The following is a 72,089-nucleotide window of genomic DNA, read 5'->3' on the forward strand; positions in this document are numbered from 1 at the left end:
ATCCATTTTAAGCCCATAGAGGGTGTCTTTAGAAATGTTCCTTATTGATGTTAGTCTATAAGTTGAAGAGGCCATATCTATAAATTTTTTGGATAGAGGGAGTCTTTAGAAATATTCCTTATTGATGTTAGTCTATAAGTTGAAGAGGTTATATCTATAATTTTTTTGGATCCTGAAGATATTAATAAATTGAATTTTGGATTATGGATTAAATAGACAGTATGATCCAGCGCTAGCATGATTTCGTTTGGCTTTCCAAATTACTCAAATTTTCGATGGCGTTGATCCTTGGATATGCAGAAAATCGCAACAAAGCACATCCCGCGGCCCTGCACCCTCCTCATACATCCTCCTTTCATTCGCTCTCTCTCCTCTCTCCTCTCTCCTCTCTCTCTTCCCTCGAACCCTAACCCCCTGACCCTCTAGCTCTCTTTCACTCCACCCTCGAAACCCTGGCATAAGGAAACTCTTGCTCTCTCTTCACCTCCGAAACCCTAGCCCCATTCTACACTTTCTCTCTTCCTGTCTCTCCTCCCTCTCTCTTCCACATTCTCTCCTCCTTCTCTTCCCAAAAAGAACTCTTCCTTTCTATATCTTCACTGACTCGTCTGCGCTTCCACTTCTCTTTCTCTATCAAGATTGTTACATTTTGGGGTTTCGTGCTCAGATATCTTCTCTGCCACCTAGGGATTTCTTGGAGCTCCTTCTCGCTTTGATTTTAAGGTCCAGGATCTCTCCATTGAAGGTGTGTCTCCGCTCTCCCTTGATTAGGTTCTCTTTTTGCTAAGGATTTAGGATTTAGAGTTCTTTATTTTGCTAAGGATTTTTTAGTAGAGAATATGTTACGGTAATCGTTACTACAATATTTACAGTTATATTTATTTTAGTAATTCTTTGATTTGTTGGTTTGCGGTACTCAACTTTAGATCCATTTCTAGGGTTTATAAATTCGATGAGAACCCAATTGAGGATATTGCATATTTATTCACCGCATACAGTAATATTTACTGTAACTTTACAGCCTTGTTATTGTGATATTACGATAATACTTACAGTAAATTATTTATTTTATTTATCTCTGGTAGCATTTTTAATGCGACAGTACTGTTGCAACAATATTATTTGCTGTAGTGTTTTTTGTAATGTTGATTTACACCAATGTTAAGAAAGTTGAGTCAGGCTTGGGACTCGCCCCTGCCAAAGCCAGCGAGGCAGTGGACTTGCCCAAGTAGTGTACAAGCCCAAGGAAGGGCTTATATTTGCAAAAGAAATAAAAAAAAATTTCATGCTTCAAAAATTTACTAGTTTAGTCTCCATATTTCGGTATCTCTAGTCTCCATTCTCAGTGTTTCAATTTCGGCATCTTTAGTCTCCATTCTCAGTGTTTCAATTTCGGTATCTGTAGTTTCTATTCTCAGTGTTTCAATTTCGGTATCTCTAGTCTCCATTCTCAATGTTTCAATTTCGGTATCTCTAGTCTCCATTCTCAGTGTTTGTAAAAGCGCTAGGCGGCTGTGGGGGTCCAAGCCACCCAGCGCCTAGGCCGGCACCCAGAACCAGCTCAAGAAAAAAAAAGAAAAGATGGATGTCAAGAAGAGAATTTTGATAATCCATAAGGCCATAATCCATATTTTCATACAATGCTAAAACAGTAAAACCATACAAGCATACATTGATAGTCTGATACAATGTAGACTGTACACACAAATGTTAAAGAGTAGAAACTAGAAAGTAGAAACTAAAACTAAGAAAAAGAAAATATACAGAAATTCAGAAAATATATTGTCTAGGTCACAATAGTCAACACTCAACAACCAAAGTCAAGCACTCAAGTGTCTTCAACTCTTCATTCTTTAGTCATCATCATCATCGGAAGGAATAGGGTAAGCCTCATCATAAGCATTAGAGTCGAGGCCATCATCATCAGAGTCATATCCCTCTTCAATATAACGCTCGTCCTCCTCTGTTTCTTCTTAATCTGTATCTTTTGCCTCCTCTTTTTCTACCTCCCTCTTACTAGTATGTGCAGTTGAGGCCTTAGGAGTCTTGGCTGCTCTACCCTTTTCTATCTTTTTGTACTTCCCTTAACTCAAATATTATATAATCTCCTCCCCGGTAGCCTCAGGAACATTTTTACACGGGGTAACATTCCCTTTAATACCGGCAAGGTGTTTTTTAAACCGGTAAAGGCTCCCATTAGTATACTTTCCACAATAATTACATTTAATACGATTTTTGTCATTCAAATTCGGGTTATAATCATACTTCCAACCCGGATCACCACTTCTAGAAGAACCTGGAGAAGATATTTCTATAGAACAAGGCTCATTTTCATCCTTTTCTGATTCTTTAAAATTCAAAAATTGTCTAGTCTCATCCCGAATAGCTTGAGGAACCTTTTTACAAGAAGCAACATTCTCTTTAATACCGGCAAGGTGTTTCTTGAATAGGTTAATACCCCCATTGGTATCTTTTTCACAAAAATTACACCTTATACAATTTTTATCATTTGGTTTTAGGTTACTATATTTTCAATTCGGATCACTTCTTCTAGAAGAACCAGAAATAGATCTATTCAAATGACAAGGATTTTGTTCCTGTTTTTGTTTTACATACCTCATATTTTGCTTAATCTCCTCTTTGATAGCTTCAGTATATTTTTACAAAAGGCAACATCCTCCTTAATACCGGCAAGATGTTTTTTAAAACAGTTTATGTCCCCCTTTTGTATTTTTTTCACAATAATTGCATCTAATGCAATTTTTGTCATTTGGATTCAGGTTATATCCATATTTTCAACCCGGATCTCCACTTCGACTAGATCCTGAAGAAGACATACTTTGATTACTCGAACTCCAAATTCCCACATCTAAGATGTTTTCTGGTGCTAAAATAATAAAAAACACCCTCTAATAGGATAAAAAAACTCCAAAACTAAATCTAATCTACCTGAGTGATACTTGGATCTATTTTTCGTACTTTGAGAAACACTTCAATCCAATGAAAACCACAAAATTTAATTTTTTTGATGTTTCTTTCTCTCTAAAATGGGTTCTTGTGGGTTTAGGTTTCAAATGAACCTAAAACCCATCCTTCAAAGCCTTTATGTTTCAAAAAAACTCAATAAATAGAAAAAACTCATTCCGCCCCTAGGAGGGGCGCAGGCCTTGAGCGGGTTCCGTACCACCTAGGCAGCCGCCCAGGGACTACCGTCTAGTTTAGCCACCTATCGCCCAGGCTTTTTGGACCGCCTTGGCGGCCGCCTAGGCGGCCGCCTAGGCGTTGGGAGGTCCACTTTTTTGAACAATGATCATTTTATTTGAGGAACCGTTGAACCAATCACTTGTTGTTGTTACTCCGGTTTTCTGTTGAGTTCTATACTGTAGAGGTATCAATTTCCTAGGTTTTACTTTCGGTACAAAGGGTTCACTATCAACCTTGGCTGTTAGATGTGACGTTGGGCATCTGGGGTTCTGCTCAAAGTTGAAAATAAAATTTCTTGGATTTTGTGACATACCCACGTTGTTGCATTTGCATTTGATGAATGAATGTGATTGTGACCTCCTTATGCCAAAGGTAAATGGTCTTATAGTATGCAATCTCTAAAATGAGACCATTTTATATCGGTCCTTTATGCATTGACATGTGTAGGCCCAGTTTTCCGCTCTTCAGTTTTCCGCTCTTCCAGTTACTTTTATATATAGAGAGAGTACGGTTTTGGCACCCTGTAACAAAGGACTTATGTTTTGCTTTGTGAGTTGAACCGTATTGGTCTTTTCCTTACAATGTAAATTCAATGTTAATTCTGAAAATATTCATAATCTAATACCCAACAAATTCTTCCCATAACAGTGGGCACGGTGGAAACTATCCATCTTTCAATCAAGCAAACTAGGCCACAAATTGAGTTCACCCTGCAGCAAACCCAATGACCACTAATTTTAAAAAGTTTAAAAACTACAAGGAGATCATTGCAAAGCATAACCCAACCTTTACATGTGGATAAAAATGAAGCTTAGAGTCAACTTTCTTTCAAAGAAGAAAAAAGAAAATTCTTAGCTTATTCACATGTGACTCATTTTTAGGCATGTGTGTGGTGGAACCAAGACGAGTAGCTCCTCTCCATTGACGGTTAAGTCCAAGCTGAGCCAATTGCAAGCTGCTAAGGCAGTAATATAAGAAGGATTTTCACTATTTTGCCCCTTTCCACGGTCGCATCCTCCAACAAAGCCCATCGGTCCCTGTCCTGCAAATACTTGGCTCACAAAGGCATAAAATCCTAATTTCTCAGGCATTAACCGAGCTCAAGACTCCCAGTGCATAGGCTTAGTCATTGTTATTTTTGGTTAGCCGTTCATGGCTTCTCTGGTTCTTGAAACCTTAGGTGTTTTACTTTCATTTTTGCCCTGATTTTCTTTTCTATCTTCTCTGGTTATTCATCTCGATCTGCAGAGAAAATGACTGACATGTCCTGACTATGAACTCCCATTTGTTGACTCTCTATGAACATGTAAATTAAGGTTAATAATGGGTTTTCTGATAATAAACCCTGGTGATGCTGAAGATTTTTGTAGCAATACTATTCAAGATTTTGATTCATGAGGTTATTCATTTTTTTATAATGAGAAAGTAAGGCTTTTGAAATAAGGAAATAATTATAGATTGGACAATAATATAGTGCTAAAATCGTATTTGGTGTTGACACAGAGAAATGGGATAGAAAAAAAACTTAAGAGCCATTGTTTTGGCATATTGGGAATGCTAAAGATAAATTAAGATATGTTTCAATATGGTACATTGATAAATTAGGATTATGCTTAGATAAATTAGGATTATGGCAAATAAAAGAAGTTGAACCACAACTGAGTTGTCGAGGCAACCAACATCCTTGGCGCTCAAATCAAAAAAATTCAAAAACTGAAACTGGCTGCCCACTAACTGGGAGTTCAAGTACAAAAATGGTAAGGAGCCCTGTCCCACTTGATTTACACCCAGACTACAAGGCATATACTTATTGGCAGAAAAGCATAGGAATAGAGTGAAGAGAGAAGACGGAGCAGGTGAGGGAGGAAATGGTGTAAGGGAGCAAGGAGAAAAGAAGAGGGGTGAGGGAAGGAGAAATTGTGCAGCTCCTCGATTGAGCAAAGGAGGGGAGAATAAAGAAGGAAGAGGAAAAGGTGGAGGGAGTGAGAGATAGGAAGAGAGGGGTAGAGGAAAGAGAGGGAGAAAGATTTTTAACCATCCTGCTACAGTTTGAGAGACACTATGAGGGGAAAGAGAGAGGGAGTGATCAAAATAAAAGAGGATTTTTTTTTTTGTCCTTTTGGGGGGTGGGGGGAAACGATTGAGAGATGGGAAGAGAGGTTAGAAAAACAAAGAGGAGGTACGAAAAGATGGAGGCAGGAAATTCTGTCAGTGTAAAAGGGGATGACTGTCAGTAACCCACTCACAGTACCATCTTGGACACATTAGCGACTGTATTACCTTCCCTTGAAGCATGGCGAAGACAACATGAATGTGGTCGCATGGCGAAGACAACATGAATGTGGTCAAATAAATGAGCTAGCCTCCAAGGGGTTGTGATTTTTTAGCAGCGCACAAGATAACATTCTTGGAACCACCTCCCACAAGAATGCAATCCCTGCTAGGATCAACGGGGCGGGAGCATTTGAGACCCACCAAGATAGCGATAGACTCAGCCTAGAAACCCACAAAAAGACAGTCACTTCTTTGTGACTGGTTAATCTACCCTGTAGCCCAAGGGTCTAGATTTCTGGGAGAGTACCCATCAAAGTTAAGCTTAAGGAAGCCCTGGGGCAGAGGACACTAGAGAGACCTTACAGCCACAGTTCTAGGGATGAGATGCATAATGTTGTGCCAGTTCCTTTTAAAATATCCTGCCTTTCTGTTTCTTTTAAAACAAGAAGTTATGCAAGAAAAATTGCAAAATTTAGCCAATTGTTTTACACCCCATACTGGTGGTTTTGATAGCTCACTAATAGGGGTCTTTTTGTCATTTTCCACCCAAAGTGGGTGGAGTATTTGGATGGATAGATGGAGCACATGAACACTAGAACTTCACATGGAGCTTTTTGTCCTCCAGGTTTCTTTCATTCCCAGATATTATCAGAACATAGAAACAGAGATCTTAAGGCCTTTTTTCCCTTCTATTGCTAACCTATGAGGAATAAGGTCTAGGAATAATATATGTTGGAATAGTGTTGCATGAATCAGTGGCCTCAAGAGCCTGCTAACTCACAAACGTCCATCATAAAGATGGACATTGGATAAAGTGTACTCTCCATAGATTCCATATAGACGTGCACCAAAAAATACCAAAAAAGTATATTTTTAATTTTAAAATTTTATTTTTCTTTTCATGTTCATGATCACCTTGTCTATATGATGAATCCATAAAAAAATTTAGTTAAAAATATGATATCTAAAATAGATTTTAGAGGGGGGCCGCATGTGTACATATGAGTCGGCCGACTCATAGAAACCCCAACTATATATGTATACTTAAAAATTATTGTTTGATGATAGAATCTTTCACTGTGAAGCACAAGATGAAGATACAGTGCTTCAGCTTGAATCGTTTAGTTAAAATCCCTCAGATATAAGGTATTTATTGGCAAATCTTGTGCCCTTTAATGGGGAATATGTCTTGGGGGGCTCTATATCCTCTTTCCAAGGCATTTGAGACAAATACCTTATATGATAAAACAGCAAAACAGTTTCAATATTTATTCTGTCAACTGTAAATATTGTTTACTGCTGAAGAATTTGTCTGTTGTTCAGGTTTAAATGCTATAATAATAAAAATACTAACAATGTTATCCGTCAAAACAAAAAAAGAAATGGTTCAAATGTTGTGCTCTTGGAAGTAGGTTGGGGCTCATCTGATATATGGATCGAGGGTTTATAAGATATGCCTTGGGCACGTAGGTACCAATAAACTTAGTCGAGACGGGCATAGGCAATTCTATAAGGACTAAAAATCTGTTTTGTCTTTCCATGGGTCCTGCCTTGAATCAAAGTAATTATCATATGATAACAAAATGGTAGTTACTCCCTAGAGAATTGAACATCCATGGTTGGAGTCACATCTAGAAAACTTGTTTCATCATTTCAACGCACAAAAGGATTTTCCCGTATAAATCAAAGACACAATGAATATGCAACCGAGTGAAAGGCACAGCCAGCTACTTCTCTCATGGCGGTCGAGCTGGTTCTGGGCAATAAAATAGCGCTTTTTCCAGGTTATGGTTATGAACATGGATGGTGCTTTATGGATGGATTTGAATTTCGATTCATATATTAGAAGAATTATTAAATTGTAGTGTTTTTAGGTGTGGTAAATTGTATGTTAATCTTAGTATCACAATTATGTTCCATTACACAAGGAGACAAATCCATGTTGGTAACCATGGACTCTTTCTGGAACTCGCCATGAGCCTAAAGTCAGTCAGCTCGCTCATGAGGTTTTCCCAAGCTGGGTGAGTTCCTAAAAACATCGGGAAAACTCATTAAAATCAGAAAATTAAAAAAATCATATAACAATTATACCAAACAGAAAATGATAAAAAATTGAATCATGCTCATGAATAAAGTACTATCTTATATACATGTAAAGAGTCTCTATGTATACGTGAAAATGAAAAAATAATAATCTTGTTGATTTTTTTAAGAAAATGCAACAAAAATACAATAATAACTAAAATAAGTGTGATATCAGTCCCAAAAAAAATTCATTCGTATGAATTTGAATTGAGCAACGAAACTTACTCAAAATTTCAAAGCCAATTCTTTGATCTTTGCCCTCTGTGCTAATCGATTCTCCAATCTTTGTCAAAGATTCCTCACGTACCCCAAATGAAAAACCCCAAACTAGATTTGAGATTCATGTTTGGATCTAGTTTACCTGTGGTCTTAAAATTTTCAGGCAAATAACGTCCAATTTCCAAAATCTTGCGAATCTGAGGTTTTGGATGGTTTTTTGTGAGAAATAAACCTATGAATCGTCAATAAAGAACTCAAGAAATAGGCTTACGTAACAAATATCGACAAAGATTGAGCTATGGTTATGAAGAAATCGCAATTTTTAAAATTCGACCAAACTGAAGTAAAAAATACCAATCTCTCAAATCTGAGGAATTTGATATTTTTTCTCAAATGTGATCTATTCAATGGATAGAGATTGCAAAAATGACCCTAGACACAAAATTTCAGCTCGATCCAAAGTTTAGTTAAACAGTAATTAACAAATAAGAGGTTTGGTTTTCAGCCGCCCTTTATTTTTGAGAAAGCCCTTGGACTCGACAAGTCCCGACTCCTGATAGGCTCGGTGAATTTGTCATATAGGTGCAAAGTCTTTGACAGCTTGCCTGAGTTACTACATTTACTAGGTTGAATCGTGCTACTGTGAGCTCCCCCCCCCCCAAAGAAAAGGAAAAAAAGGAAGGAAAAAAAACCACTCTAGAAGGGTTTTTTTGGGCTTGACTGGGTGCTAGGCCTAAGTGATTGAATTCGTGTTGGATCTCATCAGTTTTTCAACACTGAAACTCAGTAGTTAACATGTGTGGGTGTTGATTGAAGGCTTACTATACCCATTTTTAATCTGCCATAAGCTTAGAATTCGTTCTTGTGTGTCTTGTTTCTTGCATTCCTAATGAAGCTCATTGCCTATAAAAGAAACTGTCTTGTTGTCAAACGTAAGTTTCGGAATTTTATTTGCGCCTTGGAGATTTGTTCTTTTGATTCCGCATATCACCTTTGAATGTCCATATGCTTGCACATCTCCATTAGAAGTATCAATTCTTGCTGCCTCATTGTTTCTCTTAGAAATTTGAACACTGAGATAGGTAGGTTGATCATCGCATACCAATGAAACTGAAGGGGAAGTTTTAAGACAACTGTAAGACCAGCTATGCTTTATGAGACGAAATATTGGGAGGTCAAGAAACAACATATCCATAGAATGAGGGTAGCTAAGATGAGGATGTTGAGATGGATGAGTGGCAAGACAAGGAAGGATAGAATTTGGAATGAATACAATTGAGGGAACTTAGGGGTACCTCCAATGGCCGATAAGATGAGGTAAAGTAGACTTAGGTGGTCTGGTCATGTGCAGTGTCGACTAGGGTTGCACTTGTTAGGACGGGTGATTTGGTTCAAGTGGAAGGCTCTAAAAGGACAAGAGGAATGTCCCTTTGGACATGGATGGAAGTAGTATGGATGGAGGTAATGAGAAAAGATATGGTGACTTATGGCGTGAGGGTATATGCCTTTGGTAGAGTGGAATAATGGAACATGTTTCGTGTAGCCAAATCCAATAGTTGCAATAAGGATCGGATGATGATGATGATGAGAGATATATAGGTTGACATAGATAGAAAGATAATGTAGGAATAGGTTGATGGATGATTACGTAAGACTTGGCTGTGTCTTTTTCAAGTTTTTCTCTTCTTTACTGTTGGAATTCGTTTTGCACTTTTCGTTATATTGTGTTTTTCTTGGAAAATGATTTGCCTTTTGATTTTGGGTTTTGAAAGGCTTGGCCAATTTGAGTTGGATGAGTCCCAATCAGACGTAGCGGTTTATTTTTTCTGTTCAACAATATTGTGCTTTTGCTTCCCTAAAAAAATGTTTGTATGAGATTTATGATTATTTCTTTGTTTTGGTTCCTTCATTCTTCTGGAGCATCTTGCTGTTGTTGTTGTGGAGAATTTGTCTAGTTTCTGTGTTCTTATTTATTTGTATTTGTGCAGACCTTGTTTAATAAGTCAAAACAGATGCTTCCTCACAATGGAGACCATGATGTTAAAATAGAAGTACCTTGAAGGCCATAATGGACTCTCACAAGGGAGCGTTATTTGACTGTTAGTGGGAGACGTGGAGGGTCTTTCCTTCATGACATTTTACTTTTTGTGTGAATTCAAGGTAAATTTGTACATCCGAACTGAGTTCCTTCTGGATTTCTTTAGAAACATTGGTCTTGTGTACCCCCTAGGGATATACAGGGAATGTTTTAAGCACTCAAAAAAAGCCAAGCTAAATTGTCTCACTTGATTCATGGCACTGACGACACACAATTCTTTAAGTATTGGACAAGAGTTTGCTGATGTTGAAAGTTGTAGAAAGGCATTGAAAGAGACTGCACTTGCTCTGCACTTTGATCTCCGTATAGTCAAATCTGATCGTTGCCGTTTCACCGCCAAGTGTGCCAAAAAAGGGTGTCCATGGCGTGTACATATAGCGAAGCTTCCAGGTGTCTCGACCTTTACAGTAAGAACACTTCATGGAGAACACACATGTGGAGGAGTTGGTAACCTTCGCCATCAACAAGCGTCAGTTGGGTGGGTTGCAAATTCAGTGGAACAAAAGCTTCGAGATAATCCCCAATACAAGCCCAAAGATATTTTGCAAGACATTCGCCAAGAACATGGGATCACTGTCTCATATTTGCAAGCCTGGCGTGGAAAGGAACGTAGTATGGCAGCTGTTCATGGGTCTTTTGAAGAAGGATATCGTCTCCTCCCTTTGTATTGTGAGCAAATTAGAAGAACAAATCCAGGCAGTTTTGCTTTGGTCATTACTGGTCAGGAAAACCGATTTCAACGTCTGTATATCTCTTATCGTGCATCGATTTATGGTTTTGTGAATGCTTGCAGGCCCCTCCTCGAACTCGATAGGATACATGTGAAGAGCAAATACTTGGGGACTTTATTGTGTGCGGCAGCTGTCGATGCAGATGGGTCACCTTTCCCTTTGGCTTTTGGCATTGTCGACACTGAAAACCATGAGAACTGGTTGTGGTTTCTATCCGAGCTTCGTAAAATGCTTGGAATGAATACTGAAAACATGCCAAGGCTAACTATACTTTCCAACCGAGAAATGGGCATAGTTGATGCAGTTGAAGTGAATTTCCCCACTTCCTTCCATGGCTTTTGTTTGCGTTACTTAAGTGACAACTTCCGCAAAGAGTTTAGAAACACAAAGTTGGTCAACATCTTTTGGAATGCAGCTTATGCCCTCACTACCATGGAGTTCGATGCCAAGATTGTTGAGATGGCCGAGATTTCACAGGACACGGTCCAATGGATGCAAAACTACCCACCCCGCTTGTGGTCCGTCGCATATTTTGAGGGAGCACGGTATGGCCACTTATCACTTAGTATCACCGAGCAACTCAACAATTGGATCACAGAAGCTCGAGAGCTTCCCATAATCCAAATGATGGAGTGCATTCGTAGCCATCTAACCACTTGGTTCAATGAGCGGCGTGAGAAAGGCCTCCAATGGACGTCGATACTCGTGCCATCAGCTGAGAAGCGTATGGCTGAGGCCATTGCAGATTCACGATGCTACCAAGTGCTCCGAGCAAATGAGGTCGAATTTGAGATTGTATCAACTGAGAGAACAAACATAGTCGACATTCGAAGTCGATCTTGTTCGTGTAGGCGCTGGCAGTTATTTGGGTTACCTTGTGCTCATGCCACTGCTGCTCTTCTTTCTTGTGGGCAAGATGCCCATCGATTTGCTGAAGGTTGTTTCACGGTTGTGAGTTATCTTGAGGCTTATTCTCAACCGATAAATCCAATTCCTGATAGAAACCTTTGGAAGGAGTTGATGGAGGGAGGTGAGGGTGGTGGCAGTTTGCATATTGATATGAATGTGCGACCACCCAAGACTCGCCGCCCTCGAGGGCGCCCAAGAAAGAGTCTCATCCGTACTGAGGAAACTCGCATAAAGCGTATTATGCATTGTGGTCGGTGTAATCAAATAGGACATTCCAAGAAAACTTGCAAGACACCAATGTTACCTCTTATAGACAATTGAATTTCTTTGAAAAATTGAGTTCATTTTGGGGGAGGGGGAAATATCTTTGCTTCTTGTAGTTCTGACATAGCTTAATTCTTTATCGGAGAGCATCTGATACGCGTGACAAACTGAAAGTTCTGGAATTTGAATATGTTTATTCTTCCCATTACAAGTTTGTCTATTGATGTTGGAGAACAGGAAAAAGGAAGAACATGAAAGGCTTATCTACTCTTTCCGCCAAAGGTTTCCTTGGTGTTTGGAATCTGGAATAGAGTTGCATAGAAATATTAAAGATCTGGCCCTTTTTCCTAACATTGATAGGGAAGCTAGGTTCAAACCCTCTACTGCAATGTGGCAACAACAATCACTTTCCGAAGTGCGACTTGCAGATGGAACCTGAAGACCTGCTCATTTCAATGTTGAGTGTAGGTATTTATTTCATTTCAGGTATCGAATTGCTATCATAACTTTCCTTTGAAGAGATACTACTCGAAGATTGTGGTCATAAAATTCCCTGAATATAAATGATTGTTATTTATTCCGAGGCAGATATACCATAATCCAATGGAGTATGTATAACATGGAGTACTCCTAATGGCATTGACCATCTGTACCTTGTGGTTGACAGTGGAGATCAACTGTACCTGGGTGAATATTCTGGTAGGCTCCACTGTGAACCTCCACTGTCCGTCTGGAATGGATGGTGTTGCTTCTTCGAGTACCACATGCATACTCATTCAGAGTTCAGTATTACATTCCATGTTTCTTTGCCCTCTTATCTTAAAATTATATTGTTTTCTTCAAACATGTGTTGTGCTCTATATTGATCTCCTTTCTGATGCTCGGAATAGGTAGCTTCTTGCTTGTTTCGTCGCCCGCAAGCGCAGTAAGGGCGAAGTACCTGCTGCACAAGAAATCAGGTTTTCCGTCAATGTTCCCTTCCATTTTTTCTACCCTTTGATGTAATCATGAAACGTGGATTTATCAGAAAAAGGAAAAGAGAAAGTAATCATGCATATTCATAGAACTTTCATAATGGATTCGGGGATGTAACTGATGGCTTCAGTGGTTTGGGATGCAACAATTGTATCCCCTGCTATAATACATTTCAAATGTATCCAGAAAGCCATCAAGATCCTTGTTCTTTTCCTGCTTTACGACGATCCAGCACTGGTGCGAATCTGAAAATTTGTAGCCAACGTCTCAAATTTTTGCTAACTTATATTCCAATGTAAGGAATTCTTAGTTGCTCTTGTGGGTGTTTGATTGATCTCTAATTCTGGCCAAAACTCAATAAATTCCATCTTTGGTTTCACTTGATAATTGTCATTTGCCTGAAATTACGAACACCCCGCGGCAATTTTTTTTCGTAAGTTCCCCTTATCTGGCAACGCAAGCATCGGACAGGGCATCTATTTAAATTTGGATGAATTTATTGTCCAGTGTTTGAAATACTGAACATAAGACATCTGTTTAAACTTGGGGACTTTCTAAAACCTTCGAGTCTCATTTCCTGTTCTCTCTCTATTTTTTCTTTTCTCTCTCAAGTTCAATTTCTCTCACATCCTCTTTAGTATTTCTATTTTTCTCTCTAAAGTCCAAGGATTTAGCCCCTGCGACTCATTCAACAATCTCTTCGGAGCACACACAAACGGAGAACAAGACCGAGGGAGAGAAGCAAGACCGAGCAAGAAGCCAGAGTCTAGAGAGAGAAAATGCAATCATGAGAATTAAAGTAAAAACAAGCTTTTGTACCCTACAGGGCTGCAAAAGCATTCAAAGCACCCCTGAATACGCACGCCCCAACTTTGACAGAATCGCCAAACAAAACTCCAACCCTTCTTCGTCCGCTTCATCGACTATAACAACCACCGCTTTTTGTCTTACCAGGCCGAGCCGGCGTCTGCAACTGACTTAAGCGTACCGACTGAAGCAGCAGCCGAGCTCGAATGGCTTTCCCGAAAACTCGTTCTCTGAATTCCAATACGCCTGTGGTTTGATGGTCCCCCCGAGACCCGGCTTTTCCCCAATTCCAATCTTGGAGAAACTCTCGCCTTTGAAAGACCCCAAGTTCCAGGACGAGACACAGCAAGCGTTTAAGAAGCGACAGGGTTTGGTGGCTGAAGGATTCTTCCGCATTGACATGCCTCATCCTAAAAAACCCATTAAAAAATGCTGTCCTCTTTTACTGAATACCCCAATTTCTTTTGATACGAGGGAAATATTTAGAAAAAAGGGAAAAGAGTGGGGTTCTACCGTTCAAAATGCTGACCTCTTTTATTGAATACGCCATTTTCTTCCTGAAATTAGGGAATTTTTTAGAAGGGAAAAGATTGGAGTTTTACGGGAGGGTTGCTAGATTGGGTGCCAAGGTTAGGGAGAGGAGTGAGAGGGAAGGGGTAGGGACGATGGTTTGAGTAGAAGGGAGCGGGAGAGGGAGGTAGAGACGATGGTTTGAGTAGAAGTGAGCGAGAGAAAAGGGTTCCGCGAGTTTTGAAAAGCCAAATATCTATTTGGTATTTTAACCATCAAACAATAAATTCACTCAAGTTTAAACGGATGTCTCTTGTAAGGCGTTTGCATTGTAGAACAAGGGGCAACGTAGGGAAAAAAATTTGCTGTGGGAGGGGGGTTGTTGTGGGAGGGGGTTTATTGCATATTCTAAAATTTGGATCAAACAAATGGCTTAACATGGGTTTTGAAGATAGTTGTAGTATATTACTATACAACTTGTATATGGGCAGTGATTTTTTGCAACGGTTGTATCATAGTATAATTCTGTCATATTGCACTCTCTTCATCTCAATATAATGCCACTTGAAAATCTTAGTCTAGGATTCTTTGTTTTAGTTTGATTAGTCTTATTTTTATAAATCGGTTGTTATATATATGTTGGATTTATGTAGGTTTGTCTTATAGATAAAAGCCGTACTTTTAAGATCAACGTAAAAAGAGGGTTTTAATAGGAAGAGGTTCGTTTTAGTAGTAAGCTTATCATTTAGAAAAGGAAAAGTTTATATAGAGCCGAGGGCGCTAAACAATCAAATTAGAGCTTACCTCAAAAAATTCATTAGAAGAGGTTGTTTTGATACCCAAATAACTTCAAATCGATGATCTTGGCATCAAGATACATAGACATGAGAAAAAAATATATAGATTTGTTGATCTATATTATTTTTGAAGCTTTAAACTTTATAAAAGATGAAAATATAGTTTAAAGCTATCATAATGATTTCCAATATTGAAACTATCTCGACACTAATTTAAGGTAGGCTCTAATTTGATTGTTTAGAGCCTAAGCTCTATACAAACTGCAACCAAAAAGAAAAACATTAACTTGACTACTTGGCAAGGAGAGTGATAGAAGGATGCAAGTCCTTATGTAACGAGATGGTGATTTTTTATAAATTAAGAAAAGTGCAGTTTGGCATCGAGAGAGAGACCCATCTTGCAGGTATATTTTTTCTTTTCTAGTGTTTGTAGGCCCGTAGCAGATACTAAGATCTACACATTTGTTTTTTCCACTTGTAATTTTCTTCTCAGTTTCTTTTCTCTCTAAAACGTCGTTATTTTTGCCCGGTGTTTGTTGTCAGTAATATTATATTTGCATCCACAATTATAATATTGGTTTACTAGAGAAAATTATGGAGAAGATTTCTGTAAATTCTTATCCCTTAAACCCTAAGAGACGAAATAATGGGATTAAAAAAAAAAAAAAAAAAGAGATCATAAACGAAAGAAAATTCACAATGTAGTCATGCATGCACATGCATAAATGGACAATGAGCAAAATATTCAACTAAATAACTTGGGCAAAAGATTAACTAAATAACTAACAATGAAGATGAACAAGAGATAGCTGGCGAGTTGTTAGATTAGATGGCCTTTCAGAAATAGGGGAGACGTATTCTTAAGGGCGTCCATAGAGAAGCTCGAAGAATGATATATATCTTGATATATATCATTTATATTAAAAGAACTTGATATAGTTCTAATTAGTTTTGGAATATCTTACTTAATAAAGTTTCATTAGAATACTTTTCACAATAGAAGTTCCATTCCTAAAAGACATTTCCTTAGAATTAGGTTTCCAATAACGCTGTCAAATAGGAGCTTCATTCTTAATAGAAGTTTCATTAGAATACTTAATATTTAATAGGAGTTTCATCGCAATAGAAGTTCCACTAGTCAATACTATCTAACAATTGCCTTCTCCAGTTTCGCTAGCCAAAACCCAATTTTAAATAATTTATAGATTTATGTCTCTTTTTGTGCCTCAGCTTGGGGACTTCATAAAAAATATAAATTAAATATACTAAATTTCTTGGGACTCATTATGCAATAAAGAAATTTGACTTTGATTGTTTAGTAACAAATTTTAGATTTTTCTTTGTTTTTGTTGATTTAGGAACAAAATTTGAATTTTTTCAATCTACAATCCTAGACAATAAGTTTCTCTTTTTTTTTTTGGACAATCCCAAACTTTTTCCATATATATATATATATATATATATATACATGTGTGTGTGTGTGAAAAAAGTTTATATAGAACCTAGGCTCTAAACAATCAAATCAGGGCCTACCTCAAAAATTTCACTAGAAGACTTTGTTTTGATGTCCAAATATCCTCAAATCGATCATCTCGACATCAAGATGCATGGACATGACAAAAAAATAAATTTCAAATTTTTAAAATAGTGTATTTTGTAATGCATTTTTTGACCGTCAATTTTCAAGATTATCAAGTTTTCATAGATCCGTTGATCTACACTATATTTGAAGCTTTAAAATTTATAAATAAAGATGAAAATATATTTTAAAGTTATCACAAAGATTTCCAATGTTAAAACCACATTTCTTAACACTATTTGAAGGTAGGCTCTAATTTGATTGTTTAGAGCCTAGGCTCTATACAAACCACACCCTCATATATATATATATATCCCTAAATTATTCATATTTTGGCAAATAATTTTCTAAAATAATTAAAGTTTTTGACAAATACATCCATGGTATACAAGATTTTCCAAAGCATCCTTGATATATACAAATATTTTTAAAAAATTTCTGAATATTCTTTCTTTTTTTTAACTTTTATACATTTTAATCTCTGAAATACACCTTAAAGCTTCCCGGAGTGGTTGAAGAGCCGAAGCCATACCTTATCTGGATAGAACTAACAGCCCTCCGAAGTGAATCAGATAACATTGGCTTGGCTAGAACTAAGAGCCCTCCGAAGTGAATCAGATAACATTGGCTTAATCTGGCTAGAACTAAAAGCCCTCCGAAGTGAATCAGATAACATTGGCTTAAACCATAGCTGGTGCATAAGATGACCAACTGTGATGTAAAATAAACACCGGTCAAACCAATAAAAAAAGTACGCCAGAATTTTGATACTTTTAACTGAGAATCTGAGAATCATACTGAAGAGAGATGATGTTGGTCAGATAGAACAATTTTCTCATTTCTCACATCCTATATTTGTTCAGTTAATAACTAATGTTTCAAGCTGATACATTATAGAGAAACGAAAGAACATGGGGATAATAGTTCAAACATAAACAGTGTAAATCTGGATTTCTTCAATACATAAGCCCTGTTGATGTGGGCGACTTTAGAGCTAAAAGCTCAGATGCTTATTCTTCTCTCTCTAAAAATTGGGCTGCTTATTCCCATCGCTCCCCCTCTTCGCTCTCTAAATTAGATCGGCAACGCACTCTAGCTCTAGCAATCATTTAGTGCTATTAATTGCTCAACGACTCCAGGATCTGCAAGTGTGCTGGTGTCGCCGAGCTCATCTAACTGTCTCGAAGCAATCTTCCTAAGAATCCTCCTCATGATTTTCCCACTTCTTGTTTTCGGCAGGCCTGGGGCCCAATGTACTTTGTCAGGAGCTGCAAAGGCTCCAATCTGAAATTCAACAACACCCTCAAACATTAAGGTCTATGTACATATTTAGACGTCTACTTGTATATGTACAATTCGCTAGGACAGTTAGTTTAGGTTTTCTGGGACAAACTTCAAGGGTTCAAATTCTTGACCTCCCTCACCCAAATCAATTTTCTATCCATATGCCAAAAGCCTGAGGGAGGAGGGGGGTAGAGAGAGAGCTGCAAGAGAAAGTAAGCATACGCATGGAGAGAGAGCGAGAGAGGAGTTTACAGTTGATTGGTTGCACCAACATAACCGAAAAGGGCATAAAAACCAAGATTTGGAAAAACGAATTATTTGTAAGGGATTGTATCCAATAAGATAGCGTTCAAACACAAAGGTCACAAACACCACAAGCCATCAGATGTAAAATCGGATGCTGAGCTGTGTCATTTTTCTGTTCGAAGCTCAAGGAGACTTTTCACAGACTCCGAGCATGCTCAACAGTAGACCACCAGCCACCCTTTTTCAAATCTAAGGGTCAATTACAGATGATTGTGGCATTTGTTGTAGTAAGGGTAAAACCGTCTTACTGTACACTTCCCTTTTAGTAATCCATGGGGAATTTATGAAACAAGATTATGGGAGAAAAGAAAATAATACATAAATGGAAACGGTGACTTCCACTTCATGTGTTTGCAACCTAGCACCCTTTTTTAGCTTATTCCAACCACGTGTAGGGGTGAAGAGAGCAAAATCCAGGTTGCAAATATCAATATTAATGCCATTTTAGGTGCAACAATCATATTAAAAGGAGCATTACGATTAGACATTCCATATGGACAACTCTATCAATAATGAAATCGAGCAAATCAATTAGTATAACCTACCATGTCAAGAAAAGGCAGCAAGTTAGGAATAAACCTGATTTCGAACAGCTAATACGAGGCTCTTACGAAGTTCTTCACTGTAAGGTTCCCCTTCCACCAGAGTAACAAATGCATATAGACCTTGTCCTTTGACCTGTAAACATGGATGCAGAGACGATTAGAAGAGGAAGTTTGGAGGGACGAAAGCACTCTTTAGTTAATAACAATGGCTACCTCATGCTCCACTCCAACAACAGCAGCCTCTGCACATTTTGGGTGAGAAACAAGAGCTGACTCTACTTCTGCTGTGCCAATTCGGTGTCCACTGCATACACACAAATCATCATCATCATCATCATCATCCTGGCCTTATCCAATTATTTGGGGTCGGCTATACACAAATAATAAATAAAAAAATAAAAAAATAAAAAAATAAAAAATAGAAAACTTTAGGCCTCTCTCTCTATCTCTCTCTCTCTCTCTCTCTTCAAACACAACACAAATACACAATTCATCATCATCTGAGCCTTATCCCAAAACTAATTGGGGCCGTCTACACACACAAATACACAATTACAAGGAATAAATGCACACATATGATTTAAACTTAAGTATGCCTGTAAAAGTAAATATTAGGATGGGTAACATCTTGGGACACAAATTATCACAGCTGAGCCACCTACATATGCATGTAGTGTGCATGCGCACGCATGTGTGTATGTGCGTGCAAGAGAGATTACATTTGTCGCAAAAATGAAAGGGAGAGAAGGGAGGATTAGGGAAATTTATTAAAGCACACCTAAGAGTAGAACTATTTAATATTTCCTCCTATGTATGATTTGAAAAAAAGGGCAAACCCAGTACAACAATTGTTAAGAGGTACGAATTGATTCAAGTGGAAGGCTCAAAAAAAGCAAGGGATAGGCCCAAAAACACATGGTTGGACATACTGAGAGAAGGCATGAGGACTTATGGCCTCACTGAGGGTATGACCCTTAAAGAACAGAATGGTGTACCAGGACTCGTGTAGCCGATCCCAAATAGTTAAAAAAGGCTCGGATTATAATGATGAGGGATGATTTGATAAATTTCAAAACAAATAATGACATATCATTTGATGGACTATATGAAATCTGATCAAATATATGATGGGTTATTTGAAATTAGATAAAGAATTTCGGTGAGATGTTAAATAGTTCAACTTTTAGGTGTGGAATGGTAAATTTCCTGGGAAATTGCATACCCCTGCAGAACACATACCTAAAAGCATAAAAAAGGTAAAACAAATCCATAAGTACCTGACATTAATAACATCATCAACCCTCCCAGTGAGCCAATGGTAACCATCCTTATCTCTGATAAATGAAAAGATCAGCCAAAAGAGAACAGGAAAAAACACAAATTGACAAATGACAACTCCATATGGAACTCAAAACTGCATAATAACTAAGTATGAATCAGACTATAAAAAAACACTTGCTTTCTGATGGTACATGAGCCATGTTCATTGCAGACGGAGCTGAAAGCACATAATTGTAATGATTGTGAGCTGTAAACTCTCAGAACATACCTACTGCAACCATCACCGGTGAAATAATAGCCTGGAAATGGCTTAAAGTATGTTGTTTCATATCTTTCATGGTCACCATAAAGAGTTCTAAAAGCCCCAGGCCATGAATTCTTCACACACAGATATCCACTGCATTCACCTTCAATCTCAGTTCCTTTCTCATCCACTATGACAGGCTGCATAACAATTCCAATAGAAAAAGATGAGAACACGTCGTAATACAAAGAGGAACCTTTTTTACTGTTATGATCAAATCATCCTTCACATGATATGGTATGCAAACCTGGACCCCAAAGAACGGAAATGTGGCAGATCCAGGCTTCTGAGGCCAGGCACCTGGTAAAGGAGTAATCTGCATCAAATCCAAGCGTAAGCCATGAAAGTTTCCTAACAATTTTATAAATGCCAAAGATATTCTACTCCCTCAGGAGCATACTGTTAATTTACCATTCACCCAAAAAAAAATATTGTCTATTTACTCCCTCAGGTAAAACCCCACCTAAGATTAGTTTTAGAACCCCAAATGTTGGGGATATAACCTCTTCAACCTTTAGATTAACCTTAATGAATAAAAATCCCCTGATTCCACCCTCTAAGCACTTCAAAAAAATAATGTCTTAAGATTGAATAGAAATTGTCCAATTTTTAGGGGGTGAGATCTAAGTGTTAGAAAACTCAAATTTCAATTTTTTTTTTTTTTTGAGAATAATTGTCTAATGATTCTAAGGTGGTTACCACAATTTCAGATTGAAAAATCCTCCCAAGTAGGTCATCTGACCAAGGGAGTAGCTAAACTGTGCTCCTAAGGGACCATAGTATACATGCTCTATACAAATTTTTGTTCCAGCAGCATTATTTTATACAGATCTTTGCTCAAAGGACGAAAGAGTTGAGACCGCATTAGCCGAATCAGCAGAGTGAGAACTGACCATAAAGCCACCTGTCTCAGTTTGCCACCATGTGTCAGATATAGGGCTTCGTGCACCTCCAATCACATTGTAAAACCACCTAAAAGAGCAACCAGGATATTTCACACAGAACTTTAAGGGTAAATATCGACAACATACAGCGCCTAATATAAAAGAAAAACCAGAAAATTTTGAAGGTAAATCAGTATTTTGATGATGACACAAACCTCCATGCGCTAGGGTTTATTGGCTCGCCCACACTTCCAAGCACTCGTAAGGATTTTCTAGAGTAACGGGTAACAAACTGCAATGGCATAGAAGCATGCTCTTAATATTCTGGCTCTTATTCATGCCACATACGCTTTGCGCGTGTGGCATTTTGCATCAAATCCAAAAAATATAATTTAATAACTTAGAGATAACAAATATCAGCAAATGACTATAGAGGGTGCATAATGATTATTGCTTCTTAAGTTGAAAGTGAGGATCTCTCAAAATCTAAATTACAAAGATTTTCAATGGAAATAACATGTACACAGACATGATTAGGAAAATATCCCCTACAAATATGAATTTCTATTGAGTATCTCTATTGCATATCTCTCATACTATGTTTATCTCTCTCTCTCTCTCTTTGATTTCAATCAGAAGAAATTTAGTTTCCTATTCAAAATAGAGAGAATATAAGGAAAGCCAAGAGTTGGTCAGAGATGAGAGAAACACCCAATATGCTCTTTCATGCCCAACACCCGACTTTCCAAACTGTCTTACCCTGAACACACACTCTCTCTCTTTCCAAACTGTCCTACCCTGAACTCTCTCTCTCTCTCTCTCCCCTCACCTAGTTATACATGCATCAAATTGAGAGAAGGAAAAGGACAATTGGAGGCCCATGTTTTCCATATAGTGAAAGCAATAAACAGGAGGTATGCCTTGGAATCTTCTAAGAAAATAATGAAACATTTATAACAGACACCCAATAAATCCATTGGGGAGATATTCCTGATAGAGGAAAAACAAGTTTCTAATCAACAAAAATATCTACCGATATTCTTGGTAAAGTCTGTCCACCAGTAACCTTGTGCATATATATTAATGGCCCATCGAACTTGCATAGAAGTTCACCAAGAACAGAAAAATAATATTGACCACCTTGTAGGATCATTAAGGAAAGGTAATTATGGTTATAGAGAAACCCCTTCTAGATATGTTAAACATTATAATAGAAGTGCCAATAGAAAATCTTGCATCAGGTCAGTTCTATTGAAAAATCAAACTTGCTAGGAATCAAATGTAAGTAACTAGCCCAAGAGTAATTATGGTGCTTTAATGTAAAACTCCAGAACTAATTCATAAAAAGGATGTATAATCCTACCAAAACTAAAAACGCTTGCCAAGAAAACTAACTATAAGATAATAAATCAAAATAGATCCCTTGCCTCATCACCGTCCCTCATTAGAGACCGGATTAATGTTGGTGCTGTGTAGAATATTGTCACTTTGTATTTATCAACAATATCCCAGCAACGACCAGAATCAGGATAATTTGGTGCCTGCACATAAAACCAAAAGATAATGTCAACAAATGGAATTCGAAATCTTCAGTTAATAGATTTCCCTTTACAATAAGGGTAAGGAAGAACATTACCTAAATTACATAAAGAGACAAGTTAGAAACAAGAGGAAGAGAGATGCTATTATCATAGCAGAAAAATTATTGATACCATGAACAAAATAAGAAAATTCATTAACAAAGCTACATTCAAAAGATAAAAAGTACAATCTTGCAACATAATGTAGACATAAGCAACTGTTTTTTAGAACTCCAAAGAAGATCTCAGAGGTTAACTGGAATATCTATTTTAGATGTCCCAATGGAATCACGTTGCAAAGCAGCTATCAATGCCTCTAGGACACGCTATGAGCAAGTAAGAAAAACACCATAGTCAAACCTCCCAATGGTATATTTCATGAGAGTAAAATATCAGATTAATTTTATCACAAGAAGCCAACCCCAATTAGTGGGAAAAGGCTTTGATGATGATGATGAACTTTATCACAAGGAATTCAATGAACATGTGTATTTCAAAGTTAACAGTTTTCTCCCAAGGTCTGCCCATGTAACACCTGCATCATGTCTGATAAATGCATCAGGAAAATGTTGTTACAAGCCCAAACAAGTGAATGATCTTTTATAAATGGAAAGCTCCAAATTATTACCCCTTCGTAAACCACTACAGTGGCTCCATTCAATAATGGACCATACGTAACATAGCTGTGTCCGGTAATCCAACCACAATCAGCAGTACACCTGAAACATGGAAACGAGGCATGAGCTCTTAGTTCATCAATAATTCAAACCAGGATAATGAATCTCCAATGACATGTGACATATATACAATGTGAACTATTTAACTATAAATATGGGTTGAGAAATATGTATCACATCAATTATTGATCCAAGGATATCTTCAGATTGTTACAGCATAATAGACTGATGTATATGAGAGATGACCACCAAAAAATATTCATAGAGATATATGAGCAACAGCATGATCATTCATGCCACATCCCAGTCCTTGCAGTGTTCATGAACAACAGAATTTAGAAATATGTTTCCATCTGTAATGTTCAAGGATGAAGGCTGTTTCTGTAATTTGTAAGCAGACATTGAATGTGCACTATATGCACGTCCATGGAGCTGAGTATATGAAGAGAAGGCAGATAATGAGAGATTAAACAAATGACAAGAACAAAAACCAGAATAACACCAACGCACAGGCTGTATGTGCTCCTCAGTCAAATATCAGAGAAAAGATCAGGTATATATGGCTACACCATCTCTAAATACAAATTCAGAAAACTACTCCGAGCAATAGCTTGACAAGAAAACCTTAATTTCCCCGACTACTAACTTCAACAATAACAAGCGAAAAATCTATCTTATCGATGTCAAGAGAACAAGAACCTTTGTTTTCAGGGGGAGAGAGGTTTGTTTGCTGCAGATGTGAAGCAAATTAGGGTTGATTCTTCACAAATCAGCACCTTAATTCACAGAAAGTATAATCGACGACATGGAGAAAGAAGGGTAGAGAAGGAAGAAAAAATCACAAAAGCAAAGAGAAATTTACCTCCCAAATTTTATTAACTCAAATTTCTCCATAAAATAATAACTGATCTCCCCAAAAACATTTCAATAACAAGTATTTAAATAAACTCAAAACCCTAAAAAGTTCCTACAAAATCCTAGCTATCCATCCCCATCTAATCCTAGCCATCCATTATGAACTTAAAATAAATGACTAATTCTACAGTTAATAAAATTAGAAATAACAACTAAAATGAAAAACAATAAAAACATAATTTCTAACTTACTAAACCCCAATAACCTACAGTTGAAGAACACCAAAAATAAACCGTAAAATCCACAAATTATATCCATTAATCCCCTTAATTAAGATCCACATAGAAATCCATATCTGTCCATCTAGTGTCTGTGTCAATCTCCTCTGGTTGTGAGAAACTCATTCTCGAGTTTTAAAGAGGGGCTAAAATGAGATCTGCATCAAATCCACATCCTTATTTTGCATTCTTCTTGTTTTGGCTCTAAAAGTATGAATGGTAGCACGGCATAACCACAAGCGCCTACCCAGGGCATCAAATTGGAGGCCCCCTCCACAGGGCCAGCTAAAGCTCAATTTCGACTGGTGCTCCCTCTGAAATTCAGGCCCATCAGGAGTAGAGCCATCCTCAGAGACCACCTCAATACTAGTGTGGCTTTGGATTCCAAACATATTGGCCATGGCAACTCTATGCAGGCTGAGGTGGTAGCACTCTTGCAAGGGCTCAAGCTCATTCAACCTCTCAATCTACACTCCAATGTTGTAGAGGAAGATTCCAAGAACACCATTTCTTGGGCACAGGGACCGTCTTCTTCCGCCCCCTCCTTGGTTCCTGGCACAAATGTTTGACAAGATTGATTAACTTTGCAGGAATATGCTCGTCGTGTAGATGTATACTTGGAGGGAAGGAAACCAGGAAGTTGATGCTCTAGCGAAGGAAGCAGCTGCAATGGCTGGAAACTAGAAGACTTTCTTCGTTTTTTCTTGGTGTTTTGTATATAAAGTTGGGCACATAAAGGGGACGTCACTTGGTGTGAGCGCAAGAGCACGGGAGTCCCAAGAGCGGCTACTTTGTGCATAAAAAGCCAAAGGTTAGGAACGTTTCCATCTCACCCCTCTCGGGGCCCTACGTAAGCAGGACTAGCACCGGGTTACGGCCCTTATATAAAGTTGGGCACATCATGGTACGTCAAAAACATAAGCTCAAATAGGGCAAATAATAGAGGGGCGGCTTGAGATTGAAACAATGACCATAAACAAAATCAAAATAGTTTAATAATCATGCACTGATTGAGCAAAAACCAGGTCAAAATACACACTCCTATGGTCTGCTTCCAAACATAATACTATGATAATAAACTGAGTAACGAACGGTAAATCTGCTTGTTTGGTTTTGGGGGACAAACTTCAAGACTTCAAGCCCTTTAAGTCACTCACCCAAAAGGGGATGCTGGCCTCTAAAACAAAGTTTAAGGGACAAGGAACAAGGATTAAAGCTTATCAAGAACAATACACGCCCACGAGTCCCACATACCAATAGATATCAGTTGGCTTGTAATCAAACGCATATTTGAATGTTGTCGCGGTGTATATCATATAACCCCCTGTAGTATGCAAAACACCCTGCTCATGCATCAAAAATATTCAAATCTAGTAAGAAATCACTGTACCGTCACAAGATAAGGTATTAGATGGCATTGATTTTTCTTTGATAAGTGCTGCATGGTATTTTGTGACCCTATCTAAATGAACTTCACATGGTTAGTCACCTTTGGCTTCCCAGTGCTGCCGCTAGTGTACAGGAGAAAAAGTGGATCTTCTGCATCAACCCACTCAATGGTAGACACTGTTGAGTATTTTGGGATGATATCCTGAACCAGTTGATAGTTTTAAGTAAATAATATGGGAAAACAGAAAATCTTAACAAAAGAAACACCACTCTTCACTAGTTGAACAGTAAATATAAAAACTTTTGGTGCCACTGGAGATATGGTTGGCAAACTGAGAATATAAGATCACCCCACCTGCCACCAAAAATCCCTTCCCTCCTGCCATTTTGTTGATTCTCTATTCATGGCTGACTGATTCTCACAAGTAAGGCAAACATCTGCTCATAAAAAAAGGGGTTTTCTTGAGCATATCTGAATGATAAAATACTCATAACTAAAATAAGTGAGGTTATACCTATAGATAATTTATTGACTAAATAAACAATTAGATCCATAATCTATACATTTCACAACTCAAGAAATGGGACTGCCACTGTGCCAACAATTCCAAGATTGAAACTACAACCATACAGGAGGAGAATATTCAGGGATCAATTTTCATAAGAGAAATCAATTTTTAACGTCATCACATGGAATATCAGTGAGACTGATATTTATTAGAAGCTCATTGCAGGATTACTGCTTAATCACTCTCACCATCTAGTGCAACCAATGTTATTTTCACAACAATGGACCAGTCAGTTAACTCATTTTTTGTCAAACTGGATCCATGGATAGTCCAGCAAGGTCCTGCCCCTGTAACTTATTCATCAGGCCAACCAAGCACTAATATACTCAAACAACCAAGGCCAGCCTATGGCACGATTATTTAAATATTAAATAGGATGGTGCTCTTTTGAAGTGTAATAGTAGAGATAAGGTGATTCTGAGAGAAATATTATCTGTTAGAAGAAATAAGTCACCAATCGAGGTAGCCGATAAATGAAAGTCTAGTGCCATTTTAAATATAATAATAGCATATATTGGAAGTCTCAGAAGAGATTTTCATTATTAGAACTTGTGGATATTTTTCACCAAAGACAGAGGCAATGAGAAAAATAGAGATGATCTAACTAAAATGCTCAACTTAAATGTTTGCAGTGCTCTACAAGGACATGAAGACAACTTGGTGTTCCTGCTACTATGAAAAATATATGTTATATATAAAACATGAGCAGGTCGTGACTAGGTGTCAATCAAGAAATTCTTCTTAGGTTTGGAGTTTGGTTAGGATGGAGAATAAAGAGAAGTAAGTTAGGTTTGGATGGTGTACCTACAGTACCTACGTGTCCATCACTCATTACATAGGTCCATTCATTATTGCATATAAATGGACCTAATGCTAACAAAATAACATAGAAGTTGATCTTACGTGCCAAAGGGTGTATGATCTCTCACTACAAACTTCTACTAAGAACTCAATTTAAATGTTTTCTTTTTAAAATATACTTTTAAAAATAGATCCCCATATTTAGCATACATAAAATACTATTAATAAATATTTTTCTTGATGGATCAAGCATACAGTGTGTTCTTAAGGGTGCACTCACTTTAGAAAATATACTTTTACATCTTCCATGTGGGAGTGGTGTACAAGAATTAAATGAACATAAAAGGTGAATTTTCATTCTTCCAAAATAACCAATACTTTTATTGTAAAAGATAATACTCTCCATATCTTTAATAATATAATAATATACAAGTATAGAGTATTTTCTTTAATTTTTCATTCCATTGTTATTATTCTATTGCTATTATCAAATATACATGTATAGAGTATTTTCTTTAATTTTTCATTCTATTGCTATTATCAAATACACAAGTATATAGTATTTTCTTTAATTTTTCATTCCATTATTATTATCAAATTTATTCCTTATTAATGTTTACATAATAATTAAAATCATAAATATAATTTGCAATAACAAATTTTATGAAATAAACTAAAAAACGTTGTTATATCTATTATACTTTGAAATTCAAATTTTACTTAAAAGCTAAAATAAATTAAAATTTATAATTTGATATTAAGAATTATACTTTCACTTTGATAAAATATTTAACAACTTTAATATGAAACAAAATGTTTTATTTAAAAAAATTATGCACTCATGTTATAAATTTTACATTCATGTTATTTCCCATTATTTCATTCCAATCAATAAATAGCTCACACTTTAGTGGCATACTACATATGTTCATTATTGCATATACTATACAAAGGCCATAGGTGAGAAAATCCTAACAACACAACATAAAAGCTGATCTTATTTGACGAAGCGTGTATGATCTCTCACCACAAACTTTTACTAACAACTCAAAATTTATATTTTTCCTTTTTAAAATACATTTTTAAAAATAGATTCACACATGTAGCATACATAAAATACCATCGACAAATATTTTACTTAATGGATCAATTATACAGTGTGCTCTTATGGGTGCACTTTAGACAATATACTTTTACATCTTCCATCTTCCACGTGTTGGGGGAGTCGTGTACATCAATAAATGAACTAAAGTTAATTTTTAAAAAAATAAATGAACTAAAGTTAATTTTCACTCTTCCAAAATAGCCAATATCTTTATAGTAAAAGACAATACTCTCATTATCTTTAATAATATACAAGTATATGATATTTTCTTTAAGGAAAAAGTTTATATAAGGATGTTACCTTATAATGTAGAACTACGAATGCCCCTCAAAAATCCATCAAAAAAGGTAGTTTTAATGTTGAAAAACCCTTTGATTGATCATCTTGACATCGAAATGTATGACCATGAAAATTAAAAAGATTTTAAGCCTCAGAAATAGTGCATTTTACAACATATTATCTACACCGTCCATTTTCAAGACTTTCATATGTTTATAGATCTACTTGATTTTAACCACTTTTGAAATTTAAAATTTTATAATTAGATATAAAAATAGATTTTGAGATAATCCTAGTAACATTTTACATCAAAATTATAGACCATGATAAAATTTGAAGGGCACCGTACCTCTATGCCCACGGAGGCGTCCGTATGCCAACTGCACCCTTTCTTTAATTTGGCACTCTATTGTTATCATCAAATTTATTATTACTAGTTTTTATAAAATAATTAAAATAGTAAATATAACATGCAATTACAAATTTTATGCAATAAAATTAAGACAGGTCGTTATATCTATTACAAATTTTATGCAATAAAATTAAGATACGTCGTTATATCTATTATACTTTGAAAATTCAAAATTTTACTTTGGAAATTCAAAATTTTACTTAAAAGCCAAAAGAAATTGCAGTTTATAATTGTGGTATTAAAAATTATACTCTCACTTTGATAAAATATTTCACAAATTTAAAATAAAACAACATATTTGGCTTAAAAAATTACACTTATGTTACAAATTTTACATTCATGTTGTTTCCCACTAGTTCATTCAAAAGCTATTATTAACTTTATATAAAAATTATGAGTAATGATACTATGAGACCCTCCCACACCCATGTGAGTAGGACCCCAAAGGATCATCATTAAATTTTGATACAGATCCCTAGAAAAGTTATCAATAAACCCATTCACCCAAGTCCTACACCCATGAGATAACTTTTATAGAGATCTGTGTTGAAATTTAATGGTGATCCTTTGGGGCCCTACTCACATGGGTGTGGGAGGGTCTCATAGTATCATTACTCAAAAATTATTATTTATTAATTAACATACTTACTATGTTAATTTAAATATTTATTTAAAAAAAATAAATTTCTTATAGGAATAATATCAAAACATAAAAATATTAAAATTATTTAATAAATGAGCTTAAAATATAAACTAAACTTTATAATTGTAACTATAAATTATAATTTGTATTTATAAATATAGAATAAATTTTATAACTTTAAATATAAATAAAAATTATAATTGATAAATATCATAATTAATAAATTAGATTTGAATTATTAATATTAAATCATAAATAAAAATATTCTTCTTGCACAAAAGGTGCACATGAGATCACTCACCTTTTCATTTATTTACTTTAAACATTTTGGTGATCAAATTATTAGGTAATTTTTTTTAATCTTAGTTACCTATTTTATGACTTTATAGGTGCAATATCAAGATTAAAAAAAATATGAAGGAAGAAATGTTATGAAATGCAATTAAGGAAGGAAGCAAATTTCTTGAATTACAATATTAAAATCATGATTTTGTTTTATACCAGATCTAAATAAATTCTACATTCATGGTATTTTTCTTAAATAAATTCGACATAACTTTAGTGGGTGGCATGACATAGTGCCACAATGGAATTCATAATTCACTATAAAAAAATTGGTGTATTATATATATATATATATATATATATATATATATGGATTTTATATGAAATCCCTTGGATAATGAGATGGGAATACATTTTAAATGAAGATGATAATGATAGTGGGATTATATTCCAAATCTAGAAAGGCAAGTTTATGTCAAATGGTGGGATAATTTTACCTATATGTAACTTGAGAAAGAAAAAATTACTTTAAAAAAGATTGTCCTAATTAATCTAACCATCACTAACGAAGCCAATGAGTTAATGGACTATTTAAACCAAATAGACACTAAACAAATTTAAAAAACAGAGCTTAAAAAGCAGCTCTTGATGGCTTTGTGAGAAGAGGAAGACAAAATGTCTACCTCCCAAATAGATGATGAAGGGCAGAATGAAGAAGAATTTGATCCAGATATTCTGAACCTTTCACCTCACAAAACAATTAAAAAACTGTTCAAGATAAGGGACGGCCCGACTACAGTCTATCTAGGACACGTGTCCCAAACCATACCAAAAAAGGCATCAGAAAAACCGAAGAAATATGAATTTTCACGAGAAATTACTGTAGCAAGGGCCACTATCGTAATCACTGTAGCAGAGGTCACTGTAGCAATCACTGGTTACTATAGCATTTTTACTATTTGGCAGATTTCAAGTCCACCGACACCATTGTGCGGACTTCAAAGGCTTTCAAGTCCACCGACACTACTGTGCGGACTTCAAAGGCTTTCAAGTCTACCGACACTACTGTGTGGACTGAAAAAGATCTTAAGTCCACCGACCAGACGAGTCTATAAAAGGGAGCCACCCCTCTTGTTAAAGGCACCTCTAAGTCTCGTAATATTCTCTTCAGTTCTTCTCTTCTCTAAGGGATCACTCTTTCTCTCTCTCAATAATTTCTCTCTTAGTTTGTATATCTGGTGGTGTGTCCTCTTTCCTTGGTGTGTCCAACTTCTCTTTCTGCTTTGACAATTGTTCCTTATTATGTAAGTTTTCCCTGTTTTAATATAAGATAGTTGTCTTTAAATCCATCTTATTCTATTGTGTTGTCTTATCTTTTATTATATTGTAAACTTTCGCTTCAAATTTGGTATCAGAGCCTCAGGTTATTACAGTGGTTAACTATAAAATTTGACCCAAAAGAATTTAATATAATGCCAAAGATCTAAAGTCACAGTGACCCAAAAATCGCTATTAAGCATAGAAGGCGTTTGAAAGTGTAGGGATTGTTTCCGGTTGACTCAGGTCCAAGCTGTAATATTTATTCTAATGGCAAATTTTCTCATAACCCTATCTAAAAGATCGGCTTCTGCTAGTTCTAGTTCAAATATCTTACGCGTTAATAATAAGGATGAAATAATTATAAACAATATAGAAAAACAAAATCAAAATTGTAACATTCCAAAAGTTCCAATTCAGGATATTTTCAAAAAAGGAACTTTTGATTTCAGAAGTGACTTCTCAATTAAAACAATTGAAAAAATTATATCTGTCACGGAAACCCAAGACAGTTTCCAGCTTCTATCTAACAGAATGATAGAAGAGCAAAAAAAAAAAAATTTTAATTATCTGCATATCGGGTTGGTTCAAGTAGCGGTTAAGCCAATAACCAAAACAGGGTTAAATAACTTTGTCCTTCTCTGCCTCAGAGATAATTGGCATAGACATTTTATTGATTCCCTTTTAGGAATCGTAGAATCTGGTCTATGCAATGGTCCTATCTATTTTAACTGTTTTCCAAATTTTTCTATGGCACTATCAGATCCAAACCTTTTAAAAGTTTTAACTTTAAACCTAAAAACTCCAAGGTTTGATATGGATCCAGGACCCCAAAACCTTGCTTTTGTTCATACAATTTGTTATAAGGTTATGAATACCTAATGTCCAAATGCCAGACAAATGGATATGAAGGGATAAATAGTGTTCTTCCAAACAAATATAGAAAAATCTAATTTAGTGATACCTAAGACGGTAACATGGAATCAGATTAAATTACCTGAAAGATGGTCTCTCCACTCTGAAACCCAACCGAGAATTCTAGAAAATAGTGAACCTGAACAGATAGTTGAATATCCCGATGGTGAAATTGAAATACAATATCCATCATCAAGGAGAACAAGACTGAACATAACTAATGCCCTCCTAAGATACCTGCTAGAGTGTGTACCTCATTTGTTCCTACAACAGATTATGAACGATCCCATATTGATAGGATTGTATTAGAAGGTTTAAGAAAAACCTCTGAACAGATGCAACAAACTATGTATAGACTTCTGATTACTCTTCCGAACGAAAAGTTGAGCAAGAAGAGCCTACCTATTCAGATTTTGAATTTTGAATGAATGTCATTCAAAGACAAGAGGAATTTCAAATAGATAAAGAATGGTTAAAAAAGGATTTTAACTCTGATGAAAATAAAAAAATTAGAGAATGGTTTCTAAATGAGTTTGAAGGGAGACTCAGAGAAATTTTTCATGAAAAGTATAATAAGTTTTTGATAGAACATAAAAAGAATATTAAATTCTTTGGCTGACTTAGGTATATACTTAAGCAAAGAGGAATTACTATCCCGCAATTTCCTAAACAGGAAATTAATGTAGCTACAAAGACTTTTCAGACCTTTCATACAAGTGAGGGTAAAACAATAGAGGCAGTTCATCCACCTGAAACTGCTATTGTACTAAAAAGAGAAAAGGCTGATGCTAAGGCCACCCCTTTTAAAATGGAACAAAACAATAAAAACCAAGTTGCACAAGTAGAGGGTATAGCCTATGTTATAGAACAAAACAATTATACCAATCTTTTCCTTCAATTCTTTAGGGAACCAAACTACTAGAATTGAGAATATTCTCAACACTCAAAAATATGCTTCTAAAAAAGAGGAGAAAACCAAAGAAGCTCTATTATTCAAGCCTCCTCCCATGATTGAAGCAAGACAGTTTAACTTACAAGATATGAAAAAGAAAGAAGATAACCAAGAACTTGTGAATGAATTAGTTACGAAACTTTCAGATTTAAATATCTCTAACAAAGGAAAAGGAGTAAATGTTGTACAGGAAAATAATGACTATACTGATCAAGAAATAGTAGAAATGGAAATTTCTTTTAAAATAGAAAGCCTAGAAATAAATAAAATTGATTACGAAGGAAAACCAGGCCTTAGCCCAGACCAGAATATATTATCCTAGGCCTACTCTTGTAGACTTTCAAATTGAAGAAGACTTAATCTCTAGTTCAATATCCTATTCTAGAAAGTCTATAGTAAACTGGAACATCGATGGCTTTTCTGAAGCACAAGTGCTTGATTTAATGAAGCACATGACTATGCATGCTACTGCATGCAAAGCTAGTGGCAATAAGGACCACGAAATTGCTAAAGCTATTGTATGTGGATTTACTGGCTGGCTCCAAGGATGGTAGGATTTCCACTGAGACGAATCTGCCAGAAATCAAATTTTGAATGCTACTAAGAAATGGATGGTTAAAACAGAAATAGGCCCAGGGCAAGTCAAGTCCAAGAAACATTTGTAGATGAAGAAGATGCAATAAATACTTTAATCTATACAGTTACACCACGTTGTTGGAAGCACTGCTCTATTAGCCGTTCGATGTCTAACACTGTTCCATTTCAAATGGTATAAAGATGTCTTTTATTCAAAGCTATTATCAAGAGAAGATAGCAAAGCAGATCACTGAAAAGAAAAATTCATTTTCGGCCTTCCAAACCTTTTTGTTGAAAAGGTTAAAACAAGGCTTTAAAATAAGCACAATGGTATTATACCGTACTCCCAATATACACTTGCAGAATTATCGGCAGAAATTTGTGCGAAGGTCTTGCTCTCTGCACAGACCTTAAGCTTCGAAGGCAAATAGACAAGCAACGAATGACAAGGAAAAAAGAGCTTGGAGATTTTTGTGAACAGTTTGGTTATAATACCTTTCTACCATCTGGTTCACATCATAAAGAAAAATATCGAAGAGGTAGAAAGTATAAATCATTTTCAAAACGAGAAAATCCTTCCAGTAAGAAAAAGAAATTTTATAAAAAATTTGTAAAGGATTAATCCTTTAAACGAAAGCGAAAAAGAAAAATACTTGTTTGTTATATATATATATATATATATATATATATATATATATATAGGAAGATACTACAAACACCTAAAGGCGAAAATGAACAGTGATTTCGCCTACCCTCATCACCGTCCAAAGTTTATCGCAAGGTCACAATTGTCCATTAGTGTTTCATTTTTCACTTTTTTTTTTACGATCGGAATGACCTGAAATTTGGAGCCTGTGTTCATCAAAAATAGGCGAATCTACGAAAAATATCAAAAAAATATTTTATATGAAAGAAATTGACCAAAATACCCCTAAAGTTTTGGGGGTATTTTGGTTAAAAAAAATTGCATATTATTTTTTTATATTTTTATTAAGTGAGTCTCACTAAGATGTACACGCTCTCCAAATTTCAGATCATTCCCATTTGTAGAAAAAAAATAAAAAATGAAACACTAACGAACAATCGTGACCGAGCGAAGAACTTGGAGCGGTGAAGAGGGCAGACGAAATCACTGTTCATTTTCGCCTATAAGCGTTGGGAAGACTTTTCCATATATATATATATAGTAATGATTCTATAAAACCCTCCCCCACCCATATGTGTAGGACTCCAAAGGATCACCATTAAAGTTGGCACGAATATCTAGAAAACCAGTAAAACCATATGGATGTGGGACTTGACTTTTCTATAGATCCGTGCCAATTTAATGGTGATCCTTTAAGGTCCTACACACATGGGCGGGGGAGGGTCCTATAGGATCATTTCTCATATATATATATATATATATATATATATATATATATATATATATATATATATATATATATATATAAAACATAAAAATATCTAAATTGTTATATATATGTTGCAAATTATAAATTATACATATAGGAAAAAGCTGGGGTTAGCCCACTAGCTCATATGAACATATGAGCCCAACGGCTCAAATTGAATATGGGCCGATCTGACAATCACGGATGTCGGGTAATGCTTGAATTTTATTTTTTTTCTACAAATCCAAATCACTTGAAATTTTAGGTGTGTGTTCTTCTCATCAAGGCGCACCTAATAAAAATATCAAAAAAAATTTCCGAGGAAAACAAAATGACCAAAATACCCCCCAAAACTTTTCAAGGCATTTTGGTCAATTTATTTCATGTAAAATATTTTTTTAATATTTTTTCAAAGATTCACCTATTTTTTATGAAAAAAGCATAAAATTTCAAGTGATTTGGATTTGTAGAAAAATAAATAAAATTCAAACACTACCAGACATCCGTGATCGTCAAATCAGCCCAGATTCAATTTAGGCCGTTGGGCTCATATGTTCATATGAGCTAACGGGCTAGCCCCAGCTTTTTCCATACATATATGCAACGCATATATATACAAATACATATTTGTAACTGATAGCTAAGAACTTATAAATATTTAAATTATTTTGATAAGTTATAAAAATTATAATAAATTGTAACTTTTATTTGAAAAATTAATTAATACATCTAATGGACTTAAAAACATAACGTCAATTACAGATAAACCTACAATATAGTCTAGCAAGACCACCGTGAAAAACTTCTATTTTTTTCTTCTACGCAATTAAAGCATTAAACTCCCCTATTAGTTTGTAATGCACATGCCCCTTTCAAATATATAATGAAATACAATATTCATTTTAAATAAATTCTACATTCATGTTGACTTCTTTGAAATAAATTTGACACAAGTTAAGCGGGTAACACAATATAGCGCCAACATAAAAATGACACATTGCACTACTACAAGATTAATTGAAAACAAACCTATAATATAATCTAGCAAGATCATAATAAAGAACTTCCAATTTATAATTTTAAAGCAATCTAATGAACATGTCCCTTTAAACTCTATAATGAAACAATATGTCCACTTTAAATAAATTCTACATTGATGTTAATTACTTTAAAATGAATTTCATAAGTCAAGTAGGAAGTAGTACAACACAGTGGCACCACAAAAATGACACTTTCCATTGCTCAAATCAGTGGCTTACTTAAGATTAGTACTTCTTTAAAATAATAACACAACTTGTGCGAGAAACACAATATAGTGCCACCACAAAAATGACATGTTGTATTGTTCTAAACAATAGCTTACTTAATATTAATATTAACTTTAAATCTTAATAAATTATTTATTCCTTTATAAGTATAATATCAACTTATCAATCAAATTATAAAATTACTAAGTTACATATGTTCTGACTCAATTTAAGTCACATAGTCGTTCTTACAAGTTCCTATAGTAGGAAACTTTCACTATTACTTTTTTCTTAGTATCTCTAGAGCCACTTATAGTTGACACCGAAACTCATCACACAAATTGAGTTGGCAACACAACAAATCAGCACCATAAACATAACGCTCTTAAAATGTAGAATTAAGGTGCACTTAAAAAATCCATTGTAAAAGACTATTTTTAAGTTGGAAAAACCGTCTAATTGATTATCTCCTCTCTAATTGATTATCTCCACATCGAGATGTATGAATGTGAAAAAGAAAAAAGATTTTGTGTCTCAAAAATAGTGCATCTTGCAACATATTATCCGAACCATCCAATTTCAATACCTTCATGTGTTTATAGATCTACTTAATTTGAACCATTTTTTTAGTCTAAAATTTTATAATTAGAGATGAAAATAGATTCTCAGAACATCCTATGCATTTTTTACGCCAAAATTACATCTTATGATAAAATTTGATGGTGCACCTTACTTTGATGGTTTATGGTTGCAACCTTATGTAAACCACACCCTTAATAGAAAAACCTTATAATTTATTTCAAGAAAAATCAAATCACGTGCGGAGCACGTGAATTCCACTAGTAATTATAATCCTTACATATGCATTGAGCTGGACCACTTTCTGCATTAGAAGTTCAAATCATGATATCTAATGCAATATGAATAAAATTAGAGTCTAAAGACGTATTATTCTCTTTCTTAAGATGGACAATAACTTGACATTAATCAAAATCATTTCATCTTTAATCTCATATTTACGAAATCAATGTTTTAAACCCTGGAGTTGGGTCAGGACTTGCTAGGGTCAGCCGGCCAGGTCTCAACAATACTCGACCAAGTTTGGTGTCAATTTGTGGATGGCCAAACTGGGCAGCAATCCCTGGGAGGGCGCCCAGCAACCACCCCTGAGCGACCGCCCAGGGCTTGCGCCCGGCCTAGGGGCGAAAATTTATTTTATTTTTTTATTGCATTGATTTTTTTTTTTTTAAATATAAAGGATTTAAAGGATGGGTTTTAGGTTCATTTCAAACCTAAACCCACAAGAACCCATTTTAGAGAGAAATAAACCTCAAGAAAACTAAATTTTGTGGCTTTCATAAGATCGAAGTGTTTCTCAAAGTTACAGAAAACGGATCCAAATATCACCCAGGCAGATTTGATTTAATTTTGGAGATTTATAATCCTATTAGAGGGTGTTTTTTATTATTCTAGCACCAGAAAACATCTCAAAGGTGGGAATATGGAGTTCGAGGTGCAAAATTTTATTTCTTAGATTGCTTATATTATTTTGAGATGTCTTCTTCAGGATCTAGTCGAAGTGGAGATCCGGGTTGGCAATGTGGATATAACTTGAATCCAAATGACAAAAATTGTATTAGATGCAATTTTTGTGAAAAAGATACGAAAGGGGTTATAAACCCGTTTAAGAAATATCTTAACGATATTAAAGGGGACTTTTTTTTTTTCTTTTTTTTTATAACAAAAGAAATTTTTATATTAAGGGGGATGTTGCCCCTTATAAAAATATTCCTGAAGCCATTAGAGAGGAGATTAAGCAATATATGAGTTCTGTAAAATAAAAACATAAAAAAAATCGTTGTCATTTGAATAGGTCTATTTCTGCTACTTCTAGAAGAAGTGATCCAGGTTGAAAGTATGGTCATAACCCAAAAACAAATGATAAAAATTGTACAAGGTGCAATTTTTGTGACAAAGATACTAATGGAAGTATTAACCGATTCAAGAAACATCTTGCCGGTATTAAAGGGAATGTTACTTTTTGTAAAAAGGTTCCTGAAGCTATTTGGGATGAGATTAGACAACTTCTGAATTTAAAAGAACCAGAAAATGATGAAAATGAGCCTTGTTCTGTGGAAATATCTTCTCCAGGTTCTTTTAAAAGTGGTGATCCGAGTTGGAAGTATGGTTATAACCCGAATCCGAATGACAAAAATCGTATTAAATGTAATTATTGTGGAAAAGATACTAATGGGGCATTTATCGGTTTAAAAAACACCTTGCTAGCATTAAGGAGGATGTTGCCCCGTGTAAAAATGTTCCTAAGACTACCAAGGAGGAAATTATACAATATTTGAGTTCAGAGAAGCACAAAAAGATAGAAAAGTGTAGAGTAGCCAAGACTCCTAGGGCCTCATCTGCACATACTAGTAAGATGGAGATAAAAGAAGATGAGGAGGAAGAGACAGATTCAGAAGAAACAGCAGAGCACGAGCGTTATATTGAAGAGAGAGACGACACTGATGATGATGGCTTCGATTCTGACACATATGATGAAGCTTGCCCTATTCCTTCTGGTAAGGATGATGATGATGATGATGATCATGATAATGATGACTGAAGAGTGAAGATTCTTGGTGTTGATTATTGACTGTTGACTGTTGTATTGACTATTGTGTCCTAGATTGTCTATTTTCTGAATTTCTGTATATTATTTTTTCTTATTTCTAGTTTCTAGTTCTACTATCTAACTTTTGTGTGTACAGTCTACAGTGTATTAGACTATCAGTGTATGCTTGTATGGTTTTACTGTTTGAGCATTGTATGAAAATATGGATTATGGTATTATGGATTATCAAAATTCTCTTATCGACTTCTATCTTTTTTTTTAACTGGGATTATGGCTATACCCTCAGTCACACCGTGAGTCCCTCTATCAAGGGCCAGAACTTGGGCCGCCCAGGTTCTGGGCGCCCGCCTAGGCGCTGGGCAGCCTGGACCCCCATGGTCGCCTGGGTTCCGCCTAGCACTTTTTGAAACACTGTTTATGCACAAACTCCGTCTTGAGGTAAAAGTGTTATGCACAACTCCTTCCAAAAATTCAGTATTATTGCGAATACACAAGTATTGAAAAGTTGTCAACATAAGACTCTTCACATATTATATCATTTAATGATAACTAATCGCACATATCAGTTGAGTGTGAACATACTAGGTGTTCAAATCTGGTAAGAAATATATACCTACAGATGTCCCATTCTTCGATGATTCGACCAGAGCGGAATCAACAATGTCTTTGAGATAGATGATTTTTGAACCCCTACGAACTGCGTTGCACGTTATGATGACTTTTGGTTTGCAGTCTATAATTCTTTGCGCAAGAGATTCTGCAGAAAATCCAGCAAATACCACCTAAAAAGGTAAAATTAAGAGGTGAGCAATGGGATGTGACTTAAATCCCAGTAAAATATCACAGAGGTATCACCATACATGCATTTGCATAATTCATGTCCAGATACAAATTACAAGCATTTCAAGAAAATAATGTACATATATGGTCAAGCGCAACCGAGTATGCCTGAATATGGCCTTGAGTTTTCGAGCCACGCCAAGCAAAGAGAAAAGGCAAGTCCCCCATCTTTTTCTTTTTCTTTTTTGTCAAAAAATTTATGCTCCAGTGTGTGTATGTTCCTTCAGGTAAAAACCTAATCTAGGAGCATACCCCAAATTTAGGGATGTGACCTCCTCAACCTAGCAATCAACCTCAAAAAGAAAAAATTGCATACATAAAAAAAAATTACAAACATTTATATGTTTCTTAAAAGAAGTGTCCTAAGATTGAATGAGGACACTCCAAGTTTTGGAGCAGATCCAAGTGTTCAAAAACTCAAAATCTGATATTTTTTTGGACAATGATCATCTAGTGATACTATTGGATGCCAAAAATTTCGATCAAAAAATTACTCCTAATAAGTCTTTTGCCCTAGGGAGTAGTGCACAGTATGATCCCATGGGAGCATCTTTTGGAGTACCACATTTTATTGAATCATGGTATATCTTCTAAAGGCATTAATTGAAGGAAAAGTATTTCATGTGGCAGGGGGACAAACTTCCATGTAAGTGTCCCCCAAACACATCAAACATTCATCTTAAAAATGGATGTGAAAAAATGTGGCCCCACCAAACCTAAAATGGACGGTGTTAAAAACACCTCAAAAAATACCTTCTTTTTTTAATTCATGTTCACCATGGCTGAGGGTCTCAACCCCAAGAGATGGATTTTGGAGCGAAAACTCATGCAAATAGATGAGTTGATTGACTCATCAAAACCTTACCTTTAACTGAAAGAATTAATATATTATGTCTATGAAACAGACTTTGATTCATATATCAATAATCTTAGTATATAATATTGTCAAAACATTGAAACATTAAGAAATATAAATCATAGCAGTATATAACATTCTCAGAACAGTGAAATATCCAAACAGTCTCATATATTAATAATATTAATATATTATATTATTAAGACATGTAAATCAATATCAAATATCAATAATATTGATATACTATATTATTAAGACATGTAAATCATATCTATACTTAGCATTTGGAGGGTATTGATTCTTGGCACGTATATTAACACTGAATTTTTTGGGGCCCCATAAAAAAAATTTCATTATTGGAGATTCCATTTTAATTAAATTAAATAAAGAGATAAAAATTTCTTCCTCTGGTATTAACTAGATATCAAAAATAAATAAACAGAACTCTTTAATATTACTTCACGTGTCAGATTTCCCAAATCTCGTTGAAACTCATCCTCTATTTCTCCTAATTTGCTATTATTCATTTTTATACATACTTAAATTATTTTAATATTTTAATATTAAAAAAAAAAAAAACTCAAGTTTTCCTAGAATCAACTGAAGCACCAAAGCGCTTCTTTGTCCTGACCAAACTGAAGAAACCTCGAAAGCAAACAAATGTTGAGATTGGATAGAATCTTTTCTGTCTTTTTTTTTGGGCCTTTGATTTTATTTTTATTTTTTTGTTGTTTTTTTTTTGGGGGGGGGGGGGGGGGGGGGATGAAGGGGTGGGGGTCGATCAGTAGGGCTAGGGTCCCCTACCCGTGATAAAAATGGAAGTCAAGACATCATGTTGTGGCACCCAAAACCCTGACCACCTATACTTTGATTTCATGCCCACATTGAATAGAACCTCATTACAAGCAAGTGAAAAAGGAGAAATAAAACAAATTTCAGATACAAAACTTGACATTAAAACAACGCAATGACGAGTAATTGCACATACTGAATGAACAGCTCCAATGCGCGCACATGCCAGCATTGCAATGGGTAACTCTGCAAGCATGGGTAAATAGATAGCAACCGCATCTCCCTTTCTTACTCCAATGTCTCTCAAGTAATTGGCTAACTGTTCATGGAAGAAATAAAAGATCTCGTAAACATCATGTCAAGATTAAAAGGGTAAAATTTATGGGGAGGGGAACCTGGTTCTAATTTAATTACCAGATAGGTACAGGTCAATAGTGCTGATGCATTAAGAAAATTAAATGGTTCACTTTACCTGGCAAACTTTCTCCAACAGTTGGCTGTATGTCAAATTCCCATCTTGACCAGGCTCATTGCCTTCCCAATATATAGCAATCTGTCCACCATTTCCAGCTTGGATGTGTCTATCCAGTGCGTTATAGCATATGTTTGTTCTGCCACCTTTGAACCACTGGTCAGAATTAAAAGTTAATATATGCTTTTCCAGCTCAAAGCATGCCATATACGGCACCACTCTAAAACTAGACGATTCAAGATATTACAAACTCAACCTACACTAGACCATCATGTGGGGGCTTCAGAGTTCAGGCCATTCAATATAGCAATACCATGCGACCAGGATTCAAAATTAAACACAACAGTACTAAATCTGTACAGTGATATAAATAAAATAGATTCACAAGAAATAAGGATATAATCGTTCACTGTTTATCGGTACCATCCGGTTTATGCTCAAAAGGTCACATCAAGATATATAAGCTTGATAATTCTCTTTGAGAGATTCAGAAAGGTGTTCTTAGTTCTATAAGCCAAAAAGAAACTCCAAAAACATGGCAAAAGCTGTAAGTGCAGAGCAAATTTAAGCAGATTTTTACTTTGAATGCTCTAGTACTTTAATGATCAAAAAAGGAAAAAGCATTTCATCAAACATTGTGCCACATCAATGGGAAAAATCTCTAATAAAATAAAATGTATATCGATCATTTAAATAATAAAATGTATATCGATCATTTAAATACTCGAAAATGCAGAATGGTCCTAGATTTTGAAACTTTAATCTGCTTGAAAAGGACTTAACTATTGATGATCAACCTAATTATTAATTATTAAAATTTGATATTTCATTATCACTCACTAATCATTAATTATGTGTCAAAGTTTGGAAACAGGGATTAAAAAATGCATCATATAAAAAAAACAAAAAAAAGAAACATCACAAATAGCTGAACCTATTGTTTTCCCAACAAAAAACTTGATCCGTATAGATATGAAACATGCGCTAAACATGATTGCTTTTGTTCATCTCTATATCTATGCCAACTTTACTATGTCCATTTCTATGACAATTTTGAATTTATAAATACCAAAAAGCAGTTCAAAAAAGACAAAGAAATACTGAAAGTGGATATTCTCCATTGTGATTTTAATGCTTAGCTTGCTTACCTCAATATTCACAGTCCCTTTACGAATGTCCATATTCTCTGAGAAGACTTTCTCCCCCCATTTAACTTCCCAATAAAACTTTGAAGCTATATCAGACCAGAAACCGGCCGGATCTTCAATGGATCGCTTGTACATGGACATATACTGATCCAGAGCCAAAGAGAAGTATAAGAAATTAACATTTCAAATGTGAAAGAAAAACCATTACAATGACACAGAGATCACAGATTTTTTGAAGTTTGTCTGAGTTTAAAAAAAAGGTTTGCCAAAAAGTTTCTGACTTTGACTTCAGAATTTGGCCTTTTCAGAAAATTGCACCTTTTTAAACTTTGATAGGATATTCTGCGAGAGCCAAGTTAATTTTCAAATTTTTCAGAGCATGTCCAGCATTCCTCCAAATTTGAAAAATCCTCAATTCATAATAACTGTTCCATTGAGATGCAAATTTAAGGAACCCTCCATCCTTAATCACTGAATCGAATGGTACCATGAAATCAACCTAAAAACTCCTAAAATTCAAAGCAATAAGAGCAAAAGAAAGCTCATTTCTCTATCAAAAATCACCTGCTCCGGCGATGAAACCAGCGCTTGACTAGTAAACTCCTGACTTGGAAAAACCAGATCATCCTCCTCAGAAGCAAGAGATTCACCAAGAATAACAGCGTTCAAGTGAGATATCTTTCCAGCGCCAGAAGGCAGGGTCGCCATTGATTCCACATGCCTAAGATGACCAGACGTCACAACGCCTTTTGCATTCCTAGAACCCAAAGGCGACGCCATTGAACCAGAAGAGCGCCTTCCACCTAGACAGAGAAAGCGACCCGCACCAGAAGAAGAAGAGCCCGATTGAGGAGAGAGAAACAAAGAGCTAGGTTGATGAGAGAGAAAGTCAACCGCACCAGAAGAAGAACAACACGAAGACAAAGGACTCGATCGAGGAGAGACAAACGAAGAGTTTAAATCAGGAGATAGACACAAAGAGCTGGAATGAGGAAAGAGAACCGAAGAGCTCGATTGATGAGAGAGAGAATCATGGACCGCACCAAAAGAAGAACAAGGAAAACAATGAGGAGAGAGAAAAAAAGAGCTCGGTTGATGAGAGAGAAACAAAGGAGAGAGAGCTTTTATAGAAAACGCTGGAATCGAAGAGAGAGGATGAGGAATTGCAGAGAGGCGGAAAGAGAAAATCGGGGAACCACAAATTGCGAGTTGGTACGATTGGAAAATAGCCATCTCATATTGAAAAAAAAAAAAAAGCACCTTGCTTACCCGTGAAGCTGAGTAAAAGATAAGTGAAAATGGAAAACAAACAAAAAAAAAAACAGAAACAGACCAAATCACATGTACTATAAATAAAAGGAAAAGAGTAAACTTAGAAAAATATAAATAAATAAAAGTATATTTTAGAATAGAGAAAAATAATATTGGGAATGGATATAGCTGAAGATATTAGGGGACAAGTAAAAGTGATTATTTGAGTTGACTAAATTGGTTTTCCAAATCAATAAGGAAATAAAATAAAGTTTATCCAATTAAGAAGTCTAAAATTGGGTGGCAAATTCAATATAATAAGAGTAGTACGATTAAATAAAAATAGATATGTAATTGACAGTTGCAGGGTTTCCTTGAAGGAAGTGCATGAGAAGGGAAGAGAGAGAATGGCTTTCTTGTGACGGAGTTGCGTGGACGGTGTGGATTTTTATTTTATTTTTTCCGTTAGAACCTATGATAGGCAACGCTGCCAACAAATATTAAAAGAGTACTCCCAATAGCGTGGATATTTATTTTATCTTATCCGTTAGAGCCTATGATAGGCGTCACTCGCAACAATTATTATGAAAGTACTCCGGCGGGACCAGACTATACGATGTACTATAGACTCTTTCTCTCATGAAAAAGGGTTTCGCTTAAATTTATGTTTCTGGCGGGCTGGACAACATTTCTACCGGGACCACATTTCTACGATAAGCGGTCCCAAGGTATAAAACATCAATTTTAAAGATGGATGAAAAGAAGTGGTCTATCTAAAAACAATTGAAATTAATAGTTCAAATGTTTTTTCTGATAAAATTATTATTTTTATTTTATATTCATGATCTCCATATTAGAGATTGTATGTCATTAAAAATTGGGTCCGAAAATCCATCTCAAAAATAGATTTTTAAGAGTCGGCTCATTTCTACATGGACTCATAGAAACCGTGTCCAATTTCAAATTAGGTGGTCGACACAAAGTTCCATAAAAAAAATATTATGGAAACCTTACTTACCTCAAGCTATCCAATTTGATATCTAATGAGTGGAAACAATTTTTACCTCTATATACAAAAGATAAAGGAAAAAGTTTATGTTGAAAATTTTTACATCTAATGAGTGGAAACAATTTTAAAATGTAGAAATAAAGATGTATCTCAAAAATCTATGGGAATATTATTTTAATGTTGAAAAACCCTCTAATTGATCATCTCGACATCGAGTTGTATGAATGTGAAAAAAAAAAAAAACATTTTGTCCTAGAAATAGGGCATCTTGCAACACATTATCTAGACCGTCCATTTTAAAGATTTTCGTATGTTTATAGATCTAATTGATTTTATAAGGTTGCAATTTAAAAAAGTAGAATTAAAGATGCACCTCAAAAATCCATAGGAAAATGTTGTTTTAATGCTAAAAAACCCTCTAATTGATCATCTCGACGACAAGATGTATGAATATAAAAATAAAAAATAAAAAAATTTGAGTCCCAGAAATGGTGCATCTTACAACATATTATCTAGACCGTTCATTTTCAAGATTTTTGTATGTTTATAGATCCACTTGATTTTAACCATTTTTTTAGTTTACATTTTTTTAATTGGATATGAAAATAGATTTTTAGATAATCCTAAGAATTTTTTACACCAAAATCACATGTTATGATAAAATTTGGAGGCGCGCTTTAATTGGATTGTTTAATATTGCAACTTTGTAGAAACCACACCCAAAGATAAATGGTCTATTTGTAGACAATCCTCTACAAAAAATATTTTTCTCATTTTATAGTTGTTGACCTTCCTGGCATAAAACCAAATTGGTTTTTAGATGCACACGTTTCATGCCTTAGTCGTTGCTCAATCACCCTCTTCTAGAGCTTCATAGTACAGATCATAAGATTAATGTGTGAACTATCAAGGCATCAAGCTTACGAGCCATACTATGAAACTCTAGGATAAAGTGATTGAGCAATAACTAAGGCATGAAATGAGTGTATCTGAAAACCAATTTGGTTTTATGCAAAGAATATCAATAACTGCGGCTATTTTTCTACTTAGGCAACTGATTGTGAGGTTTAGGGCAAAGGGAAAAGATATTCACATGGTCTTTATTGATCAAGAGAAAGTTTATGACAAAGTACCTCGAGATCTGATTTGGCGGGTATTGGAAAAAAATGAGTCTCAATATACTACATCGACTTGATGAGAGATAAGTGCGATAGAGCGCTAACTTGTGTAAGAACAACTAGTGCCAAAATGAGTGAGTTTTCAGTTACAATACGTTTACATCAAGGGTCAGCATTGAGCTCGTACCTCTTTGTCTTAGTTATGGACGACTTAGCTAGGCACCTATATGATGAGGTACATGGTTCATATTGTTCGCATATGACATTATTTTGATCGATGAGACTCGAAACGACTTCAACACAAAGTTAGAACTTTGGAAGGATACTTTAGAATCCAAAGTTTTAAAATTAGTGGGACTAAGAGTATATGGAATGCAAGTTTAGTAACAATAGGAGCAATTATGAGGAAGTAGTTAAGATTGACGGCCAAAAAGTACAAAAAAGACCGTACTTTCGATATCTTGAATCGATAATCCAAAAAAATTGGAAGATTGAGGAAGATGTCCCATACAAAATTAGAGCTGGGTGGGCAAAGTAGAGATGTGCAACTGACATTTTATATGATTGCGATATACTAATAAAGCTGAGGGCAAGTTCTATATGGCAAATATAAGACCAACTTTGCTTGATGGGGCAAAATATTGGGTAAATAAAAAACAATATACTCATATAATGAGTACAGCGGAGGTGAGAATGTTGAGATGGATGAGCGGCAAGACAAGAAGGGATAGCATTTGAAATGAATATTTTTGGGAGAGTTTAAGTGTGACACCATTAGGTGATAAGACGATAGATAATAGACTTAAGTAGCCTGGCCATGTGTGGCACCGACCAAGTACAGTACCTACTAAGAGGTGCAGGTTAGTGCATGTAGAAGGATTGAAAAGGGCAAGAGGTAAGTCCAAAAGAATGTAGTTGGTAACAATTAAAAAAGATATGAGGACTTAAAGCCTCATTGAGGGGATGGCATTTAATGTAACAGAGTAGCGGACCAAGATTTGGATAGCCAACCCCAATTAATTGAAAAAAAGCTATAATAATGATGATAGGAATTCATAGAGTCACATCCATTATCATCATTAAAGTCTTTACCCAATTATGAGTATTTAATAGAGGGTAGTTTAATTTAAGGGCGAGGCTTGATTGAGCCCTAGCTTTATTGAGGGGCACCACAAATATCACCACAAATGCAGTTCAAACCTTCAAATATATAGAAAACAATATCTCAACCTCAACCATCATAGAATTGAAAAATAGAAGATTTCAAAGCTTAAAATGGTTAATCTTGTAATGCTATGTATTTTGTGGGTTGTACATTTTCAAATGTTCACAAATCCACTTAATAAACATTTTTTTGGAGTTTCAAATTATATAGTGAGCATAAGGGTTTCCATGGTCAAAACTGCAATTTTTTTAAGGGGTTATGAGGTGTGACTTTACACGATATTATAAGGAAAAGTATATAATGAAATTATTTATCTTTGTATAAGGTGGTCACAAATAATCTTAACCATTGGATGTGGAATTAGATGGCCACATTTATTTCATTGACCAAACTCAACCTTCAAAAGAATTTTTTGCGAACTTTTTGATACACCCAAGCTCTTAGATTTTACATCAGATGGTTGTAAGTAATTGTAACATCCTTGTATCAAAGGTAAATAGTCACATTGTATATAATCACATATAATATAGTTAAGGTCCTACGACAAACCACCCCCCGTTAATGAAATTATTGAAAGGTGGACAATGTTATAAAGCACTTTGTATATAAATTTATTTTTTTCTTTTCTTTCACTATCAAGATCACTTACAATGTCCAACTACAAATAAAAATCACTCTTAAAATAAATAAATAAATTAAAACCGGTTCTAACTTGCTACCACTTAAATACAACTCCTTTATTCAATAAATAAACATATAGCTTTATGGCAATAGAAGAGCACAACAAATAAAGCAAGTAAAGTTATCAGATATTACCTCAGTCAGGTTTAATACATCCCACAACGAATCTCCTCCTTCAAAAGATGCTCGAGATTAATGATCGATCTCGATTCTACTAAGTATGGCAAAATCGTCCAAAAGCATATGTATCTTATCTTGAACCAAAGTGCTAAGGCCTCAATGCCTTAGCCTATATTAACCTCATTTGCTTAACGTAGAGAGATGAGAGAGAGAGATAAATCTTCTAGGTGGGGTATGCCCCTTCTTCTTTTGATGAGAGACTTGGCAAGAGAGAGAGAGAGATATTCCATAATAGGGCATGGCCCCTAGAGAGAAAGTGAAAGCTTCAAGATAAGATGAGAGGTGTAGAGATTTAGGGAGAGAGAGCCCCCGTTTATAGATTTTCTATGTCTTAGGGTTGTCATATTTAGTGATATCAAATCTAGACTATTGATCTAAGAAGACTTGTATAGTGAGAGATGTGAGTCATCCATTCATTAAATTCACCCTTAAAATTCAAAAGAATGTACTATAAGTTTATCATCCATTTCTTAAACATATTCCCATCAAATATTTAGATAAAAAAGATATACTCATACTTTATCTTTTAATGGATATTCATTCCTTATTCATATAATCTTTACATAGTCAAATATCTTGATCCATAAGACATACCATAATTCATTATTTACATTCTTAAGCTAAGGAAGCTTCATATAAGAAATAGAAAGCCAACTGGCCAAGGTGGCTTGATCCAAAATATGGCAAGCCAACCTTCCATGGGTAGGGCATGCCACCTAGGTGGCCGCTTATAGGCCCCACCCAATTCTATCATGTGCTTCAATTTAAATGGCCTGAACCCTTGTGGTGGGTCTCTCATATTTTTTAGTGAATATTTAAATTAATTTTTAAAATATTAGAAATATAACTTATTTCTCTTTGTTTATTTAAAACATTGATAATTGATTTTTTCTTATATTATAAATCCAAACGGTAAAAATAAAATATCAAGAGAATCACAATAATTCAATTAATCATTCAAAAAATCAAGTAACATAAAATTAATTAAAACTAATTAATTTTGATGGGAATCGAATCTGTATAGGTCTAAGAATTATGAAGATACTGGAGTACTCCACCTGCAACTATGGACTATAATCTGCACTAGTTTTCTCCACCCATGAGTTCATAATTGGGCCATTAAAGTCGGCTAATAGGCTAGGGGATATAATCCCAGTCTATGGACTACAAGTTATATCTAAAGACAAATCTATGGTCCCCCAAACCATCATGCAACCACAACTCAATGGTATATAGGGGTAATCTCTCGCATATGTGCACACTTGAATTGCTATCTCGATACGATTATCAATGTACATGTTGTGTGATGGTATAGTGATGAGGCTTTGGTCCAGTCATTAAATGTCAACCATCACATACAAGGGCCATACAGTCCCTCGACTGACTCATCCGGGCAACACCGACCTCATCAACAGATGACTCATTGAACCCTTATCGGTTTAACTCCATGCCCAGGTACTTTGGGTTTTCCAACTCGACTGGTCTAACACATCATTCCAAGTCCAAGTATCGACAAATAACGTTTACTTAATATGGCCCACAAGATGACCAAATTCCTACCGAATTTATGTTTCATTATATAAAATGCTTATACAATCTCTCATAAGGAATGGCCATATAAACCCACCAATTATTGAGGTCGTAAAAATACTATTACATAGGGCTCTTTACGAAAGAGTGAAGATGCGGTATGCTCTCAAGGGAGCATATAATTTATTCAATCTTTTTGCTGTTCAACTTCAAGAAAAAGCTGGGTAACAGAATTTTAGGTGAAACGACGTGCAAGTCACTATTTTAAACTCTCTTTTTTGTAAGGAAAATAGTTTGATAGGGTTGCAGCCCTATCAAAATAAGTAAAGCTTCACCTTATAACTCATCTAAAAGTATAGTTCGAGCATTGGAAAACCTTTACATTGATCATCTCAACTTGAACATTATGGTTGTAACAAAATATTGGATTTCAAGCTCTAAAAATAGCAAAAAATGTAACAAATGATCTAGGCCGTCCATTTCTCCTTAAAAATAAGTATCTACATACCCGCAAGGTCTGTACCTTTTTTCTAGTTTCAAATTTCATTGTTGCTGCTGGAAATTGATTTTAGAGCCATCATGGAGATTTTTTTTACCGAATGTGCTTTCCGAACGAGTATTTGAGGTGAGGCTCTATTTGGTTTTCATAAAACCTAGTCCTTATAGAAACCTCATATTTTTTGTAATGGGTAAAATATAGGTTGGAATGCTTGACACTCTGTATGTAATTTGGTTTTCACACCATTAGAGAAGGGTTTTTGTCTTAAGTTTCACTTTCGACTTTCAGAACAAATTTGAGAGGGTGAGACTTGGTTTGCCTCTCCTAACCAGCTAGATTTTTCATCCATAGCCTTCCATTTCTCACCATTAGACAAAGAGCTAGTTTTTTTTTTACACATAGCTCACTCTCTCTCAAACCAGCTAGCTTTTTTATGCATAGCTCACACTCTTGCCCCAACCAGCTAGCTTTTTATGCATAACTTTCTCTCTCTCCCAACCAACTAGTTTTTTTTAATGCATAGCTCTCTCTTTCTATCCCAACCAGTTAGTTTTTTTATGCATAACTCTCTCTCTTTCTCTCTCTCCCAACCAGCTAATTTTTTATGCATCTCTATTTCTCTCTCCCAACCCGCTAGTTTTTTTATGTATAGCTTGAAAGTTGGACTATGTGATCAAGTATAATATATATAAATTAAATTTTTTTTTATTTTTTTTATTCTTATACCGGCAAGACCACTCACAATGTCCAATTACAAACTGTTCAAGATCCGAATACCCGAAACCCCAATTTTATCGATCACTGAATATCACACATTCAATACCAAATATGTAAAATTGATAGTCGAATAATAAACTCAAGGATCGTCTGCAACAGTTTAAGAAAATAAATTAGAGATGGAAAATATAGTCATGAGAGAAAATTATAAAGAGACAAACAACAACACGAATTTTAGCATGGTTCACCCTGTAGGGATACGTCCACGGGCAAACCGGCAAGTATTCCACTATCAAAATAGAAAATTATAAGGGGATACAATGTTACTTCAAAAGGAAAAAATTGATGAAGAAACATCGCCAAGAATTTAAGATCATTAAAAAATCACAATTTACCCGCTTCACTTCGGATGGCCCAAGAACATGAGCAATACAAGCTCATATCATTGCTCCCAAAAAATTGGACAAGAAAATCCTTCTTCACCTCCTTCCCTTTCTCAACATAGCCCAAGGAAGCCATAGCCCCTTTTAAAGAGAGAGAAGAATTCAAAACAAGAAGAATTTTGTATAGTTTCCATATGTTGCAAATTCATGTTGCAAGTGGAATTTTGTAGACTTTTCCTCCATTGCAAATTAATATTGTGTTACATTTTAGCTTATAATGAAAGTGTAGTGTTGCCCCATTGTAATGTTATGAAATTGCAATTCATCTCTCACTCTATCCCCTGACTTTGCTATCTCACTCTCTCTCTCTATTCGCGTGTGTGTATATGTGTGTGCGTTTCTCTCTCCCCTACGAACTAGGCCTATGGTTTGCGCTTTCAATAGTACCCCTTAGCTTCCAACATTAATATAATAGTACCCCAGACATCACCAAAAATAAAAGAAAAGAAAAGCAAGACTCATTCTATATGCACAATTACTCCGATGCCCAGAAGGCCAGTCCGACACATTTTGTGCTCAGTCAAATACAAAAACAATATATTATCCTGAGGCGTGGTCCGACACAAAACACTTATAGTCCTGAGGCCCAGTCCGGCACATTTTGTGGCGTTCGGTAGCAAAAGGCACCAAACCTTTTGTTGCCTAGAGGCCCGTTCGACACCTTTTGTGGTAGTCCAACACAAAAAGCTTATGTTATCATGAGGACCGGTTCAACACAAAAAATTTATGTTATCATGAGGTCTGGTCTGGCACAAAAAGTTTCTGCTATCATGAGGCTCACTCCGGCACAAAAAGCTTATGTTATCCTGAGGCTCAGTTCAAAACATTTTGTAGCTGGTCCAGCACAAAAAGCTTATATTATCATCAGCTTGGTTCGACACATTTTGTGGCCAGTCCGGTACCAAACCGTCTATTATCCTGAGGCTCTGTCCGACACTAAACCTTCCCAAAAGTGATCTATTTTTATTTTTTAATTATGTTTTTATTTTTTATCCAAACAAATACAAAAAAATAATCATGTTTCTTAGTATGTGAAGCAATTGAATGCTTGAATCTTGAAAATTTAGCCATTAACATTTGAGTTGAGCCCTTAAAGCTTGAAGGATGTCTAAGACCTTTGTGATGAAACTTGGTTCCTCGAACCATAATTGCAAGGTTACAAATCATGACATTTTTTTGACATTTTTCACTGTAGAAGTTTAACATTGTCGAACCGCTTTTAAGTCTATATCGAATGACGAAGACATCAAGATACAAAGTTGCAAGGGAACCATAATTATGCAAAATTACATTTCATTACATTTGTGAAATATGAGCAAGAAAAACCAATTTTTTTTATCAAATTACATAAAATAAATCAAAATGCAGATATTTTTTCATTATGAAGTTTTACATAGTCGAATTGCTACAAAGTACATATCCAACTATAAAGACAAAAAATTACAAATTTGTAAGAAACCCATAACTATACAAGATGTTCGTTAGTTCCTCTGCCTCATAAATGTTTTTGGCCAACTAAGTACACCCTTCTCTTTTACATTGGGTTTACGAGCATACTCTCCCTCCTTACAGGCCATGGAGGCATTATACCTCCTCCTCTCTTGGTCGAAAAATTCAATCTCAGTTCTTCATGCATGGCAAGATCGTGATATCGGTCTTCTCTTATCTTTGTTCTCCTGTCATCGTCCTCCTTGACTTCACTCTCGTTTCCTCCATGTCGCATAGTAGGACCGGCTTCCATAATGGCTTTAGTGGATTCATCGATAAGAGTGATATTTTTACTCGGAAATGAAATTTATTAGCATAATAAGTAGCCATTGTAAACAATACAATAACATTAAAAAACTATAAATTTAATAATACAATAAAAATTTAAATTAAAAAAGTATCAACTAAATTAATTAGATGATAATAAAAATATGTCGTACCTCTCCTTGATCTCCATAGAGGTAGATGAGCCCTCTGGTCTTTTTGCATGGTTTATGCCTTGCACACCTAGATTTGACATTTATAAAGATGACAAGAGATAATATTGTATTTTAATAAACAAAGAGAGAGAACCTCCTCGGTTGCGTAGCTAATATCAATTGATAAAATAAACATAAAAATCTACATATCATATATTCTACATATAAAAAACATAGAACTGTGTGAGACAAGAAAATAATAAATTTCTACATATTATAGTTTCCTGGGCAGAGGCAACCAAATTAAAAAAAAAATCCAGAAATGTGGAATTAAAAAACAGTATTTGGAGAACCCAAATAGAAATCAAGTTCCTTAAGGCATATATGATCAAATTCCTTAATACATATATTAATCAAGCTTTGTAAGACATAGTCTATACAAAATATATAACAAATGCACAAAAAATATAAATAACGATTTAATATAGACATTGGAGTTTTCGAGAGATAAATTAGGAGAAAATGGCATGATTTGGTGATTTAGGATGTCGTTAAAATGGGTTATTGACTAAAGAAATATATTGATAAATATTATTTAGATAGAGAAAATAGAAGAAAATAGGGGTTTCGGGGAATAGGCCGCCTTTGACCGGGTTTACTAAGAAACATGAGCTATTGGGTGGATCATGTGAAGGACACAATGGTGTACTCACAATGAGATAGGTAGAGAGAGAAACCTCGAAATCAATATGAATATAAATGCTATATAGAGATAAAGATACAAAAAATGCAAAATGCAGACAAAAAGCAGGGCAGAAATAGAGATTGATGAAGAGATAGCTATGAAACAATACATTCTTTCTGTATTCAGATTAAGTTTGAATAGATAATCAACTCGTTTTTGGGTTTACACACCCTCTTCTTTCTTTTCCTTTTCTCCCACACACACACTCTGTCTCAAACTGGCCGTCCTCCCCATTCCCACTCTCTCTCTTTCTCAAACGGGCTTCTTTCTCCCTGCCCTTTTTTCTATTTATCATGCACCTAGCTTTCTCTCTATTAGGGCATCATTGAAGGTTATTGGTTAAGCTTGTAACCCTCAAAATGTGACATTTTGAATAGAGTGATCTCAGCCACCCATTTAAATTGGATGGCTGGGAAAGAGGGAGGCATAATTATTATATGATGCAGGGGAAGCATAGAAAGCCACCCATTAAATTGGATGGCTGGGAAGGAGGGAGGCATAGTTATTATATGATGCAAGGGAAGCATAGAAAGCTTTTCCCAAAATCAAAATACATGAAATACGGGACATTTGGGAAAGGTTTCTATGCATCCCTAGCGGCATAGAAGTTCTATCCTCCTCCTTATCCAACTGTCCATTCTGAATGGAGAGCTAAGATTGTCCCAATCACAATGTCACGTCTCTATCATATTTTATTTTTAATTTTTTTCTATAAACTGTTTTGACACCAAATTTGAATGTCCATTACTTTATTAAACTCGCACCGGCAAAAAATATATAAAAAATAAATAAAATAACCAAAATACCCTTGAAAGTTTCAAGAGGTATTTTGATAATTATATTTTATCGAATAATTATTTTTAATATTTTTTTATAGGTGTGTCCCAATGAGAATATGGCACTTACCAAATTTCATATTCATACAATTTGTATAAAAAAAAACAAAAAAACAAAATACTTTGAGATATCGGATCTAAGATCAAACGGTGAGTAGCTCTTTTGATAAAAAATGGACGGTTGGATTGTAGGGGGAGGATAGAACTTCTATGTTGTAGGGAGAACATATAAAGCTTCCCCATGACATTTTACTCATTGTAACTATTCTGACTAAAGATTATGTATTTTTCACTTTTTGTAAAGGCATTTTGAAATTAAATCAAAATAATGGCAATGTGTTAAACTATTCATTTTTTACAACTGATTTGATAAATATTTCTTTCATTTTTAGATTAGTCTCTCCAAGCTTTTTCAAATTCGCTTAGAGGTGCAAATCTACTTGTGTATTTTCAAAACAAGGAAGAAGTTTGTATAAGGTTGTAGTAATCCATGTCGTCCGTTTTATTTGGACGGGTAGATTTGGTACTATTTTAAAAGACGTGTCACTTCTTGATAGTGTTCTACAAATACATATTAAATCTGCAACAACCAACTAAAATAAATGGTATACAATAAATGGTATACAACGCCACTACCTTATTTATATAAGTAAGGTTGCAAACTTATATAAACCGAAACCAACTTTGAAATATCAACTCATAAACTTGACTACACGCTCTTGGTATTTTTTGAAAAAAATTTAAAAAATATTGCACATTAAAATTGCATATAAGTCCAATCCTTTTACTATCATATATGTTGGTTCTAATCATTTTTAGAACTTGATTTTTCGATATACTATGGTCAAGTGATTTTGAAGTGGATCCCAGAAGGGAAAAGTTTATATAGAGCCGAGGCTCTAAACAATCAAATTTGAGCCTACCTCGAAACTTTCATTAGAAGAGGTTGTTTTGATGCTCCAATATCTTTAAATTGATCATCTCGACATCAAGATACATGGACATGAGAAAAAAATGGATTTTAAGTTTTGAAAATAATATATTTTGTAACACTTTTTTGGACTATCAATTTTCCAGATTTTAAGTTTTCATAGATCCGTTGATCTACACTATTTTTGAAGCTTTAATCTTTATAAATAAAGATAAAAATATATTATAAGGGCATCACAAAAAAATTATAGTATTAAAACCACAACACTATTGGAAGGTAGGCTAATATGATTGTTTAGAGCCTAGGCTCTATACAAACCTCACCCCAAGAAAAATCCTCCAAATAAGCCATGTACCATTTTTAACACGTCATGATAAAATCTAAAGGTGGGCATACAAGGGACGTTGCTCTGCGCCAAGCCGCGGTTGCTCTGCTTTTGCCTCTACGAGTGCTCTTCTCAGTCGCTACAAACAGGTAAGCCCAATCTTTTCTCTAATTTTATTTACTGTTATCATGTTTCTAGGGTTTTTGTTGACAGAAAAAAAAAAAAGAATCCGCTAAAACCTAGATTTCTGTCTCATCTCTCTGTAATTTTTTCTGATTTTTTTAGTTTTATTGAATCTAATCGAATCTCCTGCAGAAACCCTAAATTATGTTAGGGTTTCCTCAACCAAGGGCGAGGCGATCTAGCAACGACCTTAGGGTTTCTTTTTAGCCGCATCAATGATGAGAGCTTTCTCCCTGTAACACTTTCTCTCTATAGTTTCTCTCTCTAGTTCTCGTCTCTCTATATAGTTTCTCTTTGTAAATCTCGTCTCTATATCTCAGTTTCACTTTCTCTCTATAGTTTCTCTCTCTAGTTCTCGTCTCTCTCTATAGTTTCTCTTTGCAAATCTCGTCTCTATATCTCAGTTTTAGGGTTTCATCTGTTATTTCTAGGTTTTGCTCCTGCTCCATGGTAAGATCTTTGCTGTATCTACTCTGCCTCTCTCTGTAGGAATTATCTTAAACCATTTATTAGGTTTTAGTGTTAGATTTGTAGATTTGTATGCTGTTCTTGATTTTTCAGGTTTCCATTGCATTTTATTTCTTCATGCGTTTAATCTTTTATCAAAGCAGTGTGTACAAGGGTGTTAGGGATATTGTTTTTTGTGTGTTTGGTCTTTACTGGATTCTTATATATGACTTCATGATCTGTCATTTGCATATTTCTGTGAATGATTCAATGGGTTTAAGGCCTGATAGTTTAGTTGTTACTGATGTCTTTGGTTTTAGAGACTCATTTGTGTCATTTTAGATGAGTATTTGAGTGAATTAGCCATTTGAATTTATGTGTGTGCTCTTAGATGCAATTGTCAATATTCTGGAAGACTTAGTTCTTAGATAGACCTCGGAGTTCATGGGGTTTTTCACTTCTATGAAACTAATTATGGAAGAATATGGCTACTGAGATTGCCTCTTATGCTTTTGATGAAAGTATTAGAATAGATGCTATCAAATAGGGAATTGGTTTGCTAGTTTTTTAAGATTGATTTGCCAAAGGAATTGGTTTGCTATTTTTACTGAGTTTATTTAGTTTCTTGAATCATGGGGTAGAGAAAACAACTTGAGAGCAAAAATATCACTGTATTTCTCTTATTTTATGCTACTGTTGTGGTGCATTTCTAGAATTCTAGTGCTATTTCCTTTTTTTGATATTGTTCTGTTCTTTTTTGTTAGTAAAATGTCTAATGTAGGAAAACGATCAGCAAAATATGACAATAGAGATGTCATCTGCGTCCTCCAAACGTAAAAATGTTTCGTCTGTTTTGGAAGACTTTGATAAGATTACTAAAGAAGATGGTTCTGTAAAAGCAAGGTGCCCACGCGTAGTCCAGCCTAGGTTCCTAACTGTATCCACCCCTGGGTCTGAACCTAGACCCCTGTCAGGTCTAGGTATGCTTACCCCGTTTCCCTTTCAGGCCTGAGTCAGGGTTCACACCCAGTTAAACCCAGCTCTCAATCTAAGTCTACACCTGATTATGAATCCTTTTTCCCCTTCAGGTTGGTGTCACGGCTCACGTCTAGTCTAGCTCAGATTTTGCCAATTGGTCCCATTGTATCTTTTCACACCAACTGGCAGCTAATTCGTGTGAAAATGTTCCCACACTTAATCACAAGAGAGCAGTTTTTCACATGACAATATTTCTCGAAAATATTTTCATGTGAACCAAACATGGGCGGCTTCCACAATTGTGGAAGCCAACTCATCCACGTATCAAACACAATAACAATGATCAAGACAGTCACCTCAAAATAAAGCATCATTAAGTTGGCATCGTCCAATAAATGTGATGAACGGGGATGGACCTAGTGGGACCCAGCCAAACATGACACCATTCCAGTCATGTTTCACTCTCTCAATCACCGTCCAATCCAAACAATGGATGGCTAGTACCTTATGATCACATCACCGTGGTCACATGAATCACAATGTCCCTCCTCGCAAATCACTTTTGAAAGAATCTGAACCGTCCATTGAAACGATCGAATGAGCATGTGCCAACAATAAAACCTTATAACTTATAAGTATGGTCACTGAGCTTTCCAAGCCCTTACCTGCTAACCAGGGCTCTGTTGTATTTTTAGAGAGAGAAAGAAGAGAGAGGGTGAAAGAAGATAGAGAAAGATGGCACGCTTCGACCCATGGCCGGTTTTCTTCAGGAGAGAATGGAACAGGAATTGGCCTTTCCTGATCGGATTCGCCATTACTGGAACTATCATCACCAAGTTCACGCTTGGCTTCACTGGTATTTTCCATCCATCTATTTCATCAATTTCTTTTTTTTTTCCTGCTGTTTTTTCATTGCATTTACTGTGTTAATGAACTGATCAATGGTACAGTAGTTTGATGTTTCTGAATTAATTTTTTCACAGAGGAGGATGCGAAGAACTCCCCATTCGTTCAGCGCCACAAGAGGTATCACTTTGCCTCATCTATAATGCTCTCTGCATTTTACCCTAATTTGCCTTTTTGTTATTATTTAGTATCTTTTACCTGAATTAGTGGTGATTATTGATTGATTTAGGTATGACTTGTGGATATTAGATTCTGATATGGCTCTTAAATACTTTTCAAGTAGTTATCTGGACCATATCCATTTTTTTTATTGTTGGTATTTTTATGATGCGAGAAATTGCCTGAAGCAGCTTAAGGATTATTTAATTTACATGGAATTTATTCAAGCTGATATTGTATTTTTGGTCTTTTGGGTCTTTGCTCATTTGATTATGAATGCCAACATTGCAGTTTGATTTTCATTTAGAGGGTTCCTGGAATAGATGACCTTGTAATGCTATTTTTTTATTTTATTTTTTACTTTTTTTGTTTTTGTGGTGTGTATGTGTTTTTTTGTTGGGCTGGGGTGGGGTGAGGGGGGGTTGGGGGGGGGTTTTGTGTAAGGGTCAGAAAATCCATCTGGATGGGTGGGAGGAGATTTGTAGGATTAAGAAACTGGAGGGTATTGGGATAAGGAGGCTCAAACTAATGAACAGGATTATATTAGCATAGTGATTGTGGAAATTTGGAGAGAAGCCAGATTGGTTTTGGTGGGGATCTCTTGGGGCAATATGATTTTACTAATACTAGTGGAAATCAGGGATTTTTCAATAAGATTAGAATCATTATTTCATCAACAGGGATTATAGGATCGATTTAGACAAACTTATACAGAAAAGATAGGATGTCCTAGACGAGTGAATTCTAGGGGTGTTTCATGTCGACTCATTCTTTTATATGTTGTAGGCTTGGGTGATAATCACTTCTCAGGTATTCTTGTTGCTTTGGTTGGTTACAAAATGCTTGTAGGATAACAATTATTTAACACCAAGGTGCCCAATTCTTGTTGTCTACATCCCCTCCATTCTGTGTACTCAAGAAGGCTTGGGAGTTATATTATGTGGCTTTTTAATTGGATCCTCATGTGCAATGCCAATAATGGTTGAGTCTTTTGGGTGGACTGTTGTGAAGCTGTTTTGTAGGTGGTAGAGTCCCGTATGATTTTTCGTCTTGTAATACTTTAGGGTTTACGGAGAGTACGAAATAATGTACATATCGATATGTCAGATCCAATTGTGAGATGGTCAAGTAAACTAGTAAAGAGTGCATCTATCTTGTGGGATTTGATCAGAGAAAGAGCTTTTCATGCTTTAAATGGTCCACAATTGGAGTGTGGCACTAAGTCAATAATTGAAGCCAAAACCAGGTTTTCCATGATGATGGAAGTTGGCTATGGGGATGTTGGTTACCATGGATTTAAAAATGGTTTGGTATTTTAATGATAAAATGATTTATTGACAAGGGTAAATCATGAGCACCGTGGGGGCCATCCTAGCTGCCCCATGTTGATGTCTTACAGTAGGGTTGGGATGATATGAAGGTTCTGTGGGAAACTTTTCTGTGCTCATTGAATGCATTTGCTGTTGAAAAAATTGCTCTTCAAATTATAAAAAAAAGGAGTATATTCTTGTACATGGGATTGTTTAGAAGTTTAATTACTTTAATTGTGCTGCGCCTTTAAGTTTATAAGATAGTATGTACATGTGCAAAGTCCTTGATTGGGTAAGCTAGGTACATTTTTCTATTGCATTATCAAGTAGCCATTGAGTGGTATAAACCATATGATCTTATTTTAACAAACTTTAGCTATGCGGATTGTTTATGTGTATTTTGAAGTAAATCTCAAAGCAGAAAAAAAAAATAAAATCCAGGAAGCAATAGAAAGAAACAGTAAATCTGAGATGCAAAATTATACTGTTGTAGTCATGTTTTTGCATTTAAGGATATTTTTTTATGAAGATTATAGGAGGTTGCATTTGCGAAGTTGAAACACATCTTAGAAACCATTATAAAAAGCTAATAACAATTTTGTTTAATGAATATTAATAAAATATATCATGGAGGCTGCCTCTGCTGAGCCAATGATATATGTATCACTAAGTAGGCTGATCACACATACTTATTTGAAAGCTTATAATATACCACTTTTGAATATGCATTGCGCATAGGTAATACTTCATAACTATGTTTAGAAGAATGTGTAATGTTGATTTAGATACTGTTTCGTATGTGGAGTTTGATTGTTTTTAGATTGATTCGAGGTCCTTTTTTAAATTATCAAGCAATGGTGAATATAAAAACAGCGAGGTTAGCAGAGATCCCTCTGGCTTTATTCTATGGGGCTGGCAACCTGCTGGCCAGCCCAGCCTGACCCTGAAAAGTTGGGCTTGGGCCACAAAATGTGACCAGAGGGCCAAGCCACCACTGCCCGAGTGCCGGGCCTGGGAAAGGGACATGAAAGGCTAGCCCGGCCCCGACCGGCCTTGTCCTATATTTTTCTTTGTTTTTTTAACCTCACTTTTTGTTTTTTTCAATTATTATTATTTTCAACGTCAAAGATAGGGCCAGGGCCCCATCAGGCCGGGCTGGGCTGCGTGAGGGTGCATCAAGGTATTGGAGATGATGATTTTTCCATTGAGAGAAATGAAAATGAACCTATTGGATTGCCAGATTTGACAGGTTCTACTAAAATAAAATTGGATTCCACTATAGTAGCTTCTAAGTATGATGCTATCAGCAATGGGCGAGTGCTTGATGGTACCGGCTTTTTCAGTGAAGAAAATTAAGTGGAAAATCATGTATAAGCCCTCTATTTTTGAAGGCATGGACTTTGTGTCCCCATGTGATATACATAACAAGTTACCCACTGGTTCGAGCTCTCTATTTCATTTCCCATCATTTAGAGAGATGCAAATTAGTGGTAATAATCAGTGCCAGGGGGATAACTGTGAGGATAAGCTTGCTCACAAATGGAGTTCTCTGTGGTTTGGGGTGAGAGTGAGAGGTTGGGAAACATGGGGGGAGAGAGAGAGAGAGAGAGAGTGGGGGAAAATAGAGAGAGAGAGAGCGAGAGAGAGAGAGAGTGGGGGAAAATAGAGAGAGAGAGAGAGAGAGAGAGAGAGAGAGAGAGAGAGAGAAAGAAAGAAGGGGTTCGGGGAATCATAGGGAAGAGAGAAATCTGGGGAATATCATGTGAAGAGAGAAAATGGAGTTTAGAAAAGACATGTCAATCTCAGATTTGTTTGGGTTAAAAATAAAGGTTTAAAGTGGATAAAGTTATTCCAAAAGGTTAGAAGATATAATGTCTATAATTTTCATGCTTCAAGATAGGTTTTGATACTTTAAGTTTATTAAAAACAAAATTTAAAAATAGAAGATACGGAGATATTTTCCCATAAAATAAAGATGTTGAGCCCCAAATGTTTAGAACCAACAATCTCTTGAAAAATTGGGGTGAAAATTTGGGGTGAGGCACTGTTAGATGGGCAATTGACGTGGGTGTTGTATTTAGTATATGTCTTAAAAATATAAATTCAAATTTTTCAAAAAAAATGTATTAATTCACTTTATGTAAAAAATAGAAATATATTTTGCTGCGATTTCTTTTATATTTTAATTGGTTATTTTTAGATTATTTTAGTAGTAATGTTTTGTATAAATATGTCAAATATCTTTGACTTTTGTGTTGGTAGGAGCATTATTTTTGAAATAGAGACTTGCAAGTTCAAATCACTCAAAGGTATTCTACATTTTGGATTGTAAACTATATCTAAAATTTTAAAGTTAGATATAGGTTCAAACCCATGAACCAAAAACTTCTACTCAGTGAAAAATAAATAAAAATAAATTTTTGATAAAACAAGTAACTTCTTCTATAAGGGATAGTTTCTTAATCCATATGGGACCATATTAATATGATAATAAATAAGTAACAAAGGCATACTAAATATGTCCCGTGAATAATTGCAAGTTTAACTGCATATTAAATATGTTCATGGAAGGCACTCCTCTCTTTATTTTGTACCTCTAATGAATACACCAATGAATGTTATTTTGTACCTCTAATAAATGCACCACTATATGCACGGCAAGCCTTACTTGCGGGTACACTTTCTAATATATATTCCAAAATCTAACATAATTCAAAGCAGTGTTTCGGTGGCTAGTGAGTTTGACATTTGCTTGAACGGTCGTGGGCTCAAATACCTTGAACAAAACATGTTTGATACATAAGATTGTGGTACGGCGTGTCTGTGTGTCGACACATAGTGTTGGTGTAAGAAATTTTTCAAACATCTACAGTAAGCGTGTCTAGCGCATTTTGGACATGTTGGCATGTATTTAATTGTCGATACAGGTTTACATGTAGCAAATAATATACCTATATAATGAGGGTAACGGAGATGAGGATAGTGAGATGGATGAGTGGCAAGACAAGAAGGGATATAATTCAAAATGAATTCATTCGGGAGAATTTAGGTGTAGCATCAATAGGCGATAAGATGAGAGATGGTAGACATAGGTGGGCTGGTCATGCGTGGTGCCGATCAAGTATAGTATCTGTTAGGAGGTGACAGTAAGTTCATGTAAAAAGACTGAAAATGACAAGGGGTAGGTTAAAAAAGACATGGTTGGAAGTAGTCTAAAAAGATTTGAAGATTTATGACTTTATTTAATAGAGCAGAATGGAGGATCAGGATTCGTGTAGCTGATTCCAATTAATTGAAAAAAGGCTATAAATGTGATGGTGATGATGATGACATATAATTCTACCATCCATGTAGTCTTTGTGTGTGTGCATGTGCACTTGTATGTGTTTGTGGTGGCTTGCACTTGTTTGTGTTTGTGTGTTTGTGTTCCCTGCCCTTGTTTCCGATAATACTTATTTTGTGTTCGCTTGCCCTTGTTTTCGATAATGCTTAGTATAAATGAGTATCCAGGTATTTTAACAGCAATCATAATTACCCCTTATTACAATAACATAAAAGTTTGATAGAGAGGAAAAATTGTGGTTCGGCAAGTACCTTCTCTGATCAAAATACTGCGTCGCTGGTTTGTTTAAAGTTTTTTGTGGGGTTTGTTTTGTATGATTTGGAAATGGTCTTCATCTTGTGCAGGTGAGAGCTCAGAGAGGGATGCCCTGATGCATCATGAAGTTTGCAATAATCCCTGTTTAAGACCTTAAGCCAAAGGGGACAATTTTTGGCACCTTCAATGAACATGTGATTTGTTTCTACTGTGGATTTTCTTCTTTTTTTGGTATCCTTTTTGGATTGAATAAGATGGAATGATGCTAAAACCATGTTAGTTGGATTTTATGGTAGTCAGAGCTGCCATTTTTCTGGTTAAATATTTTTTTTATCTTGGTTGAATTTGGTACTGCTGATTAAAAAATAAAATTTTCACTGGATTGTTGTGAATCCAGTGCCTAAGCGGGCGTTCAGAACCTGGGCGGCTGCCCAATTGAAAAAAAATAAAAATCCCATTGTCCCAATATACCATATTCCAACAATCCAACTTGAGGAAAAAAAAAAAAAAAAAGAAGAAGAAGAAGAAGTCGGTGAAGAGAATTTGGATAATCCATATTGTTAAAACAGTAAATTGTAAAACCATACAAGTGATATAAAAATCAACACCCAACACAACAAAAATATATAGAAATTTATAAAATATACAGTTTAACCAAAGTTAACACAACAATCAACAGATTCAACACTAGACTATACAACTTAACAAAAGTCAACAGTCAACAGATTCAACATAACAGTCAATAGATTTAACACTCAGCATCAATAGGCAAGAGTCTTCAATCATCATCATCATCAAAAGGAATATCAATAGTGTAAGCTTTGTTATATGTATCAGAGTCGAGGCCGCCATCATCAGAGTCATCTCTCTCTTCACTATAACGTTTATCTTCCTCTTTTTTTTTTTAATCTACCTCTTCTTCCTCTTCTTTTATCTTCTTCTTACTAGTATGTGTAGTTTGTGCAGACGAGGGTTTAGAAGTTTTGGCTGTTGTACTTTTCTTTTTGTGCTTCTCTGAACTCAAATATTGTATAATTTTTTTCTTGGTAGTTTCAGGAACATTTTTTCGCTGGGTAACATCCTTTTTAATAATACCGGCAAGGTGCTTTTTAAACCGGTAAATACCCTCATTAGTATCCTTTTTACAATAATTACATTTAATACGATTTTTATCACTTGTATTCAGGACATAACCATATTTTCAACCTGGATCACTATTTCGACAACTAGAAGTTAGAGAAGATACTTCATAGAACAATGCTTATTTCATCATTTTTTGGTTATTCAAAATTCAACAGATTTCTAATCTCATCTTGAACTGCTTCAGGAACCTTTGTACAATAAACAACATTACTTCTAACACCAACAATGTGTTTTTTGAATCGGTTAATACCCCCATTGATATTTTTTCAATAAAAATTACACCTTATACAATTTTTATCATTTGGTGTTGGGTTATATCCATACTTCTAACTCGAATTGCTTTTTCTAGGAGTAGCAGAAATAGATTTATAACAAGGATTTTGTTCTTGTTTTTGTTTTACATAACTTAAAAATTGTTTAACCTCATCTTTGATAGCTTCAAGAACATTTTTTCAAAGGACAATATCCCTTTTAATATCGGCAAGATGTTTCTGAAATCGGTTTATGCTTCATTTTGTATTTTTGTTCACAAAAATTGCATCTGACGGAATTTTTGTCATTTGGATTCGAGTTGTATCCATATTTTCAACCTGGATCTCCATTCCGACTAACTCCTGAAGAAGATATCTCAAAATAAAGCAAGCAATCTAAAAAATGCACTTACTTTGGTTGCTTGAACTCCAAAACTTTGAGAAACACTTCAATGATTTGATGATCGATCCAATGAAATATAGTTTTTTGGAGTTTTTTTTAGTCTAAAGGGACTTCTTGTGGGTTTAGGGTTCAAATGAACCTAAAAGCCATCATTCTTAACCTTTAAATATTTCAAAATAACAAAACGAAAAAAAAATCATTTTTTCTTCTTTTGGATGGGGCGCTAGGCGGCCGCCTAGGTGGATTCCATACCGCCTAGGCAACTGCCCAATGACAGATCACCCAGTTTTACTGCCTAGGCCTGGGTGACGTGCCCATCCTTTTTGGACAGCTTAGGCACTGGGCAGTACGTTTTTTTTTAACAATGGTTGTGTGTTTACTTTTCTCATGTGTGAATTTGGAAAATCAGAGCCCAAAAAATGAACAGATGAGGACAAGAGGAGCTTATCATAAGAGTAATCTATTCAAGGCATTGGTTGGAGCCATTCCTTGGTTATTATGACCCGATTAGACTACCAGATCCAATAGGTGCCTTTTCGATCCAATCCAAAGCAAAAATCTAGTTTGGCCATGAATGAGTCAAAATCAATATTTGATTGGTTTTAGCCTATCGGAATATTCAATTTTGACTGGTTCAACCTACTAAACAAAATTGAGAATATTTTATTTTGGGAAAAGTTTATATAAAGTTGCAACCTTAAAGTGTAGAATCACATATGCACTTCAAAAATCTATCAGAAATGTTATTTTAATGTTGAAAAATCCTCTAATTGATTATCTCGATATCGAGATGTATGAATATGAAAAAAAAAAAAAAGTTTTTAGTCCAAAAAATAGTGCATTTTGCAACACATTATCTAGACTGTGTATTTTCTAGATTTTCATATATTTATAGATCTACTTGATTTTAACTATTTTTAGAATTTAAAAATTTATAATTAGATATGAAAATAGATTTTAAGATAATCCTAAGAATTTTTTATATCAAAATTACATGTTATAATAAAATTTTGGAATGCGCCTTGATTGGATTGTTTAAGGTTGCAACCATATAGCATCCACGCCATTTTATTTTTATTATGTTTTATATTTTTATTTTAATATTTTTAATCAAATCTAACCAATTCGGTTGGCAATTGAACTGGACCCCTCGCTAGTTTGGTAGGTGATCCGATCGTAATAAGTATGGTATGGTCCACGTAACTAGACCTTGTTTATAAAACCTTCAAGCACCTCATACAAAATTGAATGATTGGGTTCTCATTTCTTTAGATGAAGTCTGGTTTAAATTTTGGTCGATTGTAGACCTTTAATAACTTAATTCTACATACACAACTAAAAATGATTGTTTGGGGTCAATTGTATGTGGTCATGTGTGTTTCTATCAGTGTTGCTTGTGCTTAGCAATTTGTACCAAAAAATATTATTTTGATTGGAATACCACAAATTTTGGAGAACTATGTTTAAATGTTTTGGAAAGAAAAAAAAAGGCAATGGTTACCTCAAAATATAATTTGGAACTTTATCAAAGTACGATGAACAATTTAACATTTTACTTATATCTTTTGATTTAACTTACCCATAAAACACACATGATCTTAATTGGAATAGTTTTGAAATGTTAAATAGGCATCTCTTATGAGTATGACCTATATCCCAGAAAAATTATGAGGACCTTCTTTTACCCAAAATAAGGTGTAATAAAGTTCACTCGAAAATGACTTTTGGTGGTCGCTAGAGTGACCTATTATCATTACTCACTCAATCTAAACCACCCACAATCTCAAGTCCAAACAATCAACGGTTGGGGTGAGCAGTTCATTAGTCTGATAGGGGCAGGAAAAATTCATCTGAATCGTTCATTATTGACAAATAAACGGTTTAGATGATGTGTATTGTGCTGTTTGTAAACTATATGTTTGTCGGTCTTACCAGATGTTTAGCGAAAGAAAATGCACCTGTAAATCCTGAGGTATCTCGTTTTCTGTATAGAGAAATTTATCAAAATAAACGTGACTCATCAACTATTTAATACTTATTTTTAACTATCCCCAGATCACCCTTATCTTATAGGTTTTTTTAAATTAAGTCAAAATAGTAAAATATTAAATAATTAATATCATAAATACATTTTTTATAAGGAACTTTGCCCTTTTGGGGTGTAGTTTGTGTAAAGCCTAGGCTCTAAACAATCAAATTAGAGTTTACCTTCAAATAGTGTCGAGAAATATGGTTTCAAAATTGAAAATCTTTGTGATAGCTTTAAAATATATTTTTATTTTTATTTATAAAGTTTAAAGCTTTAAAAATAGTGTAGATCGAGTAGATCTATGAAAACTTGAAAATCTTGAAAATTGACGGTCAAAAAATGCATTACAAAATACACTATTTGCAAAACTTGAAATCTATTTTCTTCTTATGTCCATGCATCTTGATGTCGACATGATCAATTTAAGGATATTTGAGGATCAAAACAACCTTTTCTAGTGAAATTTTTGAGGCAGGCTTTAATTTAATTGTTTAGAGCCTCGACTCTATGGTTTTTCCCTTTTGATACAAGTCTCTAAGCAATGTGTGGTTTCAATACTAAAAATCTTTGTGATAGCCTTAAAATATTTTATCTTCAATTATAAAATTTAAAGCTTAAAAAATAGTGTAGATTGAGTGGATATGTGAAACTTGTAAATCTTAAAAATCGACAGTCCAAAAATGTGTTATAAGATACACTATTTTCAAAACTTGAAATCTATTTTTGTCGCGTGTCCATACATGTTGATGTTGAGATGGTCCATTTGAACATCAAAACAACGTTTTCTTGTGAAATTTTTGAAGTGGGCTCTATATTGGTTAGAGCCTCTCCTCAATATAAACTTTTTTTCCTTTGATAAAATTACCTTCTTTGTATTAAGGGGCGACAAGGTGAACATTAACCACCATAAAAGGCAAAAAAGAAAGAAAAAGGACCACGGGCCATATCGATGTGAATTGCCTCATCCTAGCATAAGTTCCTAAAACATGAAATTGCAACATAGGAGTCGATTTAAGGCATAGGTGGTCAGGGTAGAATGAAATGGCGTTGCCGATCGGCTCTAATTTCTTATGTCTCTTTTTCTTCTTTTTTTTTTTTTTTTTTGCTATGCTTACCTTTGTATTTGATCCTAGCGGATTCCTGACCTAGATCGACAACTCCTGATCCGAATCGATGAGTTTAAAATTGCTTTCAAGTTTCCACCCAAATTTGGTGTTGAAAATCTATTGGTCTCGTATTGTGAAAGAAAAAAAAAAAAAGAATAAAAAATTTAATTTTTGAGGAGGGAGAAAATGCAATGAACAGAAGCCTTCAATTTTTGGGGAGAATTGAGTATCAGATCGAGCAATTGTTCTTTGTTGCTAATAAAAAAGCACTCTCGTTTGAACTTTCCACGAATAAGGAGCACCATAAAATAGCCATCTACTAAAAAATTGCTATCTACTAAAATATATTGCATTATTTTCTGTGGTGGTATATCTTTCCAAAACACAAACATAAGAACACGGTACATTTTTCCAATACACAAACTAAAATTTAGAATTAAGGTGCACCTAAAAACTTTATCGTAAAAAACTGTATTGAAGTTGGGAAACCCTCAAATTGTTCATCTCGACCTTGATAGATGAATATGGAAACAAAGAAAGAAAGATTTTGATTCTCCAAAATAGTATACTTTGAAATATATTATCTAGAATGTCTATTTTCAAGATTTTTCTATATTTATGGATCTAATTGATTTGAACCATTTTTTGAGTATAAAATTTTATAATTAGAGATGAAAATGGATTTCAAGCTATCTTAATGATACTTATGATAAAATTTAGAGGTGCGCCTTATTTTGATCGTTTAAGGTTGAGACCTTATGCAAACCATGACTAAATGAATGAATGTCCATGGCAGTTAATGAATGAATGTCAGGGAGAAAAATACTTAATGAGCACAAATGACTTTAGTCCCAAATTTCCCAAATATAAACAAGCAAGAAAAGCGAAAAACTAAAACAAAAAAATAAAATAAAAAAAGGGTAAAAAGGAAAGGAAAAGCCCTAGGGCACTCTACTCTCCAAAACAAAACCCTAAACCCCTTCCCACCTTACTTAAACTTCACTCCCCCTCGCTTCTCTCTATCTCTCTCTCTCCATTTTCTCTCTCATCAAAGAGCGCACAGGAGCCGCCATGTCTTCTGAGCAGGAGAAGAAGACGAAGAAGAAGAAGAAGGTCAAAGGCGATGGAGAAAACCACGAACCAGGTAAGACCGAAACCCCTAAATACGATCTCCTTCCATTTCCAAGCCAAGAACCAGTAGTTTCAGGGGAAGAACAGGCTGATAAGGATTACCTCATAAAACCTCAGAGCTTCACTCCCTCTCTAGACACCTCTCAATGGCCTATTCTCCTAAAAAATTATGACCGCCTCAATGTGAGAACAGGCCATTACACCCCAATCCCCTCTGGTTTTTCTCCATTGAAGCGGCCATTAGAAGAGTACATTCGTTATGGCATCATAAACCTTGATAAACCAGCGAACCCATCTTCTCATGAGGTGGTGGCATGGATAAAACGCATCCTGAGGGTCTCAAAAACTGGCCATAGCGGAACTCTCGATCCCAAGGTCACTGGTTCATTGATAGTCTGCATCGATAGAGCTACTCGCCTTGTGAAATCTCAGCAAGGGGCGGGGAAGGAATATGTTTGCATAGCTAGGCTCCATTCCTCTGTTCCTGATGTCGCAAAGGTAGCTCGAGCTCTCGAGACCCTCACTGGTGCTCTTTTCCAGCGCCCACCATTGATTTCGGCAGTGAAAAGACAGCTTAGGATTCGAACCATCTATGAAAGCAAGCTCCTGGAGTACGACCCAGATAAGCACCTGGTTGTTTTCTGGGTTTCTTGTGAGGCTGGGACCTATATAAGGACTCTCTGCGTTCACTTGGGCCTTGTTTTAGGGGTCGGTGGCCATATGCAGGAGCTTCGAAGGGTGAGATCAGGGATTTTGGGGGAGAAGGATAACATGGTGACTATGCATGATGTAATGGATGCTCAATGGCTCTATGACAATTACAGAGATGAGGCTTATCTGAGGAGAGTGGTTATGCCATTGGAGGTTCTATTAACCAGTTATAAGAGATTAGTTGTGAAGGATTCGGCTGTAAATGCCATTTGTTATGGAGCAAAGCTTATGATTCCTGGTCTTTTGAGGTTTGAGAATGATATTGAGAATGGGGAAGAGGTGGTCCTTATGACCACCAAAGGGGAAGCCATTGCTCTTGGAATTGCAGAGATGACCACTGCAGTGATGGCTACTTGTGACCATGGGGTGGTGGCTAGGATTAAGAGGGTGGTTATGGATAGAGACACTTACCCGAGGAAATGGGGTTTGGGTCCTAAGGCCTCAATGAAGAAGAAGATGGTTGCTGAGGGTTTTCTTGATAAGCATGGGAAGCCCAATGAGAAGACCCCTGCTGAGTGGTTGAGAAATGTGGCTCTTCCCGTTGGTGGAGATTCGATCATTGCTAAAATGGCGGCGGCGAGTGATGAACCAGCTGAGGTGAGGAAGGAGGCTGAAACGGAAGTGGAAGAGAAGAAAGAGAAGAAGAAGAAAAAGAAAGATAAGGGGGGAGAGGAGAATGGTGATGATGCTGGTGATAGGAAGAAGCGAAAACTGGAGGAGAGAGAGAGCCCTGAAGTGCCACTGAAGAAGGCGAAGGTTGAGTCTGATGGTGAAATTGAGGTGGAGAAGAGTTCAAAGAAAGAGCAGGTGAAGAAGGCAAAGGAGGAAGAAGTGGGGGAGGAGAAGATCGAGAAAAGTCAGGAGAAGAAGAAGAAGAAGAAGGAAAAGAAGGGTGAGAAGGAGAAAGAAGAGTCTGGAGGTGAGGAGGCAAAGGCCGAGGAGGAGAAAAAGGAGAAGGAGAAGAAGAAGAAGAAAAGCAAGGATGCGGGGGAGGATGGGGGCTTGGCCTCACCTAGTGTTGGCGGGAGCAACGGGGAATCCGAAAAGAGTGAGAAAAAGAAGAAAGATAAGAAGAAGAAGAGTAAGAAGCACGGTGAGGACCAAGAACAATAGTGAGAAAAATGGCTCCAATGGACTATTGTTATCATTTTTAAAGAGGGAATCTTTAATGTTCCTTTTCAAGGGATTTGTCTTTTTATTTAGTTTACTTGTCGTTGAAGGTTTTTTACTCCTTTTGCCAAAAGATAGCGGCTTTGCTTATTCGATGTATAAGTTGAATCGTTTGCCCGCTGCAAACTAACAGTCCAGAGCTTTGGTAAATATTTTCTGC

The 72,089-nt window shown here is 35.4% G+C and overlaps 4 protein-coding genes and 1 long non-coding RNA gene across 21 annotated transcripts in view; 3 read left to right on the forward strand and 2 right to left on the reverse strand.

Moving 5' to 3' along the window:
• The first annotated feature begins 504 nt into the window (after positions 1 to 504).
• On the forward strand, positions 505 to 13,138 carry LOC18434601 (uncharacterized). Of its 15 annotated transcripts, none has more exons than XM_088870034.1 (4): positions 505 to 745; positions 2,781 to 4,291; positions 9,771 to 12,252; positions 12,675 to 13,138. In XM_088870034.1, exon 3 carries the CDS (start codon positions 10,075 to 10,077, stop codon positions 11,839 to 11,841), a length of 1,767 nt encoding a protein of 588 aa, XP_088726160.1. In that variant the 5' UTR covers positions 505 to 745; positions 2,781 to 4,291; positions 9,771 to 10,074; the 3' UTR covers positions 11,842 to 12,252; positions 12,675 to 13,138. The 15 variants fall into 15 exon arrangements, with proteins under 15 accessions (XP_088726160.1, XP_088726159.1, XP_088726161.1 ...); XM_088870033.1 differs by having other exon boundaries at positions 9,771 to 12,248; XM_088870035.1 differs by having other exon boundaries at positions 9,771 to 12,248; positions 12,679 to 13,138.
• A 4,127-nt stretch (positions 13,139 to 17,265) lies between these two features.
• On the reverse strand, positions 17,266 to 44,278 carry ACS (acetyl-CoA synthetase). 2 transcript variants are annotated; one of them, XM_006844668.4, is made up of 18 exons: positions 43,632 to 44,278; positions 43,068 to 43,211; positions 41,920 to 42,075; positions 41,644 to 41,766; positions 39,573 to 39,741; positions 26,191 to 26,273; positions 25,936 to 26,037; positions 25,701 to 25,789; positions 23,265 to 23,355; positions 22,484 to 22,597; positions 21,272 to 21,348; positions 21,066 to 21,144; positions 20,420 to 20,488; positions 20,137 to 20,312; positions 19,865 to 19,921; positions 18,801 to 18,891; positions 18,622 to 18,720; positions 17,266 to 17,736 (listed from the first exon to the last, which is right to left on the reverse strand). In XM_006844668.4, exons 1-18 carry the CDS (start codon positions 43,845 to 43,847, stop codon positions 17,551 to 17,553), a joined length of 2,121 nt encoding a protein of 706 aa, XP_006844731.3. In that variant the 5' UTR covers positions 43,848 to 44,278; the 3' UTR covers positions 17,266 to 17,550. The 2 variants fall into 2 exon arrangements, with proteins under 2 accessions (XP_006844731.3, XP_020522942.2); XM_020667283.2 differs by having other exon boundaries at positions 17,679 to 17,736; positions 18,588 to 18,720.
• An 8,735-nt stretch (positions 44,279 to 53,013) lies between these two features.
• On the reverse strand, positions 53,014 to 54,564 carry LOC148781475 (uncharacterized). Of its 2 annotated transcripts, XR_016058018.1 has the most exons (3): positions 54,483 to 54,564; positions 53,589 to 53,655; positions 53,014 to 53,406 (listed from the first exon to the last, which is right to left on the reverse strand). It is a non-coding gene; the product is annotated as an uncharacterized LOC148781475 (long non-coding RNA). The 2 variants fall into 2 exon arrangements; XR_016058017.1 differs by having other exon boundaries at positions 53,014 to 53,655.
• A 1,931-nt stretch (positions 54,565 to 56,495) lies between these two features.
• Positions 56,496 to 64,307, forward strand: LOC18434599 (ATP synthase small subunit 6, mitochondrial). The gene is made up of 4 exons (XM_011625193.3): positions 56,496 to 56,553; positions 58,708 to 58,868; positions 58,996 to 59,038; positions 64,075 to 64,307. Exons 2-4 carry the CDS (start codon positions 58,748 to 58,750, stop codon positions 64,076 to 64,078), a joined length of 168 nt encoding a protein of 55 aa, XP_011623495.1. The 5' UTR covers positions 56,496 to 56,553; positions 58,708 to 58,747; the 3' UTR covers positions 64,079 to 64,307.
• A 5,665-nt stretch (positions 64,308 to 69,972) lies between these two features.
• NAP57 (NAP57 homolog) overlaps positions 69,973 to 72,089 on the forward strand; it is a 2,225-nt gene continuing 108 nt past the window's right edge. Inside the window, exon 1 of the mRNA XM_006844666.4 lies at positions 69,973 to 72,089. This exon is cut by the window's right edge and continues 108 nt beyond it. Coding sequence (XP_006844729.1) covers positions 69,989 to 71,872 — 1,884 coding nt within the window. The 5' untranslated portion in view covers positions 69,973 to 69,988 and the 3' untranslated portion in view covers positions 71,873 to 72,089.

The sequence above is a fragment of the Amborella trichopoda genome, chromosome 6 (assembly GCF_054954075.1).
Source record: "Amborella trichopoda isolate Santa Cruz 75 chromosome 6, AtrichopodaSantaCruz75HAP2 v2.0, whole genome shotgun sequence".
In the NCBI taxonomy this organism is placed as follows: Eukaryota; Viridiplantae; Streptophyta; class Magnoliopsida; order Amborellales; family Amborellaceae; genus Amborella; species Amborella trichopoda.

Coding starts and splice junctions, on each gene's coding strand:
- LOC18434601 (XM_088870034.1), top strand. CDS start 10,075: ATGGCACTGACGACACACAATTCTTTAAGTATTGGACAAGAGTTTGCT.
- ACS (XM_006844668.4), bottom strand. CDS start 43,847: ATGGCGTCGCCTTTGGGTTCTAGGAATGCAAAAGGCGTTGTGACGTCT. Junction 43,212..43,631: donor TGGTTTCATCGCCGGAGCAG/GTGATTTTTGAT, acceptor GCTCTGGATCAG/TATATGTCCATGTACAAGCG. Junction 20,313..20,419: donor TTCCGTTCTTTGGGGTCCAG/GTTTGCATACCA, acceptor ATTGTTATGCAG/CCTGTCATAGTGGATGAGAA.
- LOC18434599 (XM_011625193.3), top strand. CDS start 58,748: ATGGCACGCTTCGACCCATGGCCGGTTTTCTTCAGGAGAGAATGGAAC. Junction 58,869..58,995: donor GTTCACGCTTGGCTTCACTG/GTATTTTCCATC, acceptor ATTTTTTCACAG/AGGAGGATGCGAAGAACTCC.